The 72,089-nt window shown below is 38.2% G+C and overlaps 4 protein-coding genes, 1 long non-coding RNA gene and 1 pseudogene across 5 annotated transcripts; 2 read left to right on the top strand and 4 right to left on the bottom strand.

The window, feature by feature from the left end:
* Positions 1–2,611: 2,611 nt before the first annotated feature.
* LOC138444099 (olfactory receptor 11H6-like) lies at positions 2,612–6,301 on the bottom strand. Its single transcript, XM_069597427.1, has 2 exons — positions 5,393–6,301; positions 2,612–2,629 (listed from the first exon to the last, which is right to left on the bottom strand). Exons 1-2 carry the CDS (start codon positions 6,299–6,301, stop codon positions 2,612–2,614), a joined length of 927 nt encoding a protein of 308 aa, XP_069453528.1.
* A 15,247-nt stretch (positions 6,302–21,548) lies between these two features.
* LOC138444005 (olfactory receptor 11G2-like) lies at positions 21,549–22,487 on the top strand. The gene has a single exon (XM_069597363.1). The coding sequence runs from the start codon at positions 21,549–21,551 to the stop codon at positions 22,485–22,487; it is 939 nt and encodes a 312-aa protein (XP_069453464.1).
* A 10,343-nt stretch (positions 22,488–32,830) lies between these two features.
* On the bottom strand, positions 32,831–37,573 carry LOC138444100 (uncharacterized). The gene is made up of 2 exons (XR_011258398.1): positions 37,237–37,573; positions 32,831–34,027 (listed from the first exon to the last, which is right to left on the bottom strand). It is a non-coding gene; the product is annotated as an uncharacterized lncRNA (long non-coding RNA).
* A 1,032-nt stretch (positions 37,574–38,605) lies between these two features.
* LOC138444006 (olfactory receptor 11G2-like) lies at positions 38,606–39,570 on the top strand (annotated as a pseudogene).
* An 11,920-nt stretch (positions 39,571–51,490) lies between these two features.
* Positions 51,491–52,453, bottom strand: LOC138444007 (olfactory receptor 11H6-like). Its single transcript, XM_069597364.1, has one exon. It carries the CDS (start codon positions 52,451–52,453, stop codon positions 51,491–51,493), a length of 963 nt encoding a protein of 320 aa, XP_069453465.1.
* A 10,947-nt stretch (positions 52,454–63,400) lies between these two features.
* On the bottom strand, positions 63,401–64,354 carry LOC138444008 (olfactory receptor 11G2-like). The gene has a single exon (XM_069597365.1). It carries the CDS (start codon positions 64,352–64,354, stop codon positions 63,401–63,403), a length of 954 nt encoding a protein of 317 aa, XP_069453466.1.
* Between the last annotated feature and the right edge of the window lie 7,735 nt (positions 64,355–72,089).

The following is a 72,089-nucleotide window of genomic DNA, read 5'->3' on the forward strand; positions in this document are numbered from 1 at the left end:
CTGTTCAAATTGTCTATTTCTTCTTCACTCAGTCTTGTCAGGCTTTGCTTCTAGAAATTTGTCCATTTCTCCTAGGTTTTATATAATTTTTAGCATATAACTGTTCATAGCATTATCTTATGATTTTTTGTTTCTCTGTGGAATTTGTTGTCATATCTCCTCCTTCATTTCTTATTTTATTTAGGGCCTCTCTTTTTCTTCTTGGTGAGCCTGGATAAAGGTTTATAAATTCTGATTATTTTTTTTTTCAAAAAACTCAATTTTATGTTTCATTGATATTTTCTATTTTATGATCTATTTTATTTATTTCCTTTCTGATCTTTATTATTCCCTTCATTTTGCTGACTTTGGGCTTTATGTTCTTCTTTTCCTAATTCTTTTAGGTGGCAACTTAGATTGTTTACTTGATGTTTTTCTTGTTTCTTGAGGAAGGCCTATATTGCTATAAACTTCCCCCTTAGAACTGGTTTTGATATAGCCCATTAACTTTGGAAAGTTGTGTTTCCATTTTCACTTGTCTTGAGGTATTTTCTGATTTCCTCTTTGATTTCAACATTATCTCATTCAATTTTTTGTAGCATTTTGCTTAGGCTACATGTGTTTGTTCTTTTCCCATTTTTCTCCTTGTGGTTAATTTCTAGTTTCATACTGTTGTGGTGAGAAGAAAAAGCTTGATAAAGTTCCTATCTTCTTATATTTATTGAAGATTATTTTGTAACCTAGTATGTGATCTATTCTAGAGAATATTCCACGTGCATTTGAAAAGAATGTGCATTTTACTGTTTTGGGATGTATTGTCCTGCTGCTGCTGCTGCTGCTGCTAAGTCGCTCAGTCATGTCTGACTCTGTGTGACCCCATAGACGCCAGCCCACCAGGCTCCCCCGTCCCTGGGATTCTCCAGGCAAGAACACTGGAGTGGGTTGCCATTTCCTTCTCCAATGCATGAAAATGAAAAATGAAAGTGAAGTTGCTCAGTCGTGTCTGACTCTTTGCAATCCCATGGACTGCAGCCTACCAGGCTCCTCCATCCATGGGATTTTCCAGGCAAGAGTACTGGAGTGGGGTGCCATTGCCTTCTCCTGTATTGTCCTACAGACATTAATTAAGTCCAACTGGCTTATTGTGTCATTTAAGACCCCTTATTGATGCCTATTGATGTCAGTGTGGTGTTAAAGTCTCCTATACTATTATTGTACTATTGTCAATTTCTTCTTGTATGTCTGTTAGTATTTGATTTATATATTTAGACGCTATTGTACTGGGTATGTATATGTTAGCAAGTGTAATATCCTCTTCTTGTATTGATCCCTTTATCATTATACTTTTCTTTTTAACATTTTTTTAAACTTTACTTTTAAAAATTGAAGTGTAGGTGACTTATAATGTTGTGCCAATCTCTGCTGTACAGCAAAGTGACTCAGTTTTACACAAACAGGATTTTTAAATATTCTTTTCCATTATGGTTTATCCATTATGGTTTATATTGAAGATAGTTCTCTGTGCTATACAGTAAGACCTTATTTTTTATCCATTCTATATATAATAGTTTATATTTGTTAATTCCAAGTTCTTCCCTCCCTCACCTGTTTCCTCCTTGACAAATACAAATCTATTCTCTATGTCTGTGAGTCTGTTTCTGTTTCGTTAAGTTCATTTTTGCCATATTTTAGATTCCACATATAAGTGATATCATATAGTATTTGTCTTTCTCTTTCTGAATTCTTCACTTAGTATGATAATTTCTAGCTCTATCCATGTTGTTGCAAGTGGTATATAAAGCCCTGCTTTTCTTTTGTTATAGCCTTCCTTTTAAAGTTTATTTTGTCTGATACAAGTATTGTTACTCTTGCCTTCTCTTCCTTTCTATTTGCATGAAATTTTTTCTCATTCCTTCCCTTTCACTCTGTGTGTGTCTGGCCCTGAACTGAGTCTCTTATAAGCAGCATATTGAAGGGTCTTTTTTTGTTCCAATCAGCCACTCAATGTCTTTAATCAGAGTATCAAACCAAATGTAACAGTGTGTAGAAAGGATCATGCACCATGGTCAAGTTGGGTTTATTCACAAAGGGTTACAGAGATGGTTCAACATATGCAAATCAATCAATGTGATAAAACACATTAACAAAAGGATAAAAATCACATGATCATTTCAAAAGACACATAAAAACATTGACAAAATTCAGCATCCACTCATGATAAAAACTCTCATCAAAGTGGCTTTATATCTCAACATAATAAAGGCCATTTATGACAAACCCACAGCTAACATAATATCCAGTGGTGAAAAGCTGAGCCTTCCTGCTAAATTCAGGAAAAGACAAGAATGCCCACTTTCATCACTTTTGTTTAATAATATTGGAAGTCCTAGCTACAGTACAAAGATAAGAAAAAGAAATAAAACAATATTGTGAAGTAATTAGCCTCCATTTAAAAATAAATAAGTTAATTAAAAAGAGAAAAGAAATAAAATGTCCAAATTGGAAAGGAAGATATAAAAATGTAACTATTTGTAGATGACATAAACTCCATAAAGAACCCTAAAGACTCTACCCAAAAACTTACAGCTGATAAATGATTTCAGTAAGGTTGCAGGATATAATACACAGAAATCTATTGAATTTCTATATACTAAAAATGAACTATCAGGAAGATAAAGTACAAAACTATCCCATTTAAAATTGCATCAACACTCCCCCAAAACACTAGGAATATATTTAATCAAGGAGATAAAAGGCCTATACTCTGAAAACTGTAAAACATTAGTGAAGGAAACTGAAGATAATACAAATAAATGGAAAGACATCCCATGCTCTTGGGTTGGAAGAATTGATACTGTTAAAATAGTCATACTATCCAAAGCAATCTACAGATTTAGTGCAGCTCCTATTAAAATACTCATGACATTTTTCATAGAAGTAAAAGAAATAATTATAAAATTCGTGTGGTGCCACAAAAGACCTTGAATTGCCAAAGCAATCTTGAGAGAAAAGAACAAACCTGGAGGTGAAATGTTGTTGAATCACGACATGTGAAATGTTGTTGAATCCGGGATTCTTGGCCCCCGGAGGAGAAGAATTCAATCCGGGGCCAGAGATGAGGCTTGATTACTCAGAGCTTTTGTGTAATAAAGTTTTATTAAAGTATAAATGAGATAGAGAAAGCTTCTGACATAGGCATCAGAAGGGGGCAGAAAGAGTACCCCCCTGCTAGTCTTCAGCTGGATGTTATATAATCACCAGCAGTCTGTTAAAGAAAAGAATGTCTCAAAACTTAGAATGGCACCAGGCCCCTCACCCATAAGATGTATTTTGGGATAATCTTGGCACCAAATGGTTTATCTTGGGCCATAAAGGATTAACTTGAATCTTGAAGAAGGGCAGAGCACCATACAAATAGTTTCATTTACATAGATTAGAGGAACAATATCGGAGTATAACATACTAGTTTATCAAGTAGGTTCTGAGCCCAAAAGGCAGAACCGACTTGAAGACAGAGTTTGGGGTAAATGTATAGTACATTAGCATAGCTTAAGATAAATATTTCCATAAGAAAAAGGCAATGGTTAACTTTGAGTGAAACCAGGTGTCATTATGGCAACACAGAATTTTAAGAGAAACCTCCTTTTAAATTTGTATAGAGAAGGAAAAAATATCGCTAGTTAGTTTCCTCCTGCCGCTTAAGGGAGATAAAAATGTCAGACACTTGCACGCTATTTCCTCCATTTGGAGACCCCCGGCCTTCCTGCCTGTTACCCTCTTAGAGGTATAACCCTCCCAGACTTCAGTCTATACTATAAAGCCACAGTAATCAAAATGGCATTTTATTGGCAGCATAAAAATAGACACATAGATTAATAGAACAGACCAGAAAGCCCCCAAATAAACCTGCACACCAACTGTCAATTAACCTATGACAAAGGAAGCAAGAATATACAATGGATTGGCTGTTTAACAAGTGGTGCTGGGAAAACTGGACAGCCACCTATAAAAGCGGGAGATTAGAACATTTTCTCATACAATTTGCAAAAATAAACTAAAAAAATGGTTAAAATCTAAAAGTAAGAATGGAACCCATAAAACTCAAGGAAGAGAACATAGGCAGAATACTGATGTAAATTGTAGCAGTATTTTCCTGGATCAATCTTTTAAGGCAGAAAAATAAAAGCAAAAATAATAAACGGGGGGAAGAAATGGTACTCTGAGGACAGGAAAGAAATATTGCTAACCTGGGTCACTCCAAAGGACAGTACAATGCCAGAATAGTTTTTCGTATTCTTTTTTGTTTTTTCCTATGCATTTGTTTTGTTGTTGGTTTAGTCATTAAGTCACGTCTGACTCTTGTGACACCATGGACTGTAGTCTGCTAGACTTCTCTGTCCATGGGATTCTCTAGGCAAGAATACTGGAGTGGGTTCCCATCTCCTTCTCCAGGGGATCTTTGTGACCCAGGAATCAAACCCGGGTCTCCTGCAGTGCAGGCAGATTCTTTACTGACTGAGCTATGAGGGAAGCCCCTTTTCTATGCATAATCTCTTCAAAAAGGTATATACAAATCATTCAAAAGAGATTGCCTTATCTTGGACATAAACATTTTTTTTTTTTTTTGGCAAGGCAGTGATTATTATATTTGGGTTATAACATGTCTTATTAAAGGTATACCCCTCCCAGACTTCAGTATATACTACCAAGTTACAGTAATCAAAGCAGCATATTATTGGCAGAAGAATAGGTACATAGATTAATGGAACAGAACAGAAGGCCCAGAAATAAATCCACACACCTTGGTCAATTAATCTATGACAAAGGAGGCAAGGATATACAGTGGATAAAAAAACTGGTTGGTCAACAAGCGGTGTTGGTAAGACTGGACAGCCACCTATAAAAGACTGATTCAGTTTGATTATTTGCACTAAAGTGGCTTTTGAAAAGAAAAGGGGTATGTGTGTGGTCTCACTCTGTGTTATCACAGAAGTTTGTTGTTGTTATTTAGACACTAAGTCATGTCCAACTCTTGTGACTCCATGGACTATAGCCATGCTCCTTTGTCCATGGGATTTTCCAGGCAAAAATGGAGTGGGTTGACATTTCCTTCTCCAGGGGGTCTTCTGAACCCACCATCTGGGAAGCCCATTATAGAGCTAAGAAATTCCTAAATTTGAGGGTTCTTAACCCTCTCTGTATATTACAGTATCTTGGAGGACTTTTCAAAATACCTGTGCCTTGGTCCTAATACCCCCATTTCAGAGTCAATTAGTTGAGAACCACTGCTCGGTTGGAGGTAGATGTCAATAGAAAGTGTTACATGTGGTTGTGGTTATTGTGAGCCTTTTCAGAGATCAATGATTTTCCAACTTTAATTTGCATAGTCCCAGTTTTAGGACCCTCCTAAAACTTTCTTCAAAGCATCTTTCATTTCTTTATTCCGGAGGCTATAGATAATGGGGCTGAAAAAGGGGGTGAAAACTGAGTAGAACAAAGTTGTGAACTTCTGCATGCCCTCTGCTTGTCCTGACCCTGGACTCACGTATGTCATCATGACAGAACTATAGAATAGAAACACAACAGCCAGATGTGAGGAGCAGGTGGAGAAGGCTTTCTTCCGGCCAGCCACTGAGGGCACCTGCATTACAACCCTCAGCACCAGGGTGTAGGATCCAGTAATGTAGAAAAAGGTGGCAAAGATAAGGAGGGAGCTCATGGTACCACATATGAGGACAGTCCCCGGAATTGGGACACATGCTGAAGCCAGGGCCAACAGAGGACCCAGGTCACACAGAAAGTCATCAATCACATTTGGGCCACAAAATGGTAGCTGAGTAACGAGTATCACTGGGATCAGAAACCAGAGGAAACCGTACACCCAGCAAAAGATGACCAGGCGGCTACAGAACTTACTAGTCATGATGGTGGGGTAATGCAGAGGGTGGCAAATTGCCAGGAAACAGTCATAGGCCATGATGGAGAGGAATAAGCATTCCGTTGTGCCCAGTGAGAAGAAGAAGTACAACTGGAGGAGACACCGAGCAAAGGAGATGGTTTTGGTTTGGGAGAAGAAGTTGGCCAGCATATTGGGCACATCAGAGTTGACATAGCAGATCTCCAGGAAGGAGAAGTTGGCCAGCAGAATGTACATTGGGGTGCGGAGCCGGCGGTCCCAGCGCACTGCCATATTTCCAAGGAGGGTCAGGATGTAAGTTATGAAGAATATGGAAAAGAGGAAGATCTCTATTTCCCAGTGGCAAGGGAAGCCCAAGAGGATGAACTCACTCACAGCATGGGAAATATTTCTGACCTTTGACATCATAATTTCTGTCCATTCTGTAAGGATTGGAGCGGAAATTACATTTACAAAGAGAATTATGTCTCCTTGTTTCTCCTCAGGAGATGAGCACATTTTCCTGAGCATAAGGGAGGGGACTAGACCAATAGTTTCTATTTTTGATTGGGCAGTCCAACAATACAGTTGTTGAGTGTACTCTTCTATATATGACTATTCACTTTTAAACTATCAACAAACCACTGTCAATAAATATAGTAAATATTGGTAAAGATTCTGAAAAAAAGTTTTCTTAGAATTAAAATAAAAATAGAATTTCAGGTATTTCCTTTCTACATCTCTCATTGGGTTGCCTGGTGCACTGAACTTTGGAGAACATTGGTCTAGACAGTACAGATGGGTGTCTGCATGCATGCTAAGTCGCTTCAGTCGTGTCTGACTCCTTGCAACCCCATGGACTGCAGCCTGCCAGTCTTCCCCTTCCATGGGATTCTCCAGGCAAGAAGACTGGAGTGGGTCACCATTTTCTTCTCGAGATGGGTGTCTGGCTAATGCTAAATTAATATATAAACGTTGACATGGGCAATTTAATTGTAAAAAACTAGAATTGACAGATTTACTGAACAAAAGAGTAATATCAACTAAGTACCTTAAAGGAGAGAATGTGAGGCTTTACCCCTCATACTGTGTGGCTGACACAGAACACAGTGGTATTATAATCTCGTTTGCTCTAGGAACTCATGCAGGCTTAAATTCTTTGGCTTTTGGGGGCAGTAACTTTATACTTTTGACTTTTATTGAATTTTCATTATACTAAAGTCCCTAGAGTTTTATTCATAGAACTTAAAACAGAGTGGCCCCATTTAGTGGTTGTGTCATTGAGTTTTTGAAATGAGGGAGATTAATTACTGAATTTCACCAAGTGTTTCATTGAATGAGATCTTAAGACTTTCAAATATTAACTTCCATTTTTATTCCCTGTGAATTTGATAAAATTTCTCATGATTTTCACCTATGTGTTTGATTAGAACATGTAGAACATTAAAAATTGCCTTTTTAGAGAACTTAAAACTTTTTATAGGTTAACATATTATTCTCAACAATTGGGGATAGATGGCTAAGCTAAAAACAGATAAACAGCACAAAAATGGTAAAAATGACTTTGTATCTGAAAAACTCTCTGGCATACATTAATAAACAAAGGGCTTATTGAAAATTTTAAAAGTAGCTTTTAAAACTGATGCCTTTGTTCAATTTCAGTTTTTAAAACATTTTCTTCCTTTCTTTAGTATTCTTCAAAGACACCAATAGTGATTTTGAAATCACATCTGTAAATTCTTTCTGTACCCAGGGATATAATTTGCTTAGGTTTGAAAATATGCATTTATTTAAAATTATTAAGTGCTATTTTACTTTATTTTTCTTGTCAATTCTCTTTTATACATTTTTCTTCTTTCTATTGAAAGGAGATCAGTCCTTAGATCTGTCCATATTCTAATTTAGATTGATTGTCCTTGCTGTTTTCTCTCCAGAGGGCAGAAGATAGCCTAGTCATTTTCTTTCATCTCATAAACTTGCAAGCAAGGAGATCAGGATGCTATCAGCTGGTATGGAAAGATGTTCTTGTTTAGGTTTTAGCCCAGTGAAAAGCTCACTAAACTTCTCAGAGAAAAACATTCCTTGTTTTCAATCACTTTATTTCACTTGTTTCTCTGTCTCTCTTTCTGTTTCTTTCTCTCTTCATTTCTTTTTTTCTTAGAATTACTTCTAAGATGACAAGATGACTTGAGATTTTTGTTGCTGGAAAATTTAAGGTCTACAATACTGTCTTATATAGTTTCAGTACATGATAATAAAGGAAAATATGTCCTAACATATTTTTATTAAAATATTTTAAAATAATAACATGAACTTTTTGATTGCTATCCATCATGAACCTTAGTTCATTTTCTATCAACTGCCACTTTGTAACCATAAACTGAATATATATATATATGCTAGTTACAATCTTTTCAGGCTTAGCTCCTAAATTTAGCTTTATAAGCTAATCACTAAACTAAAGAATTTAAAAAATTCAATAAAAGTTTGCTCAGTGTCTACTGCATTCTTGTATACTAAGCAAGGGGTGTTTTGGAACATATATTTATATTCCTTCATGATAAATACTATTTTCAGTAAAATGAAGAGGCACTTTAAGTCAATATAAGTTTCAGTGTAAATTGTGATAGTTAAATCTATAACTCCACATTTCCAGATAAAGGTCACTAATTTAAATATGAAATACATAATTTTGATTTTTCAAATTAACAAAAATGAATAATCATGATACCAGAGTTGATAAAGTACTTAGAAAAACTGTTGGAGGGTATATTAACTTGTACATTTTTTTCCTGGCTGGCAATTTAGAAATACTCAGAGCTTTTAAAGCATTTATACCCACTAAATAAGAATTAGAGGTGTAGAAAAAATTCATACAGTGCATAAGAATTTTTAGGAATCATGTTAAAATACAGATTCTGACTCAGAAGGAGTGCATGAGGTTTGGGATTCTAAATTTCTAATAGTGAAGTCGTACTGAAGTCACTCAGTTGTGTCCGACTCTTTGCAACCCCATGGACTGTAGCCTCCCAGTCTCCTCATTCCATGGAATTTTCCAGGCAAGAGTACTGGAGTGGGTTGCCATTTCCTTCTCCAAAATTTCTAATAAGTAATAAGGTAATGTTAATTCTTTGAGTAGTAAAAATTTATAAAGTCCTCCATACTTTATAGAGTTCTTTGTGTAGCAAGAGTTTATGTAGTTTCTTATATAGACTTCTTTAGAAAAAGTAAATAATATTGAAGAATATAAAAATTCCTGGAGAAAATGAAATTAATAGTGGTAAGTTTTTCAAGATCAGTGATAGGTTGTATACTTTTATTCTTTATACATGTCTATGTTTCTTAAAATATCTATAAATAACATATATTACTTTTATAAATTGAAAAGATAAACATTAAAATATATTATTCTTGAAGGCATGTTTCTGGATCTTCCACTTTCCCTAACCAATTTTTGTGACCTTTGCTATTTCTGGAACGTTACAAGTTGCTAGGAAGCCCATTATTTATGTCATATGTTACTTACCATGCAGGATATAATTTCTCACTCACTTGCTACTTGGGTTTAAAGTCAATGAAGTAAGTCTCTGTGCCAGGGTTGAGGAGAATGGGAAGATTCCCAGTGGGGCAGCCTAAAGGCTGTATTTTACTTGTAAGTGGCCAGTGCCATTTCATAAACCTAGGACACAGATTAGAAGTTAAGTTTAAAAAAATCAAATGTAACATCATGAGAAATGATAGCCATTAGCTTCTGGAGAGAATTCCTGTTATTAGTCTTTTCCCATTGGAAGGAAGCACACCTTATTTTCAATCAATTAATACTTTTCTTCCTTGAGAAAGAAAAAAAAAAACAGGAGAATGATATTTTCCATTTTGGGTTTTAATTTTCTTCAGTAAATTTTAAGGAGAATATTGTAGTTTAGAATAAAAATAAAAAAAATAATGATGATATTAGACAGGATTAAATAAAGGCAATATACTTATTTTTCTTTTCTTTTGCCTTTACAGTTGATGAAATTTGAATGCAATGGTTTCTCTTTCAACTAGACAGGTAGAAAGATACTTTCTCGAACTCACATTTCCACTGTCAAAATATAACAAATATTTTTCTCTGTCCCGTGTTCATGAATATGCCCTTTGTTGAAGGAGTTGATTCAGGCACTTACTGGAATAGGAAACAGTGTCTGCAGATAAGCCTTTCCTCTGCTTTTCATTTCCCTTGGATCTCAGATGTGTTTCCCCTGCTCCCCATCCAGTAGTAGGAAGAATGAAAGCTTGAATTCTCCACTTATCCTCCCTGAAACTGTTGTTGGGCCAAATCCAATTTCCCTAAAGGGACTCTTTGCTGCTATTCCCGCAGCTGGATGGTCATTACCCTAGGGACTCATCTTTTGTTAAGGTTATTTCAAACATCTGATACTCCTTTTCTCATAATGGACCAATGATTCCACTCTATCAGTTGATGCTATGCATTTGCCATATAAGTTTGAGCTTTTTTCTCTGATTAAAGGGACAGTTATTTTTTAAACTTATTTTTTAATTCATTACATGGGATCAAAAGCCTATCCATACCTGTAGCTACCCTTGTACTTTGGCATACAAATATAGCAGTTAATATTTACTGAAAACTTGTTACATGTCAGGCAGTAAGATGAGTAAATTTATGAGTAACTTAATTTAATCCCCTCCCAATCTGATATGTTAGATATACTTTTATTTTCACTTATGGGAAAGCTATTGAAGCTTACGTTAATTAAATAATTTGTAACATTTAATAAATGGGAATGACAATATCTGAATTCAGTTCTCTCTGAGAGTGAAGCCTGAGTTCTTAAATAGTAAACTATTTATCTTCCATCTTTACCCATCAAAGATGGAAAACAATTGCTATTGATATCTTATGCTAGATATTGTGACAAATTCTTATATTTAACTCATTTTATTTAATCCTTACAACACCCTGTGTGCTGAGTATCACTGTTGCAATTTTTAAAAATTCTGATTGTCAAGGTAACTTGTGTTTAAACAAAAATTTGGAAGAGTCAGAAAAATTAAGGGAGCTTAAAAAATTACAGTTTTTTCAAGCACACATAATTCAAGTAAAAACTTGACATATTCCCTCTGGTCTTTTTTGTTGTAAAAATTTATACATATGAGGTCATACAGCATTTACAACTTAGTATTCAGCTTACATTTATAGCCTGCATTTTTCCATGTAACTAAAACTCTCTTAAATACTACTAAAGCTGCATAATAGTGAGTGTTTTAATATCATTTCTCTAGGGCTTTTAGGCTATTTAAAATTTTCTAATCTTAAAATAATGCAATAAAAATCACTGGGCTTAAATTTTTTTTAAATTTTATAACATTTCCCTAGAGTAGACTACTTGAAATAAAATTACAATGTCAAAAATATTATATATACATATATCCTTCAGATATATTCTCAGAAGTAGATTAGATGGTAGTTCTATTTTTAACTTTTTGAGTAACCTCTATACTATTTTCCATAATGACTATACCAATTTACAGTCTTACCAAGAGTGGACAAAGATCCCCTTTTCTACATCCTTGATAAGCAATTGTCATGTCTTGTCTTTTTTGATGCTAGCCATTCTAACAGGTGTGAGGTGATAGCTCATTGTGGCTTTGGTTTATATTTCTCTATGATTAGTGATTTTGAATAACTTTTCATGTACTTGTTGGCCATTCATAAATCTTTGGGAAAATGCCTATTCAGGTTCTTTGTCCAGTTTTAAACTTGATTATTAGTTTTTTCCTCTTGAGTTCATGAGTTCTTTATACATTTTGGATATTAACCCCTTATGGAGACCCCAGTTCAATTGCTGGGTCAGCAAGATCCACTGGAGAAGGGATAGGCTATCCACTCCAGTATTCTTGGGCTTCCCTTGTGGCTCAGCTGGTAAAGAATTCACCTGCATTGCAGAAGACCTGGATTGAGAAGATCCCCTGGAGAAGGGAAAGGCTACCCACTCCAGTATTCTGGCCTGGAGAATTCCATGGACTGTATAGTCCATGGGGTTGCAAAGAGTTGGACATGATTGAGCGACTTTCGCTCAGTTCACTCACTATCAGATATATGATTTGCAAGTATTTTTTCCCATTCCATAAGTTGTCTTTTCATTTTGTTGATTGCTTCTTTTGTTGTGCAGAAACTTTGAAGTTTGATATCATATCTCATGTTTATCTTTGATTTTGTTGCTTATACTTTAAGTGTCATAGCTGAAAAGTCATTGCCAAGATCCATGTCAAGAAGCTTTTGTTTTCTTCTAAGAGTTTTATGCTTTTAGGACTTATGTTTAAATCTTCAATCCATTTTTAGTTAATCTTTGTGATTAGTGTAGGATAGGGGTCTAGTTTCATTCTTTTATATGTGACTATCCAATTTTCTCAAGATTTTTATTGAAGAGATTGCCTTTTTTCCACTGAGCATTCTTGACTCCTTTGTCAAATATTAGTTAATTGTATATGTATGGATTTATTTCTGGACTCTCCATGCTGTTCTGTTGGTCTATGTGTTTATTTTTAATGCCAATATTATACTATTTTGATTACTATAGCTTTGCAATATAGTTTCAAATCAGGAAGTTTTATGCCTCCAACTGTGTTCTTCCTTCTTAAGATTGCTTTGGTGTCTTTTGCGGTTCCATACAAGTTTTAGGATTGATTTTCCTACTTCTGTGAAAAGTACTATTGGAATTTTGAGAGATTTCATTGCAAATTGGACTCCCAAGTGGCTCAGTGGTAAAGAACCTACCTGCCAAAGCAGAAGAAGCAGAAGATGTAGGTTTGATCTCTGTGTCAGGAAGATCCCCTGCAGAAGGAAATGGCAACCCATTCCAGTATTCTTGTCTGGATGATTCTATGGACAGAGGAGCTTATGGTCCATGGGGTTGCAAAAGTCAGACATGACTGAGCACACATGCCTTGGTTGAATAGGTTGCTTTGGTGAGTATGAATATTTTAACAATATTACTTCTGATCCATGAACATGGGCCCATGGAATATTTTTCCATTTACTTGTGCTTTCTTAAATTTCTTTCATCATTATCTTGTATTGATACATCAGTCTTTATTATGAAGCCAAAAAAAATTGAACAGCTGTGGTACCATGATATTTTCTTTACCCTAAAAATAAACAACCAGATGCCAGTCATCAAAAGATCAGAAAAAGGAAGAAAGAAGAAGGGGTGCTGGTTATGGAATATGTGACTCCTTTCCATTGTTTAAAGGGTTAATAGGGTAGCAGAGATGTGCCTGCAAACGGGGTCTCTCTGCTCAGGCTGAGCATCCTTGCATACGAGGTGTTCTGCCAAAGAGTCTGGATACAGCCTTGAGTTTAATGGTCCCTTGCAAACGAGGGAGCATTCCCTTCTTGAGATAAGAGGGAGATGAGGGCTTTGCGCAGACTCTGCAGTAGACAGAGATTTCACTCCCCTTTGCTGTACGATATCATGTATGCACCTGCACTGTACTGAAAAGGCTTATTCTTACAGTCTGGAATTCTGCCTAAGGAGGGCTTTATAATAATAAACGGCAATTCGTTTGGCCAGTTCTGTTCCTCTGGCCAGAGTGGTCTCCTGTCTGTCTCTTGTGTGTCTTGTATGTTCTGTGTCATTTCACTCGTAGTAACCAACATTGTTCATGTATTTATAATTTATCTGTTGTGATAACAGTTAAAAAACGGGTTACTGTTGGGAGCCACGTTAGGCATTACTGACAAAATGGAGGCATGGCCCCAAATCCTTCTCCTCATTCCACAGGCACAGTCCTGGGATGAAGGAGTTAGCTTTTGTGATTCTGACTTGTTTTTCCTTTCTTCGGTTGAATTGGCTGGAAAGAATATTAAGGTGCTTGAGAGAAGCATGAGAAAGCACAAAGCTTTCTGCAGTTGTGCCCAGAAAATAATCTATAAAATAACCACTGACATTTGTTCAAGGATCTTAACAAAGAATGTCCCAGGATGAGCATGTAAGCCGCAGCTTGAGGCCATGGGAAGGACTGTTTCTGAGACCTGTTTGTGAAGGAAATATTTATGGCAAAAGAAGTTTGCTGAGCTTAGGGTTTAGGAATAATTAAGAATAGCTAGAAGGCTTTTTAGGAGATAGTGAGCTTAAGATTGCAATTGTGTTCTTTGGCATTGCCTTTCTTTGGGATTGGAATGAAAACTGACCTTTTCCAGTCCTGTGGCCACTGCTGAGTTTTCCAAATTTCATCTCACATCCTAGTAATGTAATGCTCAAAATTCTCCAAGCCAGGCTTCAGCAATACATGAACCGAGAACTTCCTGATGTTCGAGCTGGTTTTAAAAGAGGCAGAGGAACCAGAGATCAAATTGCCAACATCTGCTGGATCATGGAAAAAGCAAGAGAGTTCCAGAAAAACATCTATTTCTGCTTTATTGACTATGTCAAAGCCTTTGACTGTGTGGATCACAATAAACTGTGGAAACTTCTGAGAGAGATGGGAATATCAGACCACTTGACCTGCCTCTTGAGAAACCTGTATACAGGTCAGGAAGCAACAGTTCGAACTGGACATGGAACAACAGACTGGTTCCAAATAGGAAAAGGAGTACGTCAAGGCTGTATATTGTCATCCGGCTTATTTAACTTCTATGCAGAGTACATCATGAGAAATGCTGGACTGGAAGAAACACAAGCTGGAATCAAGATTGCTGGGGGAAATATCAATAACCTCAGATATGCAGATGACACCACCCTTATGGCAGAAAGTGAAGAGGAACTAAAAAGCCTCTTGATGAGAGTGAAAGAGGAGAGTGAAAAAGTTGGCTTAAAGCTCAACATTCAGAAAATGAAGATCATGGCATCTGGTCCCATCACTTCATGGGAAATAGATGGGGAAACAGTGGAAACAGTATCAGACTTTATTTTTGGGGGCTCCAAAATCACTGCAGATGGTGATTGCAGCCATGAAATTTAAAGACACTTACTCCTTGGAAGAAAAGTTATGACCAACCTAGATAGCATATTGAAAAGCAGAGACATTACTTTGCCGACTAAGGTCCGTCTAGTCAAGGCTATGGTTTTTCCTGTGGTCATGTATGGATGTGAGAGCTGGACTGTGAAGAAGGCTGAGTGCCGAAGAATTGATGCTTTTGAACTGTGGTGTTGAAGAAGGCTCTTGAGAGTCCCTTGGACTGCAAGGAGATCCAACCAGTCCATTCTGAAGGAGATCAGCCCTAGGATTTCTTTGGAAGGAATGATGCTAAAGCTGAAATTCCAGTACTTTGGCCACCTCATGGGAAGAGTTGACTCATTGGAAAAGGTTCTGATGCTGGGAGGGATTGGGGGCAGGAGGAGAAGGGGATGACAGAGGATGAGATGGCTGGATGGCATCACTGACTCGGACATGAGTCTGAGTGAACTCTGGGAGTTGGTGATGGACAGGGAGGCCTGGCATGCTGTGATTCATGGGGTCACAAAGAGTTGGACACGACTGAGTGACTGAACAGAACTGAACTGAGCTTAAGATGCTTAGGGCAAATAGAATTTAGAAAGATAAGAAATAAACTGAGAAATGTGGCATAAGTTACAATGTAATCACAAGTTAAGTATAGGACACATAAAAGAAAGTAGGTAATAGATAGTAAAGCTGATTCTGAGAGAATTGCTGAAGCAGGAAATCTGTTTGTAGGACAACAGTGATTTCTGGAGTAAATCAGTAAATCTGGGTGGGGGAAACTGAAAATGTCAAATCTCTGACCTAATGCTTTGGTCAAAGTATAAAAGAGAACCTGAAGCTTGAAATAAACATGTAGCTCCTTACTATGAGTCAGAGACTACATCATTGTCCGCCAACACCGCTCACCCCTTCAGGTTGATTTCCTGGCTGCTGGAGCTGGACTCCAGCAAGTTACTTTCAAGTTTGTGATGCTCACAGGGAAATTGGTCTGACCAAACTGTATCCATTCTAATCTAGAGCAGTTGTTGTCAGAAAAACTTTACTATGGATAAAGTGAAGCTTTTTAGGATCAGAATATTCCTCAACAGGTCTGAGATGTCACAGGATTATACTTCTAGAAAGTCAGAGATTGTGCATCCAAATTGCTTCCTTTTTAATACTCATTAAAAAAAAAAATTGTGTACCCTTGAGGGCAATCAGGACATCTCCCAGTGTTTCTTTTATGTGGGTCCTCAGGAGAAAGCAAAGACATTAAGGGGTGGGGAGACAAAGGAGATGGGTTTTCCTTAAATAATAATCTTATCAGAGCCAGAAGTGATTGAATGCTAGAAATGTATGCTTTCTTCTGCAGACAGGACCCTTGCATTCTAGTAGGGGTTGAACATACCTCATCAGAGTGAGTGTGAATGAATCCCTCCTTTTATTCTATCTTCCACACAATAGACAGATATTATTTCTGTATTAAGTGAATGAATAGATGTCTTGAGGTGGTCAGTTAATTGAGAATTTCAGTGCATGGTATGTTATCTGTGCAAGGTGGCCAGATAGGGCAAGGACCTAGGGTTTTTCCTTTGATAAAATTACCATGAAAATGAGCATTACTCTTTGAAATAATCCTAACACACAGGGAAATCCATTATGGAAAAAATTTTCAAAGGTCTCAGACTTCAGGTTTTATTGTCTTAAAAATTCTTAAACCAGTTTTAGTCATTTGCATTATGAATAACTCAGCCATCCTTGAAAAGTCTCATAATTTATTATCTCCCCTGGTTGTATAATTATTCTCCTAGTAGTAGAATTTCCACATGATTACTTTCTATGTCATAGATCCCCTCCAAATTCATTTCATCATTCCAAGTGCTTCCTACCCTTTCCAAATCACCTTGCTGTTTTTACTTGTAATCATATCCGGGCCACAATCACCTCAGTGATCAGTATTGTATTATTGTAGTGCCATGTCCTGTCTATTGTCACCTTTATTAAAAGTGCTCATTCAAGTGAATGCTGGAAAAGATGGAAAGGTTGATGTTGGAGGAGAGGAGGGTGGTCCATGTTACTAGCTCTTATTCATTCTAGATTGGGAAAGGGAGGGAAGACAAGAGGGAATGAAGGAAGTATCCTATAGCAGGTAGAGGAGGGAATAGACCTCCTGAATACTCTGTACTTCTGTAGCTAGCAATCAATTTGGGTTAGATTGATTATGGACTTTGGAATTATGCAAATCAGGGTTCAAATCTTGTCTCTCCCATTTACTTCTCTATGACATGGGAAACTATAAAATATTTTTAAAACCTGGATTATTTGAAGCTATTCTTTGTGTAAAAAAAAGCTTTATCAATCCAGACTAAAGGGATACAACTCCAGTTCTACTCTCCTAGCTTTAACATATGCAAGGCAGTAAAGGATAAAGCTGTGCCTGGACTTGTAAACTTTAATTAAAATGGAAATTTTCCTCATAGTGGTTTTTTTCAAGCAACCCATACATATTTTTTAAAAAATTTTTATTTTTACTTTATTTTACTTTACAGTACTGTATTGGTTTTGGCATACATTGACATGAATCCTCCACGGGTGTACATGAGCTCCCAACCATGAACCCCCCTCCCACCTCCCACCCCACATCATCCCTCTGGATCATTGCTGTGCACCAGCCCCAAGCATCCTGCATCCTGCATAGAACATAGACTGGCGATTCATTTCTTACATGATAGTACACATGTTTCAATGCCATTCTCCCAAATCATCCCACCCTCTCCCTCTCCCTCTGAGTCCAAAAGTCCACTCTACACATCTGTGTCTCTTTTGCTGTCTTGCATACAGGGTCATCATTGCCATCTTTCTAAATTCCATATATATGTGTTAGTATACTGTATTGGTGTTTTTCTTTCTGGCTTACTTCACTCTGTATAATCGGCTCCAGTTTCATCCATCTCATTAGAACTGATTCCAATGTATTCTTTTTAATGGCTGAGTAATACTCCATTGTGTATATGTACCACAGCTTTCTTATCCATTCATCTGCTGATGGACATCTAGGTTGTTTCCATGTCCTGGCTATTATAAACAGTGCTGAAATGAACATTGGGGTACATGTGTCTCTTTCATTTCTGGTTTCCTCAGTGTGTATACCCAGCAGAAGGATTGCTGGGTCATAAGGCAGTTCTATTTGCAATTTTTAAGCAAGGTGAAAAGACAGCCTTCTGAATGGGAGAAAATAATAGCAAATGAAGCAACTGACAAACGACTAATCTCAAAATTATACAAGCAACTTATACAGCTCAATTCCAGAAAATTAAATGACCCAATCAAAAATGGGCCAAAGAACTAAATAGACATTTCTCCAAAGAAGACATACGGATGGCTAACAAACACATGAAAAGATGCTCAAAGTCACTCATTATTAGAGAAATGCAAATCAAGACCACAGTGAGGTACCACTTCACACCAGTCAGAATGTCTGCGATCCAAAAGTCTGCAAGCAATAAATGCTGGAGAGGTTGTGGAGGAAAGGGAACCCTCTTACACTGTTGGTGGGAATGCAAACTCGTACGTATCTGTCTAACAAATCTGTAGCTGAACCGCTTTGTGGAAGGTACTAATAGAATAGTGACCAATAGGTTGAGGATCAGAGAAATAGGAACATTGTATAGATAATTATCAAAAAGGGTTTTATTCAAAAAGTAAGGAATTATTAATGTGATTATTTCAGTGAACAAATTTCATGCACTATTTGGGAATTTGAGTATATTTTTATTGAGAGATTCATTCTGAGTTACATATGATGCAATTTTAAGCCTTTTTTTCCATTATAAGTTAACCCTATAGGAGTGCATTGAACTCATATCATTCGTGAGATTGAATACTCAGAGATAAGAACGTGTATGGAAGCTATATTTTAGGTTCAAACAGATACTTTTAAAGGAAGAATCAGATCAATTTGCTCATGTTTTTTTATGGTAACTAGGGCAGTAAGTGGAGCTCACACTAAACATTTACTTTATTCTAGGCTAGGTGTTTTAAGAATATGTTACATTTAATGTTTCATTAATTTCTATGGTAGATATTGTTACTCTGATTTTTAAAAAATTATTTGTTTTTAATTGGAGGATAATTGCTTTTCAATATTGTGCTAGTTTCTCCCATATATCAACATGAATCAGCCATAGGGGACATATGTCCCCTCCCTCCTGAAATTTCCTCCCACCTGCCACCCCATCCCACCCCCTGTAGGTTGCCACAGAGCACCAGGTTTGAGCTCCCTGTGTCGTACAACAAATTCCCACTGGCTATCTATTTTACATTTGGTAATGCACATGTTTCAGTGCTACTCTCTCAATTTGTCCTACCATCTCCTTCAGCCACTGTGTTCACAAGTCTGTTCTCTATGTCTGTGTCTCCATTGCTGCCCTGAAAGCAGGTTCATCAGTACCATCCTTCTAATTCCATATACATCCATTAATATATGATATTTGCTTTATGATTTACTTCACTCTGTATAATAGGCTCTAGGTTCATCCACTTCATTAGAATTGACTCAAATGTAGTTTATGGCTGAGTAACAGTCCACTGTATATGTAAGATTAATCTCCGAAATATACAAAGCAGCTCTTGCAGTTCAATACCAGAAAAACAAACAACCCAGTCAAAAAGAAAGCAGAATATCTAAACAGACATTTCTCCAAAGAAGATATACAGATGGCTAATAAACATATGAAAAGATGTTCAATATCGCTTATTATTAGAGAAATGCACATGAAAACTACAACGAGGTATCACCTCACAGCAGTCAGATTGGCCATCATTGAAAAATCTACAAGCAATAAATCCTGGAGAGACTGTGGGGAAAAGGGAACTCTCTTGCATTGTTAATGGGAATGTAAATTGCTACATGGAGAACAGTATGGAGATTCTTTAAATAACTAGGAATAAAACTGCCATAAAACCTAACAATCCCACCACTGAGCATATACTCTGAGGAGACCACAACTGAAAAAGACACATGTACCCCAGTGTTCATTGCAGCACTATTCACAATAGGACATGGAAGCAACCTAGATGTTACTCTGATTTTTGCAGATGCAGAAATTGAAGCAGAGAGAGACTCACTTGACCCAGGTTATAAATACTGTTTTTAAAAGATCCAGGACTCCATTATAGCCCTCTTGAATTCTGACTCTTTATTCTTTTTTTAAAAATTAAATTGTGATAAAACTTACATTGCATTCTTAAACAGTCTCTTTGACTTTGCACTTAGGAAGCATTAAAATGTCAAGTCCTTCCTTCTTTTATTTATTTATTTTTTTAAACTTAATCCTATATATTTAAAATGAAAATGAGGGAAAATAGTATAAATTAATAAGGAAAGAAAAATAAGTGGATTGAAAATCTATTCTAACTAAAAGCTAAAGTATATGATATGATTTCTTTAAATAGTAAACTTGCAAGTTTTGCAAATGGGACTGAAAGGGTATAGCAAATGTGAATGAAGGGCACTCCACAGAGGATAACTGGAATTAAATTAAAACAATTTAAATATTTTAAAGCACATGCTATATTCCTTAATTTAGACTGAGAATTGTTGAATTAGCCTCCAGTTATTTATGAGCTCTCTTTCATTTTATATCCTTGTGCTTCCCTTGTGGCTCAGTCGGTAAAGAAACTGTCTGCAATGCAGGAGACCTGGGTTCGATCCCTGGGTTGGGAACATCCCCTGGAGGAGGGCATGGCAATCCACTCCAGTGTTCTTGCCTGGAGAATCCCTAAGGACAGAGGAGCCTGCCAGGCTGCAGTCTATGGGGTTGCAAAGAGTTGGACATAACTGAGCGATTAAGCACAGCACAGCCTCTAACTCAGTAGCATAACCTCCATATTTTGCTTTCTTTGTTGTCAATTCATAGCTTCTGAAAAACCTCTAAGCTCAAGCTCAAGTGAAAGTTGCTCAATTGTGTCTGACTCTTTGTGACCCGATGGACTGTAGTCCATGGAATTCTCCAGGCTAGAATATTGGAGTGGATAGCCTTAACCTTCTCCAGAGGATCTTCCTAACTCAGGAATCCAACCGGGGTCTTCTGTATTACAGGCAGATTCTTTATCAACTGAGCTATCATGGAAGTCCATACTCATATAACATAACAGTAATTCTTAAAGCAAGGTGTATTTTTCACATCAGAATCAACTGGGAATATAAGTTTTTTAAAAATGGAAACATAAATTAGTGTATTTATTTAGAGGTATGCATTATTATTGTGATCTACCAAGAGTCTATAGTAATGTGGTTAAATAGGGAGGAGAGCTTATGGACCTTGTGATGATGACCAAAATGATAGAGTAGGCGGTGAGATAATTCAAGTCCAGCTTAATGGTGTGACTACATTTCTGAAGCTTATTAGCGCTACTTGATTTAAACAAAGGTGGCTAGTTAAGGTGTTTAATGATTCATTTCTATCTCTATTTTTCTTACAGGCTAAAATTGGAAGAAAATATTCTAGAAGAACTACTTAAAGTGAAGTAATATTTAAAATAATATTATCAATGATGTTATTCTGTCTTATGTCAATGCTATTTTGAGAAAAATTCTTCATATTGACTAAATACTGATATTCCAGTTTATTCTCTACTTATAATGCCACTTACTTCCAATGAGAAACTGAGGCAAGAAAAACGGAATAAAATAGACTCTTAATATGCACTTCTGATTATGTCTGTGCACATTATAAGTTAGAAGAAAATGCATGTTTTGCATAACAAGAGTATCACTGCTACCTTTCATGAATTCATCCTGCTGGGTTTCCTGTGTAGCCAAGAAATAGAGATTCTCCTTTTTGTTTTATTCTCCATCATCTACATCTTGACCTTGTTGGGCAACAGTGCCATTATCTGTGCTGTGTGGTGGGACCAGCAACTCCACACTCCCATGTATATTTTATTGGCCAACTTCTCATTCCTGGAGATCTGCTACATCAATTCCAATGTGCCCAGCATGCTGTTCAACTTCCTATCCGAGACCAAGACCATCTCCTTTCATGGCTGTATCCTACAGTTCTACATCTTCCTCTCTCTTTGTGCCACAGAACTCTTCTTCCTGGCCCTCATGGCATTTGACAGATATGTTGCCATCTGCCGTCCATTGCACTACCCAACCATAATGACCAGGAAAGTCTGTGGAACCCTTGTGTCTGCTTCCTGGGTGGGTGGATTCTTATGGTTAGTCACACCTGCTGCTCTCATCTCCCAAGTTCCATTCTGTGGCTCAAATGTCATTGATCACTACCTCTGTGATCTTGGGGCAATGCTGGCCATATCATGTGTCCCTGTCCCCAAGACAGCTCTGACTTGTAGCACTTTCAGTGCTGTGATAACATTCATCACTTTGTTCTACATTCTTGTGTCCTACACTCTGGTACTTCGAGCTGTGGTTCAGGTTCCCAAAGGTTCAAGTAGGAGAAAAGCCTTCTCCACATGTACCTCCCACCTGATAGTTGTGTTCCTATTTTACGGCTCAGTCACAGTGATGTATGTAAGCCCAGGGGTGGCCAGTCAGCCTGGGCTGCAGAAGTTCTTGACCATGTTGTACTCAATTGCAACTCCACTTTTAAATCCTCTGATCTACAGCCTCAGGAATAAGGAGATGAAGGTTGCTCTGAAGAAAATTATGTGTAAATTTTAGAAATAACTCCTGAATGGGAGACACTTTGGTGAGTTAAAGTTCCTTTTGAGGACTGTAGTAAAGAGTCAAGGAAAATTATACTTAAAAGTAATAAATGTTACTAGATCTAAAATAGATATTTCTAGAGGAAAATTTCTTAAAATTCAAAGTCTTCTCTATTATTTACTGATTGAGTGACTAGTTATTTAAATTGATATTTATGTTTTCCTAATTTTAACTGGAGATGACCAAGTTAAATCATATCTTCATCATAATGTTGGTAATATATTATCAGTAAAAACTGTACCAAAATTTATCATTACTTATTGTTGCCAAGTATGAATTTCAGGAGTTTCTTTTTTCCCAAACTTAAAAAATTATTTTTATTATTAAAGTATGATTCATATACAGTTTTATACTTGTTTTAGCTATACAAAATAGTAATTCAATATTTTTATAGATAATGCTCAATTTAAAGTTGTTATAAAATAATGGCTATAGTTCCCTGTGTTGTGTAATATGTCTTTGTAGCTTATTTATTTAATACATAATAGTTGGTATCTCTTAATCTCCTTTTGTGTCTGTCTCCCCTTCCTTCTCTCTACTGGTAGCCACTAGTTTGTTCTCTGTATCTGTGAGTCTGTTTCTGTTTTGTTATATTTATTTGCTTGTTTTTAGATTCCACATATAGGTGATAACATACAGTATTTGTCTCTCTCTGTCTGACTTATTATACTGAGCGTAATACCCTCCAGTCCATCCATGTTGTAGCAAATGGCAGGGTTTCATTATTTTTTATGGTTGAGTAATATTAGGGAATCTCAGGTGGCTCAGTACTGAAGGATCTTCCTGGCAATGCAGGAGACATAGGAGATGCAGGCTGAGTACCTTGGTCAGGATAATCCCCTGGAGGAGGAAATGGCAACCCACTCCAATATTTTTGACTGGAGAATCCTATGGACAGAGGAGCTTGGTGGGCTACAGTCCATAGGGTTGCATAGAGTCAGACATGCTTGACTGAACACTCAGCAGGCACACATTTTATGTATATGTGTACATAGAATACTCATCTTCTTCTTTATCCATTCATCTGTTGATAGACACTAAGGTTGCTTCCACATCTTGGCTATTGAAAAAATGCTGCTATGAACATTGGGTTGCATATGTCTTTTCTAATTAGCATTTTCTTTTTCATCAAATAAATACCAAGGAATGGAATTTCTGGATGATATGGTAGTTCTACTTTTAGTTCAAAGTGTTTTCCAAAGTGGTTGCACCAATTTACATTCCCACCAACAGCACACAAAGGTTCTTTTTGTCTATGTGTTCACCAACATTTGATGTTTCTAGACTTTTTGATGATGGCCATGTTGTTAGGTGTGAAAAGATGTCTCATTTTGTTTTTGATTTGCCCTTCTCTGATGATTAGTAGTGTTGAGTATCTTTTCATCTGCCTGTTGGCCACTTGTACGTCATCTTGGAAAAATGTCTATTCAGGTCTTCTGTCCATTTTTAATCAGGTTGATATTTTTTGAGATTGAGTTGTATGAGCTGTTTATATATTTTGGATTTTGATTGCTTTGTTGGTCATATCATTTGCAAATATTTTCTCCCATTCAGTAGGTTGTGTTTATCTTTTGTCAATGGTTTCCTTTGCTATACACGTTTTATGTTTAATTAGGTCCTATTTATTTATTTTTGCTTTTGTTTCCTTTGCTGTAAGTTACAGATCCCAAAAAGATGCTTCTATGATTCGCGATAAGAGTGTTCTGCCTGTGTTTTCTTCTATGAATTTTATGGTTCTTATCTTTTAAATTACAATTCTCTTATTTTATATAAAGAAAAAATGCCTATTTAAAAGAAGTTTTGAACTTCAAAAGAGGTCTGCATAAGTGCAAATCAAGAGGAGAATGTTTTGGCTATACTCGTCTACATTTCCTTGTCTTATGAAAATCATAATAATTATCTGTTGGACAAAATTGATGAAGACTGTCTTCTGGTTCTGCCTCAGCAAGAAACTGTCACTCCAAATTTTTAAAAGAATATTTTGAGGGGGGGTTTTATGTGGATGAATGGCTACCCAGGTGGCACTAGTGGTAAAGAACCTGCCTGCCAATGTAGGATATGTAAGAGACAAAGGTTCAATCCCTGGGTTGGGATCATCCCCTAGATAAGGAAATGGCAACTCACTACAGTATACTTGCTGGAGAATCCCATGGAGAGAGGAGCCTAGCAGGCTACAGTCAATAGAGTTGCACAGTATTGAACATGACTGAAGCGACTAAGAGCCCATATGTACCAAATGAGAGATCATTTAAAAATATTTGTAAGGTGTTTGAGCATACCAAAGTATGATCAAAAGATGAAAGCAACTCAAATGCTCATCAATGGATAAATGAATGAAAAAAAATGTGATATACATACAGTGTGACATTTATTCAACCTAATAAAGAGTGGAAATTCTGCAACATGCTGAAACATGGATGGACCAGTCACAAAATGATAAATATTGTGTGATTCTATTTATATAAGTTTCTTGGAGTAGTCAAATTGATAGAGACAGAAAGTAGAATAGTGGTCACCACCAGCTCTGGGTAGGGAAATGGGGAATTATTGTTTAATGAATATAGAGTTTCAGTTTTGGAAGAAAAAAAGTTATAGATTGAATGGTGGTAATTGTTGCTCAACAATGTGAACATATTTAATGCCACAGAACTGTAGACTTAAAAAATTAATTGTAATGTCACATTATGTGTATCTTACATAGTTAAAAATAACTTAAAAATGCAAGGCATACTACCAGTGTCAATTTTTCTGTATTTTATTGTTATTGTTTCACATTTCTACTGTACACTTTTTTGGGCAGTCTCTGCAGCTGTGACCGTGTCTGCGTGTGCATTTTATTTTCATCCATGATGTTGCTGTTACAACTTTTTCTCAGTAGTAAAAGCTACGAAGGGTAGGATGCATGCGTGCATCCCTTCAGTCGTGTCCACCAGGCTCCTCTGTCCATGGGATTCTCCACGCAAGAATACTGGAGTGGGTTACCATGCCCTCCTCCACGGGATCTTCCTGATCCAGGGATTGAACCCATTTCTTTTATGTCTCCTGCACTGGCAACAGGGTTCTTTACCACTAGTTCCACTTGGGAAGCCTGAAGGGTAGGATATTTCCCTTGAAATCATGACTACTTCTCCACTCCCCAACTCCAACTGTGTTTTGTCCTCCAAGGTACCCTTTTGTCATCAAACAGCAAAACAAAAGGGCACCTTGGAGGACAGAGCAAGGAAGTCTCTCCCCTTCTTCCAAATGTAGATTTCTACCTCAGGAATTTCTTTCACCCTTTGTGCACATAATTGTTAGAAAATGCACTATCTGACCAGGAATAACTTTAAAGAAAGGAATAATTTTGGATCTGAGATAGATATGTAAGGTCAAGTCCACCTGAGATGTGCAAACTTTTGACACCTGAAGGAATTTTCTCTGAGGCTGCCCAGTGTTACCCATTCTTCAGGTATACCAGGTGGAGCCTGTGCTGAATCTCAGAAATACTTCCTACTTGAGCCAACTGGATCCAGCCTCCTCCACTGTTAGCCACAGTTTTGATGTGTAAGTAGAAAGAGAGCACCGCCTCTGTTTCTATCCTCAGGACATATAAGGCTAAAGCAGAGCTGTCCAATAGAAAGAGGTGGGCCACACATACAAGCAACATGTATAGGGTACATTTTTCTAGTTACTGCATTAAAAAGAAATAGTAAATTGAATTTTAATAATCTATTAGCCTAAAACATCATTTCAACATGTAGTCAATATAAAATTATTAACCAGAAATCTTGCATTCATTTTTTTCCTCCTGCAAACTGGGGTGAATTTTATATACATTAACAGCATGTTTCAGCTTGGATTCACATTTCAGGTGCTCAGTAGCCACATGTAGCTAGTGGTTACCATATTAGACAGTGTAGCTCTTGGCTTCCTGTGTCCTCCTTTTGTAATGAGAGTGGGTGGAAGTGTGGTAAATTAAAATTAGGAGATTAGGAGCTTTCATAAGTACCTTTAGATAAATGACTTACTGTGTTTTCTTTACTCTCCCTTCCTGTTTGTCCTCTTCCTCTGAAGGGAGGCTGAAATTCAAAACATAGCTTTCAGAGAAGAGAGAGGGATAAAAACCTTGAAGTGGCAAAAGAGACAAGGAGGGCTACCAGTGAAGTCAGGTCAGGGCCACTTTGAGAAAAATAGCACAGTGGGATTGTATTGATGTTTCCCACAGTGATGGTTGTAGAAAGGGGTTGGTAGAGAGGAAGAAGAGGGTAACTTATTAGGAGATGAGAGTTTGCAGCCCCCTCTTAAGTCTTGCTGATGGTGGTATATAGACCAGAGGATATGCCTTTTTATACAAAGAACTACAAGGCCTGCAAGGGCTTCTTAAACTTTTAATTGTGTTCTAAGTAGTACATTTGACATTGATGATGCATAGGTGATTATGATAGAATCCTTGTTCTGGAGAAACTCTTGATTTATGGGATCACAGATATGTTAACAATTCAAAAAAAAAAATTACCAAGAGAGAGGAATGCATAAGTTGCCAGAGCACAGAGCAGTGTTGGACTAAGAGTACAGGTTTGGGGGGTGTAGGTGGGAAGTGCCAGAGAAGTGTTCTCAGAGAAGCTGATATTTCAGCTGAGTTTTGGGTGACAAGTTGAAAGTTTTCTAGGTATAAGTGAGGGAATGATGGTGGTTGGTGATGTTGCAAACAGTAAAAGGAGCATACAGAACATTCCTAATATATGACTGAATGCACGCTGAGTGTGGGGCTCCTGGAAGGAAATGAACTTAAACATGCAGGAACTTAGATATGCTAAAGATGTTGAACTTGATCCTGTAGGTGGGAAGGAAATATATAGGGATGGAAAGCAAAGAAGAGATGACAAGATTTTCATTTTAGAATTTTCATTTTAAATTTAGGTATTCTGTTTAATGCCATAATACAGCTCCTTCTCTTACCAAGTATGTCGTAAGCTATCAGATTAACTTTAAAGAGAAGATGAATTCAAATTAATTTCATTATCTCAATCTTTTGAGAATTTCACAATTTCCCTTAAAAAAACTGCTGATATCTCAGAGTGTTACAGAGTCAAGTTAGCAACAGATTCAGTGAGTTCTGAAGGACCATATATCCCTCATGTGTACACATTGAAATAGCATGAGAACTGCCTTGGTTCTATAATGGCTTGTGAATAGTTAATACAGTTCCCCAGGTCTTTATTTGGTGGGATCACTAGCTCTGTGTTCTTGAGGATCTAGAATGTTTGAAAGGTAGCCATTGGGTCACCTTGGATAAAAAGATAGACTTAAGGATATGTTCATGTTCTCTCAGTTGACACTGACATATATAATCACACTGGAGGCATGAAATAGTGTTGCCACACTTATTTATAAAGTCTGGCTTGAAGAACTAGGCTAGCAGCACAGTACACAGCTTTGGTGCTAAGAACAGAGGGAAAGGTAACGTTAATGAAGAAAGTTCTGGAACTTTTTGGAGGGAAATGTGACCAAAATTTAAAATATATTCACTCTATGACTCAAAATTTTTGTTTTTCAGGATTTATCCTTCATATACAGTTTTCTTAATTTCTCCCTGTTATTTTAAATTAGAAAGTTGAATGGAATTATTCTGTACATATATAAATTATGATACAGTTGTCGACTTAAAAAATATAGCCACAACCTGAAAGTAGAGAGTTATTTTATTTGATGGGAATGTTTAGGACTCAGAGCTCAGGAGACAGGCAGGAGGGGAACAAAGGGAGCAGGCAGTTTGAAAGCATTCTATGCGTGGGAAGATGCAAACATCCAGGCTCACTGAATTCATTCCTTTCACATGCATCTCAGGGGCCAATCTTGCTTCCTCATTCATCTTGCTTCTTGCATTTCCCCTGCCTCCCAGCCTCCCTACCCCCACCTCAGTAATCATTGTAAGGCTGGCAGCATTTACTGGATTACAGTTTTGGGAGCCCTTATTCACAGAGAGGCCTGGCATGCTGCAGTCCATGGAGTCACAAAAAGAGTCAGACACGACTGAGCAACTGAACTGAACTGATTCACATTTTGAGGCCAGAATTGCCGATGGCTGTGACATTTCTTGTTTATTAACATGGCAGGAGATATTTTCATTTCACATAGTCAACCATGGATTGTTTTCTTTATATATTTATATATTTATCAAAATATAAATATTTGACTTAGTCACATTTTTGTTCTCCAAACAAAGTTCTTTTGTAGTGGGTCACTTGAAAGATGTTTACTTACTACTCATTTAAATCCCAAACAGGTATTCCTGCTCCACAGGAGATTGTTCTTCATGTGATGATCTGGAACTTAGGTTTTTCCAACTTGGGCTTTGTCATCTTCAGAACCCAGCTTCTTGGGTCAACATGCTCAATCACATCAGAGAGCATCAAGGACTGTGTATGGGTAAGGCCTGAAGTATTGCACATCAGCTTTAAATACATCACAACAAGTAGAACTCAGTCATATGAGCACACCTAGGCTGCAAGGAAGGCTTAGAAAAAAAACTTAAGTTGAAGAAGAGGAAATGGATTTGTTGCAGTCATACAATTAATGTCTCAACTTTTTGGTTGACCAATACCTATCTCGTTTGATCTATATGTGGAAATGAGGAGTTTTGTAAGGAATAGAGACAGCTCTGTGGAATAGGCTTGTGTGTGTGTGCGTGAGTAATTTCCTCAGTTCTGTCTCATTGCAACAAAAATTTGAAGCGACGGACCAGCATTACAGCCCTCGGACAGACCGTGTCATAGCTCTTGGACAGATCAGTGTTACAGCTCAGTTTTATTTAGAAAATAAAGGAAAATGCATCCTTGAGGCGTAAGGGTATGCTGACCCAAAAGACACAAAGAGAAGAGAGAGAGACCCCCAGTCCTTTGGCTCCTCTTTTTGTATGTTTTTCTCCTCTCCCTTGGCCTGCCCTATGTAAATTGAGCTAGCCAGGAGTGCTGTTTGTTTTACCTGAGGTCCTCACTCCGGTCCTTGGACCTTCCTTTGTTTGGGGGGCCTTTCCCTTCTTTCTCTTTTAGCCACCGCCCTTCTGGACTCCTTTTTCCAATTTCAACTACCTAACAGGCTCATTTTGGATTTAGTGGATGAGATCTTTAAATTGCATTTGGACCACAGGAATGGGAAATTCTAGATCTAACAAAGCTTGAAGGTAATGGTACATATCATGTCAAAATCTTTGTTAGCTAAGAAGTAATTTACAAAGTTAGGAGACACAACTCTTGAGGGAGCAATAATGTGCCAGCCTAGAATATTTGGGTGTATATGTTTGCATGTATGCGTGTTTGCATGTGAGTCTATATATAAGTGTGTGCACACGCATGTGGTTTTTATCTCCAATCTGATCATCACTGAAGATAAAACATCTTTGAGTCTATATGATGCATATTAATTGCTTCCATTGCTCCTGGGGCTGAGATCTCCAGAGACAGGCTTCAGAGTCTGGAAGGAATAAATAATGAGAAATGGAGAGATTTGTGGTATATTCTATTCCCTGAGTAAAACCTGAAAGGAATCTTTGTGAAGAAAGGTACCTAAAGGTGTTTTATAAAGGAGTTGACACCTTAGACTCCTGGGAAGCATTAGGATAAGTGTATATGGGCATATGGAACAGCCACTTATTTCCCATGTCTTGATGTCCATTTCATTTTATATATTATTATGAAAAAGGAGCATAAATATTCATGATTGCTTTCATTTACAAATACTGTTCCTAATACAAAAATCTTAATAGACATGGAATTAACAAAAAAATTTTTTTGTCAAGATGTCATTTTGTTTTTTTACAAGTTGTCTTCAAAATAACTGTATTTTTAGCAGACAGGAAAATGGAAACTTTTTTCTTGACAACTTGGGCAATAATTTAGATGAATCTCTTGTTTTCTGTTTTCTTTCACACAGATGACAACATAGCAAATCAATACCCATTTTGTGTGGCTTGTGAGGGAAGAAAACTTTGTAAGTAGAAGCTAATTTGTTTAATGAAATATGCAGATTCAAAAGACTCAAAAGAAAATGGGACTGGGGAATCAAGTAGGATTCTTTATAGTCTGAGCCAACAGGGAAGCCTTCTGAGACATACCCAAAGGCAAAACAGGAGTGACTATTCAGTGTGTTGATCTATGGGAACTGAAGGGCCCTTCAGTTCAGTTCAGTTCAGTTGCTCAGTCATGTCTGACTCTTTGCGACCCCATGAAATGCAGCACGCCAGGCCTCCCTGTCCATTACCAATTCCTGGAGTTCACTCAAACTCACATCCATCAAGTTGGGGATGCCATTCAGCTATCTCATCCTCTGTCGTCCCCTTCTCCTCCTGCCCCTAATCCCTCCCAGCATCAGAGTCTTTTCCAATGAGTCAACTCTTCACATGAGGTGGCCAAAGTACTGGAGTTTCAGCTTTAGCATTATTCCGTCCAAAGAACACCCAGGACTGATCTCCTTTAGGATGGACTGGTTGGATCTCCTTGCCATCCAAGGGACGCTCAAGAGTCTTCTCCAACACCACAGTTCAAAAGCATCAATTCTTCGGCGCTCAGCTTTCTTCACAGTCCAACTCTCACATTCATACATGACTACTGGAAAAACCATAGCCTTGACTAGATGGACCTTAATCGGCAAAGTAATGTCTCTGCTTTTGAATATGTTATCTAGGTTGGTCATAACTTTCCTTCTAAGGAGTAAGCCTCTTTTAATTTCATGGCTGCAATCACCATCTGCAGTGATTTTGGAGCCCCCCTCCCCCAAATAAAGTCTGACACTGTTTCCACTGTTTCCCCATTTATTTGCCATGAAGTGATGGGACCAGATGCCATGATCTTCGTTTTCTGAATGTTGAGCTTTAAGCCAACTTTTTCGCTCTCCTCTTTCACTTTCATCAAGAGGCTTTTTAGTTTCCTTTCACCTTCTGCCATAAGGGTGGTGTCGTCTGCATATCTGAGGTTCTTGATATTTCTCCTGGCAATCTTGATTCCAGCTTGTGCTTCTTCCAGCCCAGCATTTCTCATGATGTACTCTGCATAGAAGTTAAATAAGCAGGGTGACAACATACAGTCTTGACATACTCCTTTTCCTATTTGGAACCAGTCTGTTGTTCTATGTCCAGTTCTAACTGTTACTTCCTGAACTGCATATAGGTTTCTCAAGAGGCAGGTTAGGTGGTCTGGTATCCCCATCTCTTTCAGAATTTTCCACAGTTTATTGTGATCCACACAGTCAAAGGCTTTGGCATAGTCAATAAAGCAGAAATAGATATTTTTCTGGAACTCTCTTGCCTTTTCAATGATCCGGTGGATGTTAGCAATTTGATCTCTGGTTCTTCTGCTTTTTCTAAAGCCAGCTTGAACATCTGGAAGTTCATGGTTCATGTAATGGTGAAGCCTGGCTTGGAGAACTTTGAGCATTACTTTACTAGCATGTGAGATGAATGCAATTGTGCAGTAGTTTGAGCATTCTTTGGCATTGCCTTTCTTTGGAATTGGAATGAAAACTGACCTTTTCCAGTCCTGTGGCCACTGCTGAGTTTTCCAAATTTGCTGGCATATTGAGTGCAGCACTTAGAATGTATCTATTGTGCTGAGAATGGCATTTGCTCTGAGGCATCCCAGGTGAGAGGACAATTGGAAGACAGCTAGAGAATATTACTGTGGAAAATGAAAAGTAAGTTCTCTCTTTTCTGTCTTCCTCCTGTGCTCCTTGAGCAATATTTAATTACCTCTGCTTATTTTAAAGACCAGGAAATTAGATTTCTACCACTGCCCATCTCTTGAAACAAACCCTGGTATCTTTTTGCACACTTATTACCCAAGGTCAGGTTCTTCACACTTTCTCCTTGGGTTATAAAAACAGCTTTCTAATAATTTCTTGTTAATTTCATCAACCTATAATTGTCTGGTGAATTGTCTTGCAAATGCAGCTTCCATAAACTCTTGATCATTTTACTGTTGTACTAGACCAGCTCCAGATTTCCACTGACTAGCAAATTAAGCCTGAACAAGTCAGACTGGCAGTGAGTCCTCTGCTATGAGGCCCTATCTTTGTACCTAATATGACTATACCTTTACAGATATTCTAACTTCCACTCTTTTGGATTTTTCTGTAAACATAATTTCTTGTATTCAAATCTTTTCATATTATATGCTATTGATATTCTGCCTCCATCATTGCTCTTGGAAATGTGTGTTTTGCCAAGGTCCATCACCCTCTCAAAAGCCTTTCCTTTTTTTTTTTTTCAATTGAATATAATCGTCATGTCTCACATGATGCAGAAACCAAGCGCCACACTCAGAAAGTTGGAGAACTCATGTTTATTATGCCGATGGGCCCAGAGGAGTTAACACTCCAGGCTCTGAGCCCCAAAGGGGTTACAGAATTTTTATACACGGGCAGGCCTGATTAAGTTGATTTGCAGGCTTGCAGGGGCTAGGCGATTGCAAAGAACAAGACAAGGGTGAGTGAGATAAGCTCCAGTTCCTAGTATTGTGAGTCCCCACTTTCTGAGATAGAAGTGATCCATAATTTGCAAGGAGCAAGCTGAGTTACAGAGGCAGAAGAAGCAGGAAGTTATATAAAAATTTAACTTTTCTTCTTCTTTCCCCTCTCTTGATGCTTCTATCACTCATTGAAGAAAGCATCATCTCATGTTTCAGTAGGACATTCAGAGCTCCCTGTCATTTAGGGGGCTATACTGAGCTATTACCATTTGTAACCTTATAGATTCAATTTTAGAGGTTATGAACTGGGTAATAGCATTGAGAATACAAGGCCAAACAAGAGCACCACAAACAGTATGAAGAGAGGACCTGTTAAAGCAGAAAGTAATGATGCCCAGCTCCAGATATTGTTCCAGTTACCCCAGGAATTAGCTAGTTTCTCTCTCCTCTTTATGATTTGTTCCCTTTGCTGTTGGGCCCTGTCCCTAACTATTTCTGATTGGTTTACATGAAAGCAGCATTCTTCATTCAAAAAGAGGAAGAGTCCTCCCTTTTCAACTGTCAGTATGTCTAGCCCTCTCCTATTCTGTAAAACCACCTCAGCCAGGGAGTCTAGTTGGTCCTGTAATGAAGAGCACAGCAATAATACCAATTAGGGATAGAGGCTAGGGTTGACAATGAAAATCCATTGATATTTTGATAGCTGGATCCTCAAGCTTCTTCCATGCGTTGACTGGCCAGCTGCCGGAGTGTGGCTGGAGCAAGGCTGAAGAATCCTCAAGCTTCTGCCTTGCATTGACTCATCAGCTTCTGGAGCGACCAGAGCAGAGCTCAGTGTCCTTCGTGGGTGAGGGCCATTGTCTTTGGAACCAGACCTTGAGGAGGTTTTTGGGGTCCTGAACTGCTTTCTAGGTGTCCTCATCACAGGAAGTAACTCCTTCTTGACTGGTGTGGTGGATCCAAGGGATGACACCTATAACTTTAACAGCAGTAGGGGTTGACAGGACGACCATGCGAGAGCCTGTCCAAACTGGCTGAAGTGTTTTTTTCTTTTTCCTGCAGCCATGAAATTAAAAGATGCTTACTCCTTGGAAGAAAAGTTATGACCAACCTAGATAGCATATTCAAAAGCAGAGACATTACTTTTCCAACAAAGGTCCATCTAGTCAAGGCTATGGTTTTTCCAGTAGTCATGTATGGATGTAGAGTTGGACTGTGAAGAAGGCTGAGTGCTGAAGAATTGATGCTTTTGAACTGTGGTGTTGGAGAAGATTCTTGAGAGTCCCTTGGACTGCAAGGAGATCCAACCAGTCCATTCTGAAGGAGATCAGCCCTGGGATTTCTTTGGGAGGAATGATGCTAAAGCTGAAACTCCAGTACTATGGCCACCTCATGGGAAGAGCTGACTCATTGGAAAAGACTCTGATGCTGGGAGGGATTGGGGGCAGGACATCTCAGTTCAGCTAGTTGCTGGTGATCTCCCTTGAGCTTTTTATCACTGGGGGTGGTCTCCCATATAAGATCACAAAAGGAGAATAGCCTGAGGACCTTGGGGTGCATTTATGGAGAGAGATGAGAGTCCACAGACTGATAAGGCAGTTTGTTCTAGCATTGTCTGGGTGTTGGCCAGGGGTTATTCTTGTTGTACCACTACTTGGAGAAACAAACTTAACAAGAAAGTTAAAGATATATGGCCCAAAGATTAATAGATGTAGGAAAGCTGCTGAGGGGCTAGCCAGGAGAACCAGGTCCAGACACTGATTCATGAAATTAGTGTTTCTCTAGGTATGAGAAGATGCAAGAATTTTTACTCATAAAAATCTTTACCTGAAAACATCTGACAATCTGAAGGCCTGTTCCCCCCTGCCCCAAACCACCCCACCACCCCCAGAGCACAGAGTGCCTTATTTTTTTGTCTCCACCCTGAACTCCTTTAAAGGTGGTGTTGAAGGTCAGCATCTTGTAGTCATGATTTAATCTTTGTGGAGACAACTGGCAAGGGTCAACTTTCAGTCAGCAGGACCCCTTCATAACCACATGTTTGACCATGTTTTGGGGGCATTTCATGGTTATTGTGTCCTGCAGTTCTGGGAAGGCTCATTCCCAGGTCAAACAAAGATTCCATTGACAGGCCACTCAATGTCTTGTCACTAGACCAGGCCTTGTATGTAGCAAAAGTCTCTGGACCATACCTCTCTTACTAGCCTCTTGGTCCAGGAAAATATTTCCTCTTGTTGTTTCTTCTCATATCTAGAGTTACATTGTTATAATTATTGATCTCATATAGAACTGCAAATCAGCAGTTTATCACAGGCTCAGTCACACATTTGGTAATGTTAGAAATAATCTTCTGAAGCAAGCTACATAGAAAGTAATATCAGTCAGTCAGTTCAGTCTCTCAGTCGTGTCTGACCCTTTGCGACCCCATGGACTGCAGCACGCCAGGCCTCCCTGTCCATCACCAACTCCCAGAGTTCACTCAAACTCACGTCCATTGAGTCGGTGATGCCATCTAGCCATCTCATCCTCTGTCATCCCCTTCTCCTCCTGCCCTCAATCCCTCCCAGCATCAAAGTCTTTTCCAGTGAGTCAACTCTTCGCATGAGGTGGCCAAAGTACTGGAGTTTCAGCTTTAGCATCAGTCCTTCCAAAGAACACCCAGGGCTGATCTCCTTTAGGATGGACTGGTTAGATCTCCTTGCAGTCCAAGAGACTCTCAAGAGTCTTCTCCAACATCACAGTTCAAAAGCATCAATTCTTCAGCACTCAGCTTTCTTCACAGTCCAACTTTCAATCCATACATGACTACTGGAAAAACCATAGCCTAGACTAGATGGACCTTAGTTGGCAAAGTAATGTCTCTGTTTTTGAATATGCCATCTAGGTTGGTCATAACTTTCCTTCCAAGGAGTAAGCGTCTTTTAATTTCATGGCTGTAATCACCATCTGCAGAGATTTTGGAGCCCTGCCAAAATAAAGTCTGACACTGTTTCCACTGTTTCCTCATCCATTTCCCATAAAGTGATGGGACCAGATGCCATGATCTTTGTTTTCTGAATGTTGAGCTTTAAGCCAACTTTTTCACTCTCCACTTTCACTTTCATCAAGAGGCTTTTTAGTTTCTCTTCACTTTCTGCCATAAGGGTGGTGTCATCTGCATATATGAGATTATTGATATTTCTCCAGGCAATCTTGATTTCAGCTTGTGCTTCTTCCAGTCCAGCGTTTCTTATGGTGTACTCTGCATAGAAGTTAAATAAGCAGGGTGACAATATACAGCCCTGATGTACTCCTTTTCCTATTTGGAACCAGTCTGTTGTTCCATATCCAGTTCTAACTGTTGCTTCCTGACCTGCATATAGGTTTCAGTCCTAACCATGCACAAAACTTTTTTCAGGGTCCACTTTCCACAAACTTTTTAATCACTTTCCGTAATAGCCACCTGTTAAGTCAGACGTACTTTCTCTTCCCTTTACAAAATATAATTTTATTTTTATACCTTCTTTATTAAAAACATATATCCTACTTTCCTTATTATATTAGCAAACAAACATTAATACTAGATATTTAATATTGAATATTTCCCAGTTCACATGAATCTGAAATTTATTTAGATTAATTTTTCTTGTATTTAGAATTGCTTGATTTGTAAGCACTCACTTTTCTTTAGGCCAATTAAATTAGAACTCATTTACAACTTCAACAATACTATCAGAAAAAAATACACTGAAATATACATAAATTCAGACAGACAGAGATCTTGTAGTTTTTTGTTTGAGATTAAAATATCTTTTTGACCCCCCCTCCCTTTTTTTTTTCCTTTTTTTGAAGTTCTAATTTGCTCAAGGCTGAGGTCTCAGTCAAAGTTGGCTATTTATTTCAAGGACGTGGAAAGTATTAACTTCAAGCTTTTTCCTAGGCAGGCCTTTTAACAAGCTAGTTGTTTTTAGTTGCATATACAAAAAGAATTGGTTTTGCAGTTTCCATAAAGAAAAATTTCTCTCACTCTGTTCAGTCAGCAATCACACACTCACAATCATTCAGAGATTATCACAGTGCCTCCCTTCTCCTGAGTCCTCAGGTTTCCTTAACTGTTGCTCCCTTCCTGGGAGCTCCAAGGAGGTTGTGTCAGAATGCCTCCCTTCTCCAGAGTCCCCAGTTCTCCCTATCTGATACTCCCTTCGTGGGATCTCCAAGGAGGTGATCAGTCTCCTCTTTTACCCGTTGGAGTAGGACCTGACTGGGGACTGGCCCCGGGGCCTTACCTGATCCTGTGGCCATTCCTGGTGAGTTGGTCCGTCCCTCCAATGAGTCCAGTCAGGGCGTGGCCATCCAGAGAGTCGGAACACCATCTGAAAGAGAACCTGGAATACTGTCAGGTGGCATGTCTCCTTGTTCATCTCGGGGTTCCTTTGCTCCAGTCTGGCCAAACCACCAGCCCTGTGCTCAAGGGGCCATTGTGGTTGGAATCTTGCTGAGGCTTCCAGAAATGATGCAGAAACCAGTACTCAAGAAACCAAGCACCACACTCGGAGAGTTGGAGAACTCAGGTTTATTATGCTGGTGGGCCAAGAGGAGTTAACACTCTAAGCTCTAAGCCCCAGACAAAGGGGTTACAGAGCTTTTATACATGGCCAGACATGATTAAGCGGGCTTGTGGGTTTGTGGGGGCTGGACAATTGCAAATAGCAGCACAAGGGTGAGTGAGATAAGCTCCAGTTCCTAGTATTGTGAGTCTCCACTTTCTGAGACCTATGTCATCCAGACTTTTCAAGGAGCAAGCTCAGTTACAGAGGCAGAAGGAACAGGAGGTTATGTAAAATTTTAACTTTTCCTCTTCAACATGACAACAAAAACTTTCTTATGTCACATCACACTGTTAACTGCATCGGTGGCAGCACTACAACATAGGTGGAGGGCTGCTAACATCCAGTCCATATTCCATATTAGCTCCCCATGAAATTACCACAAATAAACACACAATCTAAGCCAAAACAGTTTCCTTGCTGTGCGAATGAGGTTCCAAGGTAATTTCCCTAGCTGTTGTAGTGCATGCATGCCCAGTCATATGCGACTTTGTGACCTCATGGACTATAGCCTGCCAGGCTCCTCTGACCATAGGATTTTTCAGGCAGGAATACTGGAATAGGTTGCCGTGTCCTCCTGCAGGGGATCTTCCCGACCCAGAGATTGAATGTGCATCTCCTGTGCCTTCTGCGTTGGCAGGAGGATTCTTTACCCATTGAGCCACCTGGAAATTCCCTTAGATCTCTTCTAATCAGATTCAAACTCCTATATGGAAATTCTAAAGCCCTTAATGTGTTATTTGAAGTCATTTTGAGCAAAAGATGTTTGACATAACCCAAAGAGCAGGAACTCTGCTTTTTTTGTTCGTTGTCTTTTCCTACCTCCTAGAACAGTGCCTGGCAATAGTATGTGCAAAATAAAAGTTTATTAAACAAACAAGAAGGAAAAGGAGAAAAAGAGGAAAGAAAAACTCACTTTTCTAGAGGGAAGACAGAAATACAAAAAACCCAAATTATGGAAAGGAAACATATCTCTTCATCAGGAATTGGAAAAATATAGATATTTCTGTGTTTCTCATTTTCTCTGTTACTTCCACAGTTCAGATGAATGAGGACCTTAGAGACTAATACCTCTGGGTCTGTGAGTGAGTTCATTCTCCTGGGCTTCCTCTGCCTCAGAGACCTCCAGTTCCTCCTCTTTGTGCTCTTCTCCATCATCTATTTCCTGATCCTCATGGGGAACACAGCCATTATCTGTGCCGTGTGGTCAAGCTGGAAGCTCTATACACCCATGTACATCCTCCTGGCCAACTTCTCCTTCCTGGAGATCTGCTATGTCAGTTCCAATGTGCCCAAAATGTTGGCCAAGATCATCTCCCAGACCAAGAGCGTCTCCTCTGCTGGCTGCCTGCTCCAGTTCTACTTCTTCTCCATGTGTGCGGCTGTTTATTTCTGTCAGTGATGTCTTTTGATCAATTTCTTGTCATTTGTAGACCTTTGCATTATCCTATCATTATGACCCATCGCCTGTATGTGTTGTTAGTGGTCTTCTGCTGGGCAGGTGGCTTTCTCTGGCTATTGACCCCTTTGATTCTAATATCTCAAGTGCCCTTCTGTGGTCCAAACACTGTTGACCATTTTCTCTGTGATCTAGTTCCTTTGCTGGCACGGTCCTGTGCTCCAGTATCTGGAATTAGGCTGATTTGTGGTATCGTGAGCTCTCTAATCATCTTCCTCACCTTACTGTATATTCTTGGCACTTACTTTTGTGTCCTCAGTGTGGTGCTATGGATGTCCTCAGGCTCAGGAAGGCAGAAGGCTTTCTCTACTTGTGCCTTCCACCTTGCTGTGGTATCCCTCTTCTGTGGCTCAGTCATGGTGATATATGGTAGCCCAGGTTCTGGCGAATATCCAGGGATACAGAAATTTGTCACCTTGTTCTATGCTTTGGCAACCCCTTTCTTTAATCTCCTGATCTACAACTTCCAGAACAAAGATATGGAAGAAGCACTAAAAATTTTTTTGAGTGTTTTACTGAAGGAAATCCTTAAAGGCTCCAAAAGTCGAATTTAACATAATGCATAATTCATGTTTAGGAGGATGCAAGATCATGAGATGAATGAGATTATGTTTTTTTCTTTCATTTTATTTTCATATATTGGGAAGATGACTTTGAAAAGTCCATTAGACCCATGATTTAAGTCTTAGGAAGTTATTATTCATGGCCTAGATATTTTTGTATCTTAGATATAGTTGTTTTGAATGATTTAATAAGATTTTCACACATTTCTCTTTTGGTATGCATTACATTTTGCTGACTTATCTCAACATCCTCAAATTCTGCCTTCATCAAAGCCAGTTCTTTGTTTTTAGAGCATAGCAAATGCTAATGTATTGCAATCATATGAATATTTAGCCAGTAATCTTTCAGATAATCAGATTACTAGACTTTTAAACAAAATCCTCAATATCAGAGAAAATTTAGCAGAATTTCTTTTGTGTATCCCATTATGCTAAGTATTGTTTTGGGCACCAACAAGGGTTCTCAGTAAGATTATATTGTCTTGATTGACTCTTCACATTTTGCCAATACTATCACTTTAGGAGGCAGGTCCTCATCTTCTATATGCAGATACATGAAGATTAGTTCATATTCAGTGTAAGCCAAAGAGTTGTAGACTTTGTGGGATCACTACAATCCAGCCCAAAGGTACACTTATTTTCTTTTTTTAAAATTTATTTTAATTATAGTTTAATTACTTTACAATATTGTGGTGGTTTTTGCCATACATTCACAAGAATCAGCCATGGGTGTACATGTGTTCCCCATCCTGAACCCCTCTCCCACCTCCCTCCTCATCCCATCCCTCAGGGCCATCCCAGTGCAACAGTCTCGAGCACCCTGTCTCATGCATTGAACCTGGACTGGCAATCTATTTCACATATGATAATATACATGTTTCAATGCTATACTCCCAAATCATCCCACCATTGCCGTCTCCCACACTAAAAGTCTTCTCCTAAAAGTCTGTTCTTTACATCAGTGTCTCTTTTGCTGTCTCTCATACAGGGTTATCGTTACCATCTTTCTAAATTCCATATATATGGATTAATATACTGTATTGGTGTTTTTCTTTCTGACTTACTTCACTCCGTATAATAGGCTCCAGTTTTATCCACCTCATTAGAACTGAATCAAATGCATTCTTTTTAATAGTTGAGTGAGCTACCCCACACCTGAGGCCAGGGGCAGCAGCCAGGAGGAGCAACCCCACGTCCAAGGAGCAGTGGCTGCGTGGGCGCAGTAGAGCTGAGAGGAGCTACTCCACGTTCAAGGTCAGGAGGGGCGGCAGTGAAGAGATACCCCATGTTCAAGGTAAGAGAAACCCAAGTAAGATGGTAGGTGTTGCAAGAGGGCATCAGAGGGCAGACACACTGAAACCATAATCACAGAAAACTAGTCAGTCTAATCACACTAGGACCACAGCATTGTTTAACTCAGTGAAACTAAGCCATACCCTGTGGGGCCACCCAAGACAGGCAGGCATGGTGGAGAGGTCTGACAGAATGTGGCCCACTGGAGAAAGGAATGGCAAACCACTTCAGCATTCTTGCCTTGAGAACCCCATGAACAGTATGAAAAGGCAAAATGATGGGATACTGATAGGGGAACTCCCCAGGTCGGTAGGCGCCCAAATGCTACTGGAGATCAGTGGAGAAATAACTCCAGAAAGAATGAAGGGATGGAGCCAAAGCAAAAACAATACCTAGTTGCAGATGTGACTGGTGATAGAAGCAAGGTCCGATGCTGTAAAGAGCAATATTACATAGGAACCTGGAATGTTAGGTCCATGAATCAAGGCAAATTGGAAGTGATCACACAGGAGATGGCAAGAGTGAAAGTTGGCATTCTAGGAATCAGTGAACTAAAATGACTGGAATGGGTGAATTTAACTCAGATGACCATTATATCTACTACTGTGGGCAGGAATCCCTTAGAAGAAATGGAGTAGCCATCATAGTCAACAAAAGAATCCTAAATGCAATCTCAAAAACTACAGAATGCTCTCTGTTCATTACCAAGGCAAACCATTCAATATCACAGTAATCCAAGTCTATGCCCCAACCAGTAATGCTGAAGAAGCTGAAGTTAAACAGTTTTATGAAGACCTACAAGACCTTTTAGAACTAACATACAAAAAAGATGTCCTTTTCATTATAGGGGACTGGAATGCAAAAGTAGGAAGTCAAGAAATACCTGGAGTAACAGGCAAATTTGGCCTTGGAATGCGTAATGAAGCAGGGCAAAGACTAATAGAATTTTGCCAAGAAAATGCACTGATCATAGCAAAACACTCTTCCAACAACACAAGAGAAGACTCTACACATGGACATCACCAGATGGTCAACACTGAAATCAGACTGATTATATTCTTGGCAGCCAAAGATGGAGAAACTCTATACAGTCAACAAAAACAAGACTGGGAGCTGACTGTCGCTCAGACCATGAACTCCTTATTACCAAACTCAGACTTAAATTGAAGAAAGTGGGGGAAACCACTCGACCATTCAGGTATGACCTAAATCAAATCCCTTATGATTATACAGTGGAAGTGAAAAATAGATTTAAGGGCCTAGATCTGATAGATAGAGTGCCTGATGAACTATGGACTGAGGTTCGTAACACTGTACAGGAGACAGGGATCAAGACCATCCCCATGGAAAAGAAATGCAAAAATGCAAAATGGCTGTCTGAGGAGGCCTTACAAATAGCTGTGAAAAGAAGAGAAGTGAAAAGCAAAGGAGAAAAGGAAATATATAGGCATCTGAATGCAGAGTTCCAAAGAATAGCAAGGAGAGATAAGAAAGCCTTCCTCAGTGATCAATGCAAAGAAATAGAGGAAAAGAACAGAATGGGAAAGACTAGAGATCTCTTCAAGAAAATTAGAGATACCAAGGGAACATTTCATGCAAAGATGGGCTCGATAAAGGACAGAAATGGTATGGACCTAACAGAAGCAGAAGATATTAAGAAGAGGTGGCAAGAATACACAGAGGAACTGTACAAAAAAGATCTTCACGACCCAGATAATCACGATGGTGGGATCATTCACCTAGAGCCAGACATCCTGGAATGTGAAGTCGGGCTATTCCAGTTGAGCTCTTTCAAATCCTGAAAGATGATGCTGTGAAAGTGCTACACTCAATATGCCAGTAAATTTGGAAAACTCAGCAGTGGCCACAGGACTGGAAAAGGTCAGTTTTCATTCCAATCCCAAAGAAAGGCAATGCCAAAGAATGCTAAGACTACCGTACAATTGCACTCACCTCACACGCTGGTAAAGTAATGCTCAAAATCCTCCAAGCCAGGCTTCAGCAATACTTGAACCGTGAAATTCCAGATGTTCAAGATAGTTTTACAAAAGGCAGAGGAACCAGAGATCAAATTGCCAACATCCTCTGGATCATCAAAAAAGCAAGAGAGTTCCAGAAAAACATCTAATTCTACCTTATTGACTATGCCAAAGCCTTTGACTGTGTGGATCACAATAAACTGTGGAAAATTCTGAAAGAGATGGAAATACCAGACCACCTGACCTGCCTCTTGAGAAACCTATTTGCAGGTCAGGAAGCAACAGTTAGAACTAAACATGGAACAACAGACTGGTTCCAAATAGGAGAAGGAGTACGTCAAGGCTGTATATTGTCACCCTACTTATTTCACTTATACGCAGAGTACATCATGAGAAATGCTGGGCTGGAATAAGCACAAGCTAGAATCAAGATTGCCTGAAGAAATATCAATAACCTCAGATATGCAGATGACACCACCCTTATGACAGAAAGTGAAGAGGAGCTAAAAAGCCTCTTGATGAAAGTGAAAGAGGAGAGTGCAAAAGTTGGCTTAAAGCTCAACATTCAGAAAACGAAGATCATGGCATCTGGTCCCATCACTTCATGGGAAATAGATGGGGAAACAGTGGAAACAGTGTCAGACTTCATTTTGGGGGGCTCCAAAATCACCGCAGATGGTGACTGCAGCCATGAAATTAAAAGACGCTTACTCCTTGGAAGGAAAGTTATGACCAACCTAGACAGCATATTCAAAAGCAGAGACATTGCTTTGCCAATAAATGTCCATCTAGTCAAGCTATGGTTTTTCCAGTAGTCATGTATGTATGTGAGAACTGGACTGTGAAGAAAGCTGACTGCCAAAGAATTGATGCTTTTGAACTGTGGTGTTGGAGAAGACTCTTGAGAGTCCCTTGGACTGCAAGGAGATCCAACCAGTCCATCCTAAAGGAGATCAGTCCTGGGTGTTCTTGAAGGAATGATGTTAAGGCTAAAATTCCAGTACTTTGGCCACCTCATGCGAAGGGTTGACTCATTGGAAAAGACTCTGATGCTGAGAGGATTGGGGGCAGGAGGAAAAGGGGACGGCAGAGAATGAGATGGCTGGATGGCATCACTGACTCGATGGACTTGAGTTTGAGTGAACTCCGGGAGTTGGTGATGGACAGGGAGGCCTGGCGTGCTGCAATTCATGGGGTCGCAAAAAGTCGGACACTATTGAGCAAATGAACTGAACTGAATTGAATATTCCATTATGTATGTGTACCACAGCTTTCTTATCCCTTCGTCTGCTGATGGACATCTAGGTTGCTTCCATGTCCTAGCTTTGTTTGTAAACAGTGTTGTGATGAACATTGGGGTACATGTGTCTCTTTCAATTCTGGTTTCCTTGGTGCATATGTGGGATTGTTGGGTCATATGGCAGTTCTATGGCCAGTTTTTTAAGGAATCTCCACACTGTTCTCCATAGTGGCTGTACTAGTTTGCATTCCCACCAACAGTGTAAGATGGTTCCCTTTTCTCCACACCCTCTCCAGGATTTATTGCTTGTAGACTTTTCGATAGCAGCCATTCTGACCGGCATATAATGGTACCTCATTGTGGTTTTGATTTGCATTTCTCTGATAATGAGTAATGTTGAGCATCTTTTCATGTGTTTGTTAGCCATCTGTATGTCTTCTTTGGAGATATATCTGTTTAGGTCTTTAGCCCTTTTTTTGGGGGTCACTTATTTTTCTGAAATTGGGCTGTAGGAGTTGCTTGTATAATTTTGAGATTAATTCTTTGTCAGTTGCTTCGTTTGCTATTATTTTCTCCCATTCTGAAGGCTGTCTTTTCACTTTGCTTATAGTTTCCTTTGTTGTGCAGAAGCTTTTAAGTTTAATAGGTCTCATTTGTTTCTGTTTGCTTTTATTTCCATTACTGTGGGAGGTGGGTCATAGAGGATCCTGCTATGATTTACATCAGAGAGTGTTTTGTCTATGTTTTCCTCTAGGAATTTTATAGTTTCTGGTCTTACATTTGGAACTTTAATCCATTTTGAGTTTATTTTTGTGTATGACATTAGAAAGTATTCTAGTTTCATTCTTTTACAAGTGGCTGACCAGTTTTCCCAGCACCACTTGTTAAAGAGATTGTCTTTTCTCCACTGTATATTTTTGCCTCATTTGTCAAAGATAAGGTGTCCATAAGTGCATGGATTTATCTCTGGGCTTTCTATTTTGTTCCACTGATCTATATTTCTGTGTTCATGGTGCACTTATTTTCATGTAGTTCTCTATAAAATTCTCTGAGTCCCTCAGAGGTAATTTCTACTCTTCTAATTTCTTGTTTCCTAAAATAGGAACTTAATTTACAATATTGCACTTCATGAGGAAACGTTATGCTAAAATTTTGTTATGGAATAACAAATAAAGTTATTTTTGTTTAAACTTAGTCAAACATCAGAAAACTTCTGCTGCATATTTTTGCATGAAGATGCATTTCAAATTTAGATGTCTAATCCTAACATTTTAATCTTTTAAATTAGCTCTAGTCATACTGATTTATCAGTGGCTCCACTGAGCTATAGCTTGAACTTAAAGTCTTGACATTTACTTTTTTGAAATTGAAGTATAATTTTGTTACAATGTTGTGTTAGTTTCTGCTGTATAGGGAAGTGCATCAGCTGTATGTGTACATATATTCCCTTCCTCTTGGATCTCACAAAATGAAATAGTGTGGTATTTACCAAGAGTAAGTGTAGACTAGTAGAATATAACATATGACTTAAATATACTGATTATTAAAGAGATTTTAATATAAAATATAAATGTTTTTCATTTTTGGTGAGAAAGTTCTGAAAAAAATCTTAACAATCAACAAGTAATCTAGTTTTAGTTTTCTGTGAGTGTTGTTTTTCAAAAGGCATCTCTAATTTAACCATCATAACCCTAGGAATATATAAATACAGTCAGCCCTCTGTATTTGTAGTTTCTAGATCTGTGGACTCAAGGAGCTCTGGGGATCAAAAATACTGAAAAAAAAAAAAAAGCCAGAAATTTCCAAAAAGAAAAACTTGAATTTGTTGTATACAAGCAACTCTTTTCATAACATATACATTGTATTTATAACTACTTACATAACATTTACATTGTATTAGGTATTACAGGTAACCTAGAGATGAGTTAAAGTATACAGGATGTGCTTAGGTTACATGCAAATACCATGCCATTTTATACAAGGAAATTGAGCATTCTCAGGTTTTCGTATCTGTTGGGGTTCCTGATGTTCTTTCTCCTTCCTGATTTTCTCGCAAATACAAATAAGAGTAGAGACATCACCTTGGGAGAGGATGAGTGAGTGCAGTACTTTGAGAATGCAGAAAAATATATCCTTGAAACATAAATAATCTTTGCTGGTATTAAGAAGAAGGTAGAATTGACAAGCTTGACAACTTATCTCAAAAAAAGAGCTAACAATTTCTGTCCACTGCCCTATTTAATAAGTAGAAATCTTGCTCATGATTTTTACGTTATATGTCTCATATTTATATTGTTCTTGTACACAAAAGTTGGGCTTTTCTTCGGGCTCAGCAATAAAGAAACTGCCTGCAAAGTAGAAGACACAAAAAAACAAGGGTTCAGTCCTTGAGTTGGGAAGATTCCCTGCAGTAGGACATGACAACCAACTTCAGTATTCATGCTGAGAAAAGCCCATGTACAGAGAAGCCTGGCAGGTTACAGTCCATGGGGGCATAAAGACTCGGACACGACTGAAGTGACTGAGCACGGCACACATACACAAGTTAGATTTAATTAGCAGCATCCAAATTTTCAGTGAAGGTGATTGCTTCCATGGGAAAACCTGAAATTAAAATGTAAAGATTTATGTATGTATTTATATATACACCAGAGGAATCTGCTTTATTGTGTCATGACAGAATAAGACTAACCTATATAAGAATTACATACATTAGCCAGAATTTCTCTTACTATGTCAAGACAATGACTAAAGTAGTTTCACTGAAATAAAATATAGAAATATACACTTAAAAATAGATGAATAATATCCAAGTGGAGATTTATAAGTAGACAATTTTATATGCAAGTCCATAAGTATAAGTTGAGGTTGCAAGTGGAGGTAAAAACCTAAGAAGTATCAACATATGAATAGCATTTTAAGCTATTAGATTCTTTGAGATCTGTCTAAACCGGTTCTGAGATACAATGTGAACCACAAACAGCACATATGTAGCTTTTAATATTCTAATAGCTGCATAAAGAAAGATTAAAAGAAATAGGTGAAATTAATTTTGATAATATATTTTAACTCAATTTATCCCAAAGAGTATCATTTAAATTTATAATCAGCTTAAACATTATTAATGAAATATTTACATTCTTTTATTATACTAAGTTTTCAAAATTGGTGTGTGATTTTACAATTATTACATTCTTCATTAGGATTAGTCACATTTCAAGTGGTCAGTAGCCACATGTGGGTCATTGCTGTTGTACTGGAAAGTGTAAGCATACATAGAGAAATCTGAGGTCTAATTAAGGAGTTCAAAAAGTTGTTGAGGTTAAACAAGTAAGTGAATTGTCATTTTTCAGAATACAGTTTCTTTGCTTAGAAAGAATCATTATTCTCTTGTTTCACTGGTTTTCCTATTTTAAATCCTGATTTTGGTGGCAAAAAAATCCCACTGAGTACACTGTATTTTGGAAGTAGTTCTCTCACACATCTATGTACCATCTCCTTGAGGAAAGTCTTTCCTGAAGAACTGTATCTTCAGCTTCATTGCCCTAATTTGTTCCAAACTGACAGAAGACTCTGCAAGAGCTGGATGAAAGTCGTCTCTTAGACATTGCTTTTTAGGTGAAAATTGGAAGTGATCAGAGAGTCAGTCATTTGTAGAGCAATACTTAGGTATAATCTAATTTATTGTTCTTGCTGTTCAGTCTCTCAGTCATGTCCGACTCTTTGCAACCCCATAGACTGCAGCATGCCAGGCTTCCCTGTCCATCACCAACTCCCAGAGCTTGCTCGGAGTCATGTCCATTGAGTCAGTGATGCCATCCAACCATCTCATCTTCTGTCACCCTCTTTCCTGCCTTCAATCTTTCCCAGCATCAGGGACTTTCCCAATGAGTTGGCTCTTCCCATCAGGTGGCCAAAGTATTGGAGTTTCAGCTTCAGCATCAGTCCTTCCAATGCATATTCCAATTTATATAGTCATTCAAAACCTATATTTTATATGTAAATGCACAGAAAAAATCTGGATGTATACCCACCAAACTGAACACATTCCTGTGGAGAGAAGTAGGTGTGTAGAGGTGTGGAACTATGAGGATTTTCATTATTTTGTTCAGTTTTGTTTTTTATGATGAAAATTGTTAACTATAAAGTATATCATTTGCATAATTTTTTTAAAATATAGAGAAAATGGAATATAATTCATTCCAATGTAGCTAAATAAGCCCTCAGTTCAGTTCAGTTCAGTTCAGTTGCTCAGTCATGTCCGACTCTTTGCAACCCCATGAATCGCAGCACACCAGGCCTCCCTGTCCATCATCAACTCCCGGAGTTCACTCAGACTCACGTCCATCGAGTCAGTGATGCCATCCAGCCATCTCATCCTTGGTCGTCCCCTTCTCCTTCTGCCCCCAATCCCTCCCAGCATCAGAGTCTTTTCCAATGAGTCAACTCTTCGCATGAAGTGGCCAAAGTACTGGAGCTTCAGCTTTAGCATCATTCCTTCCAAAGAAATCCCAGGGTTGCTCTCCTTCAGAATGGACAGGTTGGATTGCCTTGTAGTCGAAGGGACTCTCAAGAGTCTTCTCCAACACCACAGTCCAAACACATCAATTCTTTGGCGCTCAGCCTTCTTCACAGTCCAACTCTCACATCCATACATGACCACAGGAAAAACCATAGGTTTGACTAGACGGACCTTAGTTGGCAAAGTAATGTCTCTGCTTTTGAATATACTCTCTAGGTTGGTCATAACTTTTCTTCCAAGGAGTAAGCGTCTTTTAATTTCATGGCTGCAGTCACCATCTGCAATGATTTTGGAGCCCTCCAACACAGAGTCTGACACTGTTTCCACTGTTTCCCCATCTATTTCCCATGAAGTGATGGGACCAGATGCCATGATCTTCGTTTTCTGAATGTTGAGCTTTAAGCTAACTTTTTCACTCTCCTCTTGTTATTGAAAATTCTATGTATCTAACATTTAGGGCAAAACCAAAGATATTTAATTTCATATATGAATATCTTTTTCAGACACCATGAAAACCTAGATGTAAGAGAAGATCTTAACTATTTAGTTAATTGTGGCTCATTAACCTTCAGGCTAAAACTTTTTGACTCAAAGTGAAAGAGTAAATGAAGAATCTTTATCCATTCCTTGCCAGTTCTAAGCAAAGCTTGTGGGCAGCCTTAAATCTCACTGCACTTAATAGAGATTTTCTCAGATGATGGACAATTTGGTTCCCTTTAGTTGAACTGTCTCTCAGAACTCCAGAGTGTAGTAATAACTTATAAACTTCATATTAAGTTCTAACAGCACTCATTGTGAGATAGACAAGCCCTCAACTACCCACAGTGAAGTTTATTTCCACTTACTCATCCTGCTGCGACTTCCCTGCTGTTACATAGGTGGATTATTTAGCTAAATCCTACCCTATGGAACTTCTAAAGGGGACATAACCCAGGCATATCATAGGGGAGTCGAAATGAATGTGTTGTTATAGTTGGTATTTTTCTTTTGTTTTTGTTGCCTAGTATCTCAGTAGAGACTTGGAGCTCTTTGTATCTTTGTATAACTGGAGTTTTTATTTATAGGTATTAACTCTCCCAGCCTCTGTTGCAGCTATAGTAGAGAGATGTACTCTTGGTTCCACCAAGCAGGTACAACCACCCCAGGCTTTGAGTCAGGATAGTGACGCAGGAAGGAGAAATGGGATGGTAGGGGATAGCAATGTTGAAATATTGGGGAAAAAGTAGCACTGAAGCAGTTAGCACACTTATTGCAGGAAAGACAAATCCCTGGTGCAGAATTGGCAGGATCTTAGTGCACTAACTGCAGGATTCTTTACCATCTGAGGCATACTCAGTACAGGCAGCACTGTGACATCCAATGGCTCATGGCAGTAGGCATGGCTGTAGTGATAGCGATTTTCCCTCAGACCAGTTCCACAGGGTGGTTTGCACATTCATCTTTGATTCTGAGCTTCAACTCTGATTCTTTCACTTTCACTGATTCTGTGACATTCCTGATATCCCGTCAATACATCTTCCCCATTGTCATGCTTAATCAGCCAAAGTCAGCTTCTGTTGTATGCAAATAAGAAACCTGCTGTAATTACATCATAGTAGATTTGCTGTAGGAAGGTGCAGTCTCAGTAATCTGCACGGAGCAAGAAGAAACTAACCCTTCTGGATTGGTTGGTTGCCTGGAATTCTCTGATTTTACAGTGATTCAGCAGCCTCACTACTTGGCATATTTTACTACAGGAAATATTCCCCAAAGTCAGACTAACTTGAAAGAGGGCTTTAAAGCCTTCTTTACTTGTTGTGTGCAAATAAGAACCCTGTTTTCTACATAAAAACAGAAAACATGAATTGAGGTCTGGTTTGGATTGCACATTGTCAGTCAAATCATAAGCTTTTTCTTCACTATATAGGAGAAAATTTACAAAGCAACCCCTCCTCCAGAAAAGTAAATTTTGCGCTACAGTGTAAAATATGATACATATTGTTGAACACATGAAACTTGCATAATGTTATAAACCAATGCTGCCTCAATAAATGTTTTAATTAAAAAATAAAATATGAACATTTCAGAGTACAGGCAGATGATCAGGTCAAGCCAAAAAATTTATATTAAGTGCTGACTGCCTTGATTTAATTGGCAGAATCTGTTTTCTGGTTTGTCATGCTTGTTTTCTGCTAACAGTAAATGTTCCTCTACTTGAAGCTTGGAAGGTGCAGAAACGCAGTTTGGGTAGGGAATACTTAATGATTTGGCACATGTGAATGTGTGCTTGTCTTTGTACTCTCTTCAAAGTTGGACCAAGAATTTTCCTTAAGAAGAAACCATATAAATTCCTATTTTAATTTGCTACATACTGTGTATAGCTCATCAGTGCTCAGTATTAAGGAAAACACAAGTGAAAAACACTACTGTTTCAGTGACAGATATTGAGTCCTTGATCTTATAAATTAAGCAACTGGCTTTTTTCATGAGCATAGTAAGTTGGTGATATTTCTCATTATAGACAAACTTATAATTGGGAAAAATAGTTGATAAAGTGCATAAAACAGTATTAGAATGAAAGCCAAGATGCAAGTTGGAAACATGAGCCTTAGTTTTGTATATACCAACTTGATTACATTAGTTTTAGGACTACAAAAAAATCTTTAAAACATAAAAATTGTATTAATACACTGGTGAATAAAAACTATGAAATTTTGCTGCAATAGATCTTTGGAACTGTGGGTATTTTCTTTTGAGATAGGATGAGAGTTTTTTGGTGTGTGTAATGAATGATACTTTTATGAGATTAAGAAGTCAAATACTCAGACATGCCCAGAAAATAGTTTTTTTTGAGAGAAATTCTGAATTCTTGAGAGAATAATGATGTAAAAATGTATATCATTTCTCTGCATTTTTAGAAATTTCTGATGCACAGAGGACTTTCTTCAATGCATCTTTCATATCTTTGTTCCGGAGGCTGTAGATCAGAGGATTAAAGAATGGGGTTGCCATGCAGTAAAACAGGGTCACAAATTTCTGTGTCCCAGGATGGCTCCTGGAGCCTGGACTCACATACATCACCATCACTGAGCCATAGAACAAGGAAACCACCAAGAAATGGGAGGCACAGGTAGAAAAAGCTTTGTTCCTGCCTGAGCCAGCTGGGACCCGAAGTACAGCTCGCAAAACTAAGGTATAGGACCCAAGAATGTAGAGGAAGGTGATGAAAATGATAAGCGAGCTTACAGTGGCACACGTTAGAGTAGTTTTGGGCACAGGGGCACAGGACAGTGCCAGCAATGGTCCCAGGTCACAGAAAAAATGGTCAATGACATTAGGGCCACAGAAAGGCACCTGAGACATAAGAACTGCGGGCATCAGTATTGATAAAAAGCCACCTGCCCAGCAGAAAACCACTAATCGGGCGCAGAGTTGATAAGTCATGATGGTGGGGTAATGCAGAGGTCGACAGATGGCAAGGAACCGATCAAAGGACATCGCAGATAGAAAGTAGCCCTCAGCCGCACACATGGAGAAGAAGAAGTAGAACTGGAGCAGGCAACCAGCGTAGGAGATGCTCTTGGTCTGGGAGATGATGTCGGCCAACATTTTGGGCATATCGGAACTGACGTAGCACATCTCCAGGAAGGAGAAGTTGGCCAGGAGGACGTACATGGGTGTATGGAGCTTCCGGCTTGACCACACAGCACAGATGATGGCTGTGTTCCCAAGGAGGGTCAGCAGGTAGATGAGGGAGAACATGACACAGAGGAGGATCTGGATCTCCCTGTGGCAGGGGAAGCCCAGGAGAATGAACTCACTCACAGACCCAGAGGTATTACTGGCTTCTGAGATGTGCATTCTTCTGATCTATGAAGGGAATGATCATTATATTAGCCATGTCTTTCTCTTGAAAGGTCATTTTTTTTAATCTTCTGACTTCTATTTACTCCTTTAATGCACTTTTGTGAAAGGGCTCCATATGGTTCTGAATTTAACTCATTTCCCAATGATCTAGCTTAGTGCAATGAGAGCAGAGTTTTGAGAACCTGAGCCAATATGTTACTATATGCTCTCACAGCACCTCCTGTAACAGTCTCCATTTTTTTCAGAGTATAAATTTCACTGATATCATGTAACATAGAGTCGATTGTTTTCTATGTTTGCATTTACCTTAATTCTTCCTTGATGTAAAGTTTCATAAGATACACACTCATACATACATCTAATTTCTTTTCTCCTTGTTGCAAAGAAAATTTTATTTAGAATTTTGGAAAATTTTAAGAAAAATCAAAATTCAAATTATTATGGTAACAGATGGTGACTAGACTTATTGTGGTGATCATTTCGTAGTGTATAAAATTATTGAATCATGATCCTGTATGCCTAAAACTAATATAATATTGCAAGTCAATTTTACTTCAATTAAAAAAAATGGCCTGGCAATATTCATAGCAGAAAAGCAGAATTCAAGGCTTGCCTTCAACAAGACAAAGAGAATAATTTTATATGAATAAGAGGTAAAAGATGAATGAAGAAATATTAAAGCTTGTCATGTTGTAAAAAAATAATAAATTACTATGAAGTTGAATTAGGTCAGTACAAAAAGAGTACCTTACTATGTTGTCAGTTAACATTTTTTCAAGATATCTGTCCTGGATGGCTGTTAACTGAAGCAGGATGATGAAGACATTGCCACAAATTCCATTTTAGACAGTATCTATTAGTTTCTTAAGCTGCTATTTAACTTCTACTTGTCCTATGTCCTAATTTTTGGCACTTTTTATGAAAGTGAAAATCACTCAGTCATGTCCAACTCTTTGTGACCCCATGGACTATACATCCATGGAATTCTCCAGGCCAGAATACTGTAACGGGTAGCCTTTCCCTTCTCCAGGGGATCTTCCCAACCCAGAGATCAAACCCGAGTTTCTGGCATTACAGACGGATTCTTTACTAGCTGAGCCACAAGGAAAGTCCAATAATACTGGAGTAGGTAGCCTATCCCTTCCCCAGCGGATCTTCCCAACCCGAAATGGAATCGAACTGGGGTCTCCTGCATTGCAGGCGGATTCTTCACCAACTGAGGTATCAGGCAAGCTCTCTGACTTGAACCAATTTCTGAACATATTTTTAAAATTTGACTTCTAAGGTAGTGAGGGGCTGTTATGTATGAAGCATTTATTGTGACCATCATTAACATTCATTATCTCAGTAAATTCTACTCTGTCTCCTTTCCAGTTCTAGAGCCTTAAGAAAAAACACCTTCAATGTAGCATAGAATTTTATTGTCATTCTGAGCATGTTGATTCTAAAATCCAACTTTTTTCCCTACACAGATGTCAGCTATGTATATATTAGCTGTGTTTCCTTATGTATTGTATTCAATTTGTTCTTCTGCCACTTGCCTATATCAAATTTCCACTTGTGCATGTGGAGGACTAGCCTCAGTAAAGCTGTGTTAGTGACTGAGGCTACATACTATAGGAAAAGATTATTCACATATTTCTCGCAGTCTCTCTCTATAGTAGACATCAGGTACATTGCTAAGATGATGAGGCAGGTATCTTCCAAACTAGCAGCTTCCATTAAATACCAAAGGGAAATCAAGTATAAAAAGAGTTTTGTGTTCATTCAGATGGGTGAGTTGAGATGAACTATGAGGAATACATCCCAGGTGATGGGCTGGGAGAAGACTTTGACTGGAAATTCAGTGATTGGAAGGGATGATATGATGCTTCAAATCAGAACTAGACAACCTAAATTTTCAATATTTGATATTTAGTTAAAGTATGCATAGTAACAGCCATCACACTTTTTATTGTGACCATAATGTTACTTATACAGTTGAACTGGCTATGGTGGGTAAATACAGTTGAACTGACTATGGTGGGTAAGATTCTGTGTAAACAGGGCAAAGAAACTTGATAAAGAAAAACAGTGGAAGGAAGGTGCATTGCAGGGGTGTTATATTTGAACGGGAACTCCCCCTTCACTCGTGGTCAGAATCAGTGAATCTCACCTCAAAATTAAGGTAAGAATAAGAGTATGTGAGAAGTCTTTGATGTTTGAACAGTGGCTGTTGAATGAGCAGACATTGATCAGAATTTGAAATAAGAAAAAGGAAAATGTCATCAAAGAAAAGGAGAAAGAAACAACAGATTTTCTTTCAAATTTATATCTGTAATACAACTTGGTAGTCTCATGAATGTCTTCTTTCCTTTCCTAATAAAAAACTCCTCTGTTCCTGTCTCACTCTTCTAAGTTCAATTCACCCAGGGCCCTTCTCTCCCTGCCTTAGGTCACTGTGGATTCTACCTGAGACTACATGCTGATTTTTCCATTCACTGCAAATACAGGAATTCTTCAATCTTAATTACACTTAATGAAAATAAATATATATTACTTACAAAAGTTTTATCTCCTTTGAAGTGATATGAAGCTCATTAGCTTCTATCATTTCTTTATCTGAAAAATAATACAAAGCAGAGAAGTGTCAGCTTAAAATTTCCTGATGGGATTTTTGAACAATTGTATGCTGGATAGATGTGATTCTACCAGGAAGAATGAAGATTTTGTAAAAAATTATATATTATTTGATCTATTACCTTGTTTATAATATGAAATATATTTATAAATAAAAATCCAAAGGAACATTCACAGCCCTCCTTCTGTAGCAATAATACACACAGTGGACATTGCGGCAGGCAGTCAAGGGGCTACCACTTGTGCCCTCTTAAAGATCCTAGATGAAGAATTTGGGGGTCCTGGTGACACTCTGCCACACTTTGAGCCTCACAAAGGATTCTCTTTAGCTGCGAAAAAAAAAAAAAAGAAAAAGAAAAAGAATAAAATGCCAAGAAACTCTGGGTTTTAATATGTATACCTTTCTGGCCACATACTGTCCCTAGAGGCTATCCCTTAGGAGCAGCAGGGACAATCAGAGTGCAGCATTCAATCCCCAAGTGTGTTTTACTTTCAGTGTTGAGCTCAAAGCTGAAAAGGCCTTCCTGAATCCATCGGTGAGACTGTCACCTAGTAATGGCCCCTCTAGTTTGCTGCTCACCTGACACCCACAGACAGGCTCTGGATTTAAAACCAACTCCATATTGGATATCACCAGTTGCTTTAAGGCTCCTAGAGCTTCCCTGTTAGCATATGTATTTCTTCAAATGACATTGAAAGTTCACTTTAACAAATTCCCAAATCCTGAGTATCTTCTTGTGGGAGCATGCTCAGTTGTATCTGACTCTTTGTGACCCTGTGTCCTATAGCCCACCAGTCTCCTCTGTCCATGGGATTTTCCCAGCAAGAATACTGGAGTGGGTTGCTATATCCTCCTTCACGGGATCTTTCCGACCCAGGTTGAACCTGTGTCTGGCATCTCCTGCATTGGTAGGCAGATTCTTTACCGCTGAGCCCCTGAGAAAGCCCAAGTATCTTCCCCATGACCCACTAAAAGTGACCTCCCTGCCTATCTTTATCAGTCTGTACAGCAGTGTTAAAAGTTGGTCTGTATTCCCTAAGTAGACTCCCGGTGGCAGGGACTGATTCACACTGGAACTGTCCAGTAACTTTCAATCCTCATGAGTATAAGAAAACCTAGGGTCTCACTTAACATTCAGAGCCTTCTATCATACCCTCAACCTCAAGGATTTTATGTCTTCTTAGGTTTTCAAATTACCTTCTCCTGTCTCAATGGATATAAACACTCTACCTGGTTTTGTATTATGTTTAGGTGATAGTGTTCAGTACTTGCTATTTGCTGATTACTATGTCAGCAGATTTCATATGCATTACCTAATATATATGCGTGCATGCTCAGTTGATAAGTCATATCCGACTCTTTGTGACCCCATGGACTATATCTGACCAGGTTCCTCTATTCATGGAATTCCCCAGGCAAGAATACTGGAGTGGATTGTCATTTCCTCCTCCGGGGTATCTTCCTGACCCAGGAATTAAACCTGGGTCTCCTGTATTGCAGGCAGATTCTTTACCGCTGAGCCTGTAATGCTCATTAAACTCTTAAATACTGCTTCATCCTTTTAAAATGATTGAACAGAAGCCCACAGAGGGTAAGAGTTTATATTTGGCTCTAACTCAATTTGGTTTATCTTTTTCTACAAATAGGGTGCCTAGAGTGAAAAATTATATCTAATCTGCCCATGGCTTCTACCTGTTATTCTTTCCTGGTCATTGTTATGCCTTTCTATCCCTCTGGGAAAATTCTATTAATCTGGTTATTTTGGCTTCTTGTCTTCCTTAAATAGTTTTACTTCAACCAGTATATTTGAGAAAGTTGTTCAGAATCTGGTTTATGGCTTAACATCTTATTTTATCTTGATACAACAAATTTCTCTGAAAAATGATTGCTATTGTGAACAAAGATTTGTTTAAAATAGTTATTGCCCATAAGCAGCTTTCAAGGTAATGAGCTACTTTGGCAAAAGTTCCAGCAACGATCCCATTCAAGGGCACAACTTTAATTCTTGTTTATTCTTTGCTGTGTAAGTAGACATAGAGTAGTCTTGACAATGAGGTGCATTTGAATTCTTGGTAATACTATTCCTGCCTGAAAACTCCCATGGACAGAGGAGCCTAGCAGGCTATAATCCAAAGGGTCTCAAAGAGTTGAACACAACATAATATGAGCACACAATGCCTCCTAGCAAGGTAGGAGTCAGACCAGATTCAGATGTTACTTCTGTTAGACTCTGTTCCTTGTGCTAGACTCTATCTTTCTTCTCCAAGCTTTAGTTATTTTAGCACAGAGACACCAGGTGTCCAAAACCAACCAGAAAGTCTCTAATCCAAGCTGACAAAGGCAGCAATATTGGAAGCTGACAAAGGCAGCAATATTTGAAGCAGCCCACTCACTCTGTTCCATGTTCATTAGTTCCAGCAGAATGCAACCTGGGGGAAAAATAATTCTGAGTTAACAGTAACCAGGTCCTTTTACTGTAGCCCTGCTTCCTGTTGCTTCTTCTAGTAATAACTTAAGGTTGCTCTAATTTTCCATTTTGGAAGCACCGGTGATGTATCTGCAAGTCATAGACCCACTGATACTTTCACATTGTGTTTGCAGACTCATCTTTAATCTCCCTCAATGACTTGTTTATAAAAACTTTTCATTCTTTGTTGCTTTGATGATGACAGTCTAACCTTTTAAAATGTTTTGTTATTGATAATGTTTATTTTTACTATTTCATTAGCATGTAACCTTCCAAATGAGTTCTTTCTCTTTTTAACTTCAGAAATACCTCAGAAACCAGTCCTCTTGGATATGTCAATTGCCCCAAGAAAGAAAGCCATCCTGAAAAAAATTGAATTTTTCTAGATGTTTCAGTTTCAGATAAATCTTTCAAATATAAGTTTGACCATATATTTTCTGTCACTCTTCATGATTACTACATGTTCTCTCTTTTCTTTTCATTCTACAACTTTCTTTCTCTGTGTTTTCTTCCTAGAATTGGTGCCATGGCAACCAAGGCTCTGTGATGTTGACAGTGAGTTCACTGCCGCTTTTGTTCCTCTTGATCTGTCCATGGGTAGTGGAGCTTATACGGTGAGGCTCTAGGGATATGAGAACTGTGTCCAGTTTGGATAATCCAGGACATTCTAAACTTTAGTCAAACAGGACATTTTACTGCTGAAGAGAAATTGTACTTTGGGCCTGAAAATCGTTGCTTAAGATAGGAAACCCAAGGAAAATGAAGTGCTGATTAAGTTTCTGGATTCAAAATCTGGGAAAAAATCAGCACTGGACTTGAAAGTCATTGGCAGGAAGTGGTGTATCCCAGCAAATTGGACCTTCCCAGGCACTCTTTGTTCTAGGCAGTATATTGTGGAATGTATGGCAGCTAAGCCCCAAGGGCTATGTTGAACCAGGTTCAGTTTTGGGCAATATGGCCCAGGATGCCAGGTCCCTCTCTTTGCACAGCCTTCCCCAGGCCAGACATAAAGACTCTTAGTGTTGCTGTGTTCCTTGTGAATTTGGGCAGAAGAAAGAAGTGGCCAAATACTTATCACTTTATACTTGACTTTAGATTGATGATATCCAAACTGCTGGGGATGATATAGGTAGTGCTTGATTTCACCATTCTGCTTCTTTTGTTCTCACCAAACATGCCCTGTACATTGAATAATGAATTTTCAAATGAAAGCAAATTTAACTAATTTAATTCTGAGAATTTTCTGGCCTTTTGAGAGTCTCCCATGCAACTTTGATATGACTGTTAATCTCAGACAAGAGGTGGCATCCCTGACTCGAAGAAGTTGGGCAGAAATAGAATTTTAATAGGCTTGGAAGCAGGCACCTGGCAGTGGCTCAGTGAGACCCCGATTATGTGAAAAATGCCTGTTATACCCATAACTTTCCTCACTCCCTCCACTGCTCCACACAACTCACACTGCCTTTAGAGCACTGTTTGGTGATATTTTTTTTTCTCCTCTTGTTTTCTCCCCAAATGCTGATTGATTTAATCACTACTAGGAACATAATCATTTTATGGTTACAGTGTAATATAAGTAGTTCTCTCCTGTTGGACATTTAGATTGCTTTGCAACTTTTTTCTATTACAAACTGTTCTGTGATGATGTTCTCTTACAGTGAATTAGTATAAGTGGATTAGCTGATGAAAAAATATATATAATTTTAAGGCTTTTATTTGCCATATTGCCAGATTGCTTTCTAAAAGTGTTGTCCTAACTTACAGTCTAACCAGCAGATAGTGAGAACGCTCATTTTCCTCACATTTGAAACACACACACACACACATACATCTTATTATAATTCTGTCTAAAAATTACCATTATGAATATTTTAAAGTAATGTTTCGGGAGCCGCGTTAGGCATTACTGACAAAATGGAGGCATGGCCCCAACTCCCTCTCTTTGTCCTGCAGGCACGGACCCGGGATGAAGGAGTTAGGCCTTGGGGTTCTGACTTGTTTTTTCCTTTCCTCAGGTGAGTTGACTGAAAAGAATATTAAGGTGCTTATCTTTCTTGAGAGGAGCATGAGAAGGCACAAAGCCTTCTGCAGTTGTGCTCAGAGAATAATTCATAAAGTTAATCATTGACATTTGTTTGTTCAAGGATCTTTTTAAAATATAAATTTATTTATTTTAATTGGAGGTTAATTACTTTACAATATTGTATTGGTTTTGCCATACATCAACATGAATCCACCACAGGTATACGCGTGTTCCCCATCCTCAACCCCCCTCCCTCCTTCCTCCCCATACCATCCCTCTGGGTCGTCTCAGTGCACCGGCCCCAAGCATCCAGTATCATGCATCAAACCTGGACTGGAGATTTGTTTCATAAATGATATGTTCAAGGATCTTAACAAAAGAGTGTTCCAGGATAAGCACGTAGGCCACAGCTTGAGGCCATGGGGAGGATTATCTAAAATTTATTTGTGAGGGAAATGTTTATTGCAAAAGAGTTTGCTGAATTTAGGGCTTAGGAATAATTAAAAATAGTTAGATGCTAAAGATTTAAGGAATGTTGTAATGTTAGCATATTTTACTATAGCTTATAGAGATTAGGAGTTTTAGAGATATTAATAACTAGAAGCCTTTTTAAGAGATAGTGAGCTCAGGATACTAGGGGTAAACAGGATTTAGAAAGATAAAAATAAACTGAGGTTTCTGGTATGCAGCCTAGATATAAACACGAGTTACAATGTAATCACGAGTTAAAGTAAACACAATTCTGAGAGAACCGCTGAAGCAGAAACTCTGCTTGAAGGACAACAATGATGCATGGAGGCAATAAATCTGGGTGAGGGGAAATTGAAAATGTCAAACTTCTGACCTAATGCTTTTGTAAAAGTATAAAAGAGAATCTAAAGCTTGAAATAAACATGCACTCCAAGAAAACTAAATAAGATGCTGCATTGTAACTCGCTGACACCGCCCATCTCTTCAGTCTGATTCCCTGGTTGCTGGAGCTGGACTCTGGCAGTAATGTGTTATTATTTGAATGTGTATTTATTTAATTAGTAATTAGGTTGAGTTTAAAAAACACTTTTGGTCATTTTGCCTTGTTTTCCTTTTTGTATATGACATTTTTCTAATCATGTGTTCATTTTTCTTGATTTAAAATAATTTCTTGCAACTTATAAATATCTTTGCTATTTTTGAAATTTACCTATTCAATACATGTGCATAGTAATTTTTTAAACCAAAGCTATTTTTTATGTAGTCACATGCTCTTTCTTTTAATGGCTTATACTTTGGTTTTATGCTTAGGAATATATTCACACCTTGAGATTACGTATTTATAACATATATGATGTAGAACTGAAAGATGTCTGTTTTGTGAACAGAAAATGTGTGCAATTATCAAAAGGGAAACACAACCAGTATCCAGAACTTGTGGCAATTTCAGAAAGGATAAATTTCAGAAGGATAAACTCCTTCTCAGTAAAGGAAGAGGTTACTACTGTAATCAACTTTCCACCAAGTGGCTGATTCTAATGACTTTTGAGAAATTCTGAGGCAGAAATTTGAAAGATATGTGGTGGTTTTCAAGTGGGACACTGTTAGTATGAGTTAAAATTCATGTAGAACTATTCAGTACCACTGCAGCTGAAAAAGAAGCTCACCAAAAGCATCTGCTACAATAAATGTCTGGCTCCATTACCATTTAGTTGTGTGATATTGGGGAAATTCCTGAATCTCACTAAAACTGTTAATTTTCTAATTTTTTAACATCATACTGATAACTTGCTCCAGAAGGTTGTTATATGTATAAAATAAATGTATATTATATATACTAAATTAAGTGACTGTTCTCAAAATATTCAGTGTGAAACAGTTCCATAAGGTGATTTGGGAGAAAATAAAGTTATCCTGTCAAAATTGGATAAAGCTCCATTTCAGTACATGTATTTTAGAGATTCATAATACTTATAATGTTTTGAAGACTTCATGAATTTGCTTAATTTGGTGTAACCCTTTACTTGCTTTGTTTAAGTATGGCACTTAAAAAAATTCAGCAGATATTTTTCCTCCTTTCCTATTAACTTCACATGGATTATTCCTAGAAAAGCATGTTGGTAAATTTGGATTTAGTTTATAGAAGTAGTTTAGCTCAGTGATTAGCAACTGATAAATTCTTAGAAAGAGTAGTACATGTATTTGAAATAAAGGTAGTAGGCTGCAAGGCTGACCTCTGTATGAGAGGAGATAAGAATTTATTTTACGGTTTGGAAAGAATGTCACTTTTTGATGGTGAGATTGAGGGAAGTATTTGAGGGAAGTGGTAAAACAAGAAATTATTTATTGAGTAGGATAGACTTTGCTTGTATCCTTGTAAATAATCTCCTAAAATAAATTAGACAAATTTGAAGTTTAGATTTCACTATATCCTTAATTTATAAAGTCCTGAATTAAGCAAAAGTTACTAAAAAAGTTGAATTTCATTTCATTTTAATTAATAAATTAATTAATTCCATTTTAAGTATCAGCAGCCTGAATTACAAGCTAAGTGTTTCTGATATGTAAAGTGTGAGATGCAAAAAGCCTAGTTAATTATTATCCCAAAATCGGTTACAAATGCAGAAACCACACATCTTTAGAAACAACAGTACATTTTATTCACTACACATTTTAATCTCTTTTCCCTATCTGCTCTAAGAAAGTTGGATGACTGTAGAATGAACAAACCATAAGCACTCAGAAGGAAATAATAGTTAAAATAATCGGGGAAACAGCATCTTTATTTTAGATGATGTTCTTAATTAAGCGTTTTTGCTTTGGTAGATAATTTGTCCAGGCAATTGTTCACCCATTCAGTCCATTTTGTGAAATAGGACAGAGAAAACTTGTTATTGAACCCCCAGAAATTCTGTCCCTCCATGTCCAGACAACTTCAAATTCTTGGTTCTTTCTTAAAGGAAGTCCAATTTCAGTTGTACTTTACTTTGTGGAACAGATGATTTTCTGAAGGCTATAAGTGTGGCTCCCTTAAATTACACTTTATTTCTCTGTTATATTCTTAGAATCATCTTTAAATAATATGTACTAAGGTTGAAAATAAAATGCATAATCAAACAAACATTTGTAAGTATATATTGTATTATATATTGTAATTATATATTTTAAATAGAAGATCTTTAGACACATTTTGGATAATACTTAAATATGTCAAATGGCAAAAATATTGAAATAAAATATGGCCCTACAACCTATCAATTGACACTGGATTTGCAGCATAGGGAGTTAAGTCCTGACTAATGCCCTTACATTTAGCATATATCTTAACACTATTTGAATAAACACTAGCCACTAAATTCCTAATTCTTATTTTGAGTACTTTCTGACTTACTATTTAATATCCATCTAAGGCTGTTTGTTTCTTTATGATCCTTAGAGTAGAAACATGAATTATTCTTTGGAGCAGAGTGAAAATATCACACCTGTAAGGCTGTACTTATTTCATACAGTAATCCTTCCTTTTACTCAGTCACTACCAGTGGAGAATATTTTGCAGTGTAAATATCAAAACAAGTTTATGAATCCTGTTGAATCCTTATATATTGTTTCAATTCTAAAATACAAAGCAGATTTATACTTCCTTTTAAAAGCGTGGTTATAATGAAAAGATCAATTTTCTTAAGACAATTTTATTTCTTAAAAAAGACTAATCCTCATGTAGTGGGTTACTTTTATGATAATAGTAGGCTTTATTGTAACAGTTCCTTAACCAAAATTATTATTAAATTTTCTAGAAAACCATCTTGTTCATGTCTTATTCAGATAGCTTGTGTTGCAACTTAGTTCACTATGACTTCTGATTTATGTTTTAAGAACAGATATTTCAGCCCAAAAGACTTTCTTTAGAGCAGCCTTCATCTCATTGTTCCTGAGGCTATAAATTAGAGGATTGCAGAGGGGTGTTATTACAGAATAAAATAAGGTCACAATTTTTTGCACTTTCACTGGGTGTCCTGATCCAGGACTAACATACATCACCATAACAGAGCCAAAAAACAGAATTACCACAGCTAGATGAGAAGCACAAGTAGAGAAAGCCTTGCGTTTGCTTGCTGCTGAGGGCATCCTTAACACAGCCAGAATCACCAGCGCATAGGAGCAAAGGATGAAGAGAAAGGTGCCAGTCATGAAAACAGCATTGAAAGCAGAGTAAATGAGTTGTGTGGTGGTGTCTTCAGAACAGGACAGCATCATCAATGGGACAGGATCACACATAAAATGGTCAATGACATTTGGGTTGCAAAAGGGCAACTGTGAAATGAGAACAACAGGGGTTAGGAAGAGAATGAACCCACAGGACCACCCAAAGATGACGAGGCCAGTGTAGAGCTCTTTAGTCATGATGCATGGGTAATGCAGAGGACGGCAGATGGCAAGATACCTGTCAAAGGCCATGATGCAAAGGTAGAAGCCCTCATCACACCCGAAAGAGAAGAAGAAATAGAACTGTGCAAAACAACTCACGAAGGAGATGGACTTGCTTGAGGACAGGAAGTTGGCCAACATATTAGGGACGGTTGTGGTGACATAACATATTTCCAGGAAAGAGAAATTCCCCAAGAAGATGTACATGGGGGTGTGAAGGCGCTGATCCCACCGCACAGCACAGACAATGGCTGTGTTCGCCATCAGGGTCAGGATATAGGCTGCTGAGAAGAGCCCGAAGTAGAGGAGCTGCATTTCTGGGCTTGAGGAAAAGCCCAGGAGGATAAAGTGGGTAACAGAGTGGGTGGCTTCCCTGCTGGACATATTCATTAATCTGGAAGACATGGGATGACAGAAGTTACTGAACTTTAACAGAGTATATTGATTCTTCCTGAAAAATCCTAATTTCATTACCATTTTGAGGAGATTAAGTAATAAACAATGAGTTTTGTTTTAAAGCACCCAAACTGTGATCATCATAACCTATTCCCTAAGAGTATGATTTCATTTTGATGTTATTGTTTAGTCAGGTAGTCATGTCTGACTCTTTGGTGACCTCATGCACTATAGCCCACCAGGCTCCTCTGTCCATGGAATTTCCCACGCAAGAATACTGGAATGGATTGTCATTTCCTTCTCCAGGGGATCTTCCTGCATTGGTAGGTGGATTCTTTACTGCTGAGCCACCAGGGAAGACCTTCATTTTGATAAGATGCAAATAATAATATAAATAAGAACATGGTTTGGCATAAACATTAAACTAGATTGGGATCCTGGATAACACGTAAGTGTAAAGTGTGTAATTCTGAGTAAGTCACAACCTTCTATGTGTGTTTCCTCATCTATTTACCATAAAAAAGAATAGTACATACAAATCAGCATATGTGGAATTTCTAAAGTATTATGTAAAATTAGTTTTTTGTAATTAGTGATATTGATAATAGCAAATGAAATTTCAAAAGGCTCTGTCTCACTGAGATAACAAAGAAAGGATACAGGGAATATTTCTTTTTGTGCTTGTTTAAGACATTGTTCAGAGAAGGCAATGGCACTCCACTCCAGTACTCTTGCCTGGAAAATCCCATGGACACAGGAGCCTGGTAGGCTGCGTCCATGGGGTCGCTAAGAGTCAGACATGACTGAGCGACTTTACTTTCACTTTTCACTTTCATGCACTGGAGAAGGAAATGGCAACCCACTCCAGCGTTCTTGCCTGGAGAATCCCAGGGATGGGGGAGCCTGGTGGGCTGCTGTCTGTGGGGTCGCACAGAGTCGGACACAACTGAAACGACTTAGCAGCAGCAAGACATTGTTAAGTAATGATGAAAAGGGCGTCTCTGGTACCAGCACAGGTGGTATATTATGTGACTGTACTAAACACGTTTGGCGTACAAGAATGTTTTTTCTCTTTCCGGCCTGTTGGATTCAGTTCCACAGCACGAGAAGAGCCCTAACCTCTGGCACCTAAATATCTCAGGTTGAAAATTTTGATATCATCTCATGAACATGAGAACTAGATATGCCACTTGGGGCAACGGACCTTAAGGAGAGCAACTACTTGGAGTGACTGCCCTGTTGAATGTGACTAGACTTGGCCCATTTTGCTGCAAAAAAGTTGTGACGTAGAGAAAAGATTTTGATTTGTGTGCATGGCATTTCCATTATTTTCATAGCTGCTTTCTATGTTTGGTCTCTTTTTCTCTTTTTTACACATAACCTCTGAAACATTTTTATACTCATTCTAGGCATCTTCTATTGAGACAATCTTGACATGGAATATCTTGCTTAATCATTCTTGCTCCCCTCTTCCCCTAGTTTGCAATTATTGAATCAAAGCTTTATGTCTTGCTTTCTTAGAAGCCTACTCTTGGCTATCACATTTGGCACCTAAAGTGAAAGGACTGTTATTTATGTATTTTCATTGCTCATGGGGATATATAGATTTTATGAAGTCTGAATGCGAGCTGTTAGTTCAATCTATTTGTTTCTCATAGCAATCACATTATATCAGGTGGCACACAGGTGCTTCTGTGTGTGTGTGTGTGTGTGTGTGTGTTTATTTTGTCCTCAAAGACAGTCTCCTTTGATCTATTGCAATTGTGAAGCAAGATTTTGCAAAAGAAGATTATTTAAGAATTTTATCATGAATAATTATATGATTTTTCTCAACTGAAGCTTTTGTACAGTAGCTGAGAAAGAATAAATGTCATCTTGTCTAGAAACTGAAGCTATGGAGCTAGTGAATCTTGGCTAGTCACTATAAATGAGAGTGTCTTTCACTTAAGAACATATAAACTGTACTTAAGCACATACAGTGAATACAAAATATGCAGAAACAAAGAGAAAGCATAACATTAAGAGGCAATTCATATGAATAAACTTCAAAACTACCCTTAGATATCCACAAATTATTCTGCTGCTTTTATTGAAGAAAAAGCCCAGCTAAAACACATGTCTTAGTGGTAGAGACACTTCATAACTCATTTGACTGAATTTTTAAAACTCACTTAATTTTTGTCTTTTATATTGCAGTGGGTGTCCTGATACCTTGAAACGCTGTTTGATTATATTGAAATTGCTCATTTTTACTGACAAGGACTTCCCTGATGGCTCAGCAGTAAGGAATCTGCCTGCAATGCAGGAGACAGGAGATGTGTGTTCAATCTCTGGGTTGAGAAGATCTCTAGCAGGAGGAAATGGCAACCCACTCTATTATTCTCGCCTGGAAAATCCCATGGACAGAGGAGCCTGGCAGGCTACAGTCTATTGTATTGTAAAGAGTCAGAGATGACTGAGTGGCGGAGCATGCAATGCAATCCACAATGGCACCCTAACAATGGCAAGTCAAATCAATGTCAATACTCACCCTGCTTGGGTCTCCTGTTACAGATTTTCTTGGGAATACTAATTGTATAAAGTCACAATCCAAAGAATATCCTACAAATACAAGAAACAGGAAACATACAGATGCTGAATTGTGTTTGATCACTTAAGTAAGACACATGAAATTAGTGAGCCTGAGAGCAATATGTGGGTTGGAGAGCTGTGATGTCAGAGTGGAATCAGAGATTTGTTATATTATTTCTACTGAACAAAAATCAAAATTCATTATAATATTGGTAATAAATCCACTTCCAGTAATTTACCATTATACATTTAAAAAATAAAATCACCAGCTCTCTTTGTAAACAATACCCACGAGTATTTTAAAGGAATCAGAAAATTATGTATATTTCCTAAAGCTCAGGAAAATAAGAGAAAATTAATATTTAAAAATTCTCTGTCTGAATTTTTTTGTAATCATATATTTACAATATTAGAACAAGAAGAAAACACTTGCCAGTAAATCCATGTACGCAAAAATCTCAGCATTTGAAATAGGGCATGAAAAAATTTAACTCCTTGGATGTGTGCCAAGAAGAAAAGTCAGAGAGGGGAAATAAAATATTCCCATAGCATGTGAGGGACTTCTGATGAGATGGCGGATCCAGTTTGTAACCTGCCATGAGAAAGAGTGAATTTTAAGAGTTTTTTCTCCCCAGCTTCAAGGGTCATATTCATAGTCAAGATGAATGCCCAGATGAAGGTGTTTACATTCATTTCCGTGCATCATGGCCTTTTGAGATTTGGGAGCCATGCCCCGATATTTTGAAAGTATTTGTTCAGCAGACGAGATGAGTTTTGAATTGTCTTTATTTACAATGAAACCCCAAGCCCTGCTATTCCTTGAGGAATAGCGCACTTGCAGAGTAAGTTATTATCTTCTCTTGAGCTTCCACTAATCAAGTTTTGCAAAAGTTTCCTGGGGAATAATTAAATAATAGTAACATTCATTGTTATAGTTACAATAAAAAGATGTACTGTTTGACTCTCTTTCTATTTTGAAGAAAGAAAAAAATAAATTTCCTCGCTAATATTCTCAAATTTTTTGTTTAGAGACATTTCAGCTGTTATTTTATGATAGTCATTGGAAAGCTGCACTTTCAGGGCTAAGACTGGTATGCTGCTAAGCCTTGACTAGATGAACTTTTGTTGGCAAAGCAATGTCTCTGCTTTTTATTATACAATGTATTAATTTGATACACTTATATAGTCAAGGCTATGGTTTTTCCAGTGGTCATGTATGGATGTGAGAGTTGGACTGTGAAGAAAGCTGAGTGCCGAAGAATCAATGCTTTTGAACTGCGGAGAAGACTCTTGAAAGTCCCTTGGACTGCAAGGAGATCCAACCAGTCCATCCTAAAGGAGACCAGTCCTGAGTGTTCATTGGAAGGACTGATGCTGAGGCTGAAACTCCAATACTTTGGCCATCTCATGTGAAGATCTGACTCTTTGGAAAAGACCTTGATGTTGGAGGGATTGGGGGCAGGAGGAGAAGGGGACGACAGAGGATGAGATGGCTGGATGGCATCACCGACTCGATGCACATGAGTCTGGGTAAATTCTGGGAGCTGGCAATGGACAGGGAGGTCTGGCGTGCTGCAATTCATGGGGTCGCAAAGAGTCATGACTGAACTGAACTGAACTGATATATTGCAAAATGATTACCTCCATAACATTAGCTAACACCTCCATCAACTCACATAATTACTGTTTCTCTTTGGTGGCCAGAACATTGAAGATCTCTGTTAGCAAATTTAAGTATATAATGCAGAATTGTTGACAATAATCACTATGATGTACATTAGATTCCTGAGTTCAACTTTTTAAGATTTTACATAGATGTGATATAATGCAGTATTTGTCTTTCTCTGACTCATTTCACTAAGCACAATATCCTCAAGGTCCATCTGTGTTAAAAATGGCTAGACTTCTTTCTTTCTCAGTGCTGAATGATATTCTACCATATATATATATCATATTCTTTTTATCTGTTCCTCTGTAGATGGACAATTAGATTGTTTCCATTCTTGGCTATTGTCAAAATTGCTGCAATGAACATTGAGGTGCAGATATCTCTTGGAGATAATGATTTCATTTTCTTTGAATATATACACAGAAGTGGGGCTGCTGGATCATATGATAGCTGTATTTTTAATTTTTTGAGGAACCTCCACACTGTTTTCCATAGTGGCTGTACCAGTTTGCATTCCACTACCACGGACAGAATGTGGTCCACTGGGGAAGGGAATGGCAAACCACTTCAGTATTCTTGCCTTGAGAACCCCATGAACAGTATGAAAATGCAAAATGATAGGATACTGAAAGAGGAACTCCCCAGGTCAGTAGGTGCCCAATATGTTACTGAAGATCAGTGGAGAAATAACTCCAGAAATAATGAAGGGATGGAGCCAAAGCAAAAATAATACCCAGTTGTGGATGTGACTGATGATAGAAGCAAAGTCTGATGCTGTAAAGAGCAATATTGCATAGGAACTTGGAATGTCAGGTCCATGAATCAAGGCAAATTGGAAGTGGTCAAACAAGAGATGACAAGAGTGAATGTCGACATTCTAGGAATCAGCGAACTAAGATGGACTGGAATGGGTGAATTTAACTCAGATGACCATTATATCTACTACTGCAGGCAGGAATCCCTCAGGAGAAATGGAGTAGCCATCATGGTCAACAAAACAGTCTGAAATGCAGTACATGGATGCAGTCTCAAAAATGACAGAATGATCTCTGTTCGTTTCCAAGGCAAACCATTCAATATCACAGTAATCCAGTCTATGCCCCAACCAGTAATTCTGAAGAAACTGAAGTTGAACGGTTCTATGAAGACCTACAAGACCTTTTAGAACTAACATACAAAAAAGATGTCCTTTTCATTATAGGGGACTGGAATGCAAAAGTAGGAAATCAAGAAACACCTGGAGTAACAGGCAAATTTGGCCTTGTAATGCAGAATGAAGCAGGGCAAAGACTAAAAGAGTTTTGCCAAGAAAATGCACTGGTCATAGCGAACACCCTCTTCCAACAACACAAGAGAAGACTCTACACATGAACATCATCAGATGGTCAACATCAAAATCAGATTGATTATATTCTTTGCAGTCAAAGATGGAGAAGCTCTATACAGTCAGCAAAAACAAGACTGGGAGCTGACTGTGGCTCAGATCATGAACTCCTTATTACCAAATTCAGACTTGAAGAAAGTAGGGAAAACTGCTAGATCATTCAGGTATGACCTAAATCAAATCCCTTATGATTATACAGTGGAAGTGAAAAATAGATTTAAGGGCCTAGATCTGATAGATAGAGAGCCTGATGAACTATGGAATGAGGTTCATGACATTGTACAGGAGACAGGGATCAAGACCATCGCCATAGAAACGAAATGAAAAAACGAGAAAAATGGCTGTCTGGGGAGGTCTTACAAATAGCTTTGAAAAGAAGAGAGGCGAAGAGCAAAGGAGAAAAGGAAAGATATAAGCATCTGAATGCAGAGTTCCAGAGAATAACAAGAAGAGATAAGAAAGCCTTCTTCAGCAATCAATGCCAAGAAAGAGAGGGAAAGAACAGAATGGGAAAGACTAGAGATCTCTTCAAGAAAATTAGAGACACCAAGGGAACATATCATGCAAAGATGGGCTCAATAAAGGATAGAAATGGTATGGACCTAACAGAAGAAGATTTAAGAAGAGGTGGCAGGAATACATAGAAGAACTGTACAAAAAAGATCTTCACAACCAAGATAATCACTGTGGTGTAATCACTCATCTAGAGCCAGACATCGTGGAATGTGAAGTAAAGTGGGCCTTAGAAAGCATCACTATGAACAAAGCTAGTGGAGGTGATGGAATTCCAGTTGAGCTCTTTCAAATCCTGAAAGATGATGCTGTGAAAGTGCTGCACTTGATATGCCAGCAATTTTGGAAAACTCAGCAGTGGGCACAGGACTGGAAAATGTCAGTTTTCATTCCAATCCCAAAGAAAGGCAATGCCAAATAATGCTCAAACTACCACACAATTGCACTCATCTCACACACTAGTAAAGTAATGCTCAAAATTCTCCAAGCCAGGCTTCAGCAATACGTGAACCGTGAACTCCCTGATGTTCAAGCTGGTTTTAGAAAAGGCAGAGGAACCAGAGATCAAATTGCCAACATCCACCGGATCATGGAAAAAGCAAGAGAGTACAAGAAAAACATCTATTTCTGCTTTATTGACTATGCCAAAGCCTTTGACTGTGTAGATCACAATAAACTGTGGAAAATTCTGAAAGAGATGGGAATACCAGACCACCTGACCTGCCTCTTGAGAAATCTGTATGCAGGCCAGGAAGCAATAGTTAGAACTGGACATGGAACAACAGACTGGTTTCAAATAGGAAAAGTAGTACGTCAAGGCTGTATATTGTCACCCTGCTTATTTAACTTCTATGCAGAGTACATCATGAGAAACGCAGGACTGGAAGAAACACAAGCTGGAATCAAGATTGCTGGGAGAATCACAAGCATGGAAATTGAAGCTGTAATCAGAAATCTTCCAGCAAACAAAAGCCCAGGTCCAGACGGCTTCACAGCTGAATTCTACCAAAAATTTTGAGAAGAGCTAACACCTATCCTACTCAAACTCTTCCAGAAAATTGCAGAGGAAGGTAAACTTCCAAACTCATTCTATGAGGCCACCATCACCCTAATACCAAAACCTGACAAAGATGCCACAAAAAAAGAAAACTACAGGCCAATATCACTGATGAACATAGATGCAAAAATCCTTAACAAAATTCTACCTATCAGAATCCAACAACACATTAAAAAGATCATACACCATGACCAAGTGAGCTTTATCCCAGGAATGCAAGGATTCTTCAATATCTGCAAATCAATCAATGTAATTCACCACATTAATAAATTGAAAAATAAAAGCCGTATGATTATCTCAATAGATGCAGAGAAGGACTTTAACAAAATTCAACATCCATTTATGATAAAAACTCTCCAGAAAGCAGGAATAGAAGGAACATACCTCAACATAATAAAAGCTATATATGACAAACCCACAGCAAACATTATCCTCAATGGTGAAAAATTGAAAGCATTTTCCCTAAAGTCAGGAACAAGACAAGGGTGCCCACTTTCACCGCTACTATTCAACATAGTTCTGGAAGTTTTGGCCA

The sequence above is a fragment of the Ovis canadensis genome, chromosome 7 (genome assembly GCF_042477335.2).
Source record: "Ovis canadensis isolate MfBH-ARS-UI-01 breed Bighorn chromosome 7, ARS-UI_OviCan_v2, whole genome shotgun sequence".
In the NCBI taxonomy this organism is placed as follows: domain Eukaryota; kingdom Metazoa; phylum Chordata; class Mammalia; order Artiodactyla; family Bovidae; genus Ovis; species Ovis canadensis.

Coding starts and splice junctions, on each gene's coding strand:
- LOC138444099 (XM_069597427.1), bottom strand. CDS start 6,301: ATGTCAAAGGTCAGAAATATTTCCCATGCTGTGAGTGAGTTCATCCTC.
- LOC138444005 (XM_069597363.1), top strand. CDS start 21,549: ATGCATGTTTTGCATAACAAGAGTATCACTGCTACCTTTCATGAATTC.
- LOC138444007 (XM_069597364.1), bottom strand. CDS start 52,453: ATGCACATCTCAGAAGCCAGTAATACCTCTGGGTCTGTGAGTGAGTTC.
- LOC138444008 (XM_069597365.1), bottom strand. CDS start 64,354: ATGAATATGTCCAGCAGGGAAGCCACCCACTCTGTTACCCACTTTATC.